General features: G+C 42.5%; 1 long non-coding RNA gene across 1 annotated transcript; it reads left to right on the top strand.

The window, feature by feature from the left end:
- The first annotated feature begins 11,894 nt into the window (after positions 1 to 11,894).
- LOC138680516 (uncharacterized) lies at positions 11,895 to 40,884 on the top strand. Its single transcript, XR_011321629.1, has 3 exons — positions 11,895 to 11,996; positions 15,279 to 15,413; positions 39,182 to 40,884. It is a non-coding gene; the product is annotated as an uncharacterized lncRNA (long non-coding RNA).
- The last annotated feature ends 31,205 nt before the right edge of the window (positions 40,885 to 72,089 follow it).

Below are 72,089 nucleotides of genomic sequence, written 5' to 3' on the forward strand. Positions count from 1 at the left end.
AGGACTTGAATGAGTCCTGGACTCTGACTAGACTGTGCCTGACTCCCTATAACCAAGCAAAAGATTTTCTTATTAAACCTGATCTAACCCCTCCCAAACTGTGGGCTACTCCCAACTCTATTATGTATCCAATCCCTATTGTAGGGCAAACTGTATCCCTATTTACTGTATGGTTCCCCTAGTGGACAGACCTTCGGCATTCCAAGGGATAGCCTTAGTCATAGCCTGTAGGAGAACCTAACATACAACACCGGCCATAGGGATAAAATATAACATTACTATTTATCACACACATAAATTCATAAAACATCCCAACAACCTCTTTGTTGCCACAACGTATCATTCATCCCATCCTCACGCCTACAGTACTATGTGGGATCTGTGGGGAAAATCATACTACATGGGGGCTGTGAGAGAACATCATACAACATGGGGGCTGTGAGGGAACATCATACTACATGGGGGCTGTGAGGGACATCATACTACATGGGGGCTGTGAGGGAACATCATACTACATGGGGGCTGTGAGGGAACATCATCATACTACATGGAGGCTGTGAGGGAACATCATACTACACGGGGGCTGTGAGGGAACATCATTCTACATGGGGGCTGTGAAGGAACATCATACTACATGGGGGCTGTGAGGGAACATCATACTACATGGGGCTGTGAGGGAACATTATACTACATGGTGGGCTATGAGGGAACATCATACTACATGGGGGCTGTGAGGGAACATCATACTACATGGGGGCTGTGAGGGAACATTATACTACATGGTGGGCCATGAGGGAACATCATACTACTTGGGGGCTGTGAGGGAACATCATACTACATGGGGGCTGTGAGGGAACATTATACTATATTGGTGAATACCTCAACTTCAAGTACTGACTGATCATTTGCTGCCAAATATAACTGACTCCCGGAAGATGCTCTTGGGCCCATATGATCCAGGTATAATGTTATGGCTTATAGATAAACAAATAGATGTATAATCTACAGCAGAGCACCCGGTGTAACGTAAAGCTGCAGAAACTGTAAGATGAAGAAACTAATTCCAAATGTAGTTACCATCAGTTATAGATTATTGTAGCGCCATCCCCATTTTCTTCATGTTGTCAGTGAGATATAATATATACTGTATATAACACAGCGGATAAACTACTAATACTATGTACCACCCTAATTTATTAAAATATTGATAATTGTACATAATAGTTGAATTTTTCCCCAACTATTTTTCTGAATTTGTTACAAATTTTAGTTTTTGAATCGCTAACTTGATTATAAACTTCATTAGATAAATAGATAGATAGATAGATAGATTGATAGGGTAGATAGATAGACAGACAGATAGATAGATAGATAATTTTGCTTGTCTGATATTCTATTATATATTTTTACATCTTTGTCCACCAAGGAATAATAAAACCATAGTCTTAAGTATTCTTTGCCGCATACCCAAGGTCACCAAGGTCACGTATATTACTTAGCACACTTACAATCTATATGTCAAGTCTGAATTATCTTTCAAAAATCCAGTAAGGACAAAAGTTGACATGGCAGCCACTTATTAGACCTGTTCTTTTAAAATGTAAATTAAGATGCATTACAATCTCTTGCATTGCTTTTATTATTAAAAATCAATTTTTTGTAAAGTCTGCACTTGACAAGGACAAAGCCTGAACACTGATGTTGCCCTAACGGATGGCGGAGATGGTGGCGGAGATGGAGAAATCTGAGCACTAAATGCGGTAAGACAATGTAGCGCTTACGGTGTTGCAGACAACAATATAAGATGCCGATCCGTAACCATATTTAAAAGAAAGAAGCATCGAGTCATTTAGAATTCAGATCTCCATTGTATAAAGCAATCATTCACATGCTGTCCATTAAGCACAAGACGCTTTGTCGAATTCTTCCCCAGATGCCGAAGGCTCCATCACACACAACAAAGAGACACCAATACAGTCACAAACCACTCAGCACGCGTGCCTACAATGGAGCACCAAGCACTCTGCGGAGGGAAGGACAGAAGGCCAATTAGATCAGACTTCTCTTCTCGGCGTAGAGGATTAAGGATGGTTTATTCACATTCAAGAACACTTCTGTCTGGTCTGCATACTGTACAATGAATATTTCCTGAGCGGCAGAAGTACCGACTGAACCTCTAAGATGTCACAAGAGAAAGAGAAGTAGTTGAGGCCGGAGAGACTGGACTTGTGGCAGCTTAACTTGGTCAAATATCAAGCCAATTGGCACAATTATGTGATGGCAAATTATAAAGTATATTGACATTATGGAAATTAAAAAAATGATGATTTTTTTAAAAATCTGGATTAATGCAAAGCATTTCAGGGAAAACACAAAAGAGCACAGTGAGGTCAAAAATACTCTGTTGTAAAAAAAAATCACAGTAATAAGCAAGTGCTAGTCAAAAGATGGAAAAAACAGGGTATTTAGTTGATATGTTTTTTTGCAAAAAAATGTATACTAAGCTGCTCCACCAATCTTCAAAGTATACCCATATAGAGCAGTCCTACCTAATGTATATAATCCCTATCTGATGTATTTAAAAACCTGATCATCTGTATATTACCTGTGTGAACAGGGTTCAGAGAGGGAATTTTCATGTGGACATGCTGGATGGAATCGCTTTGATGCAAATGACCCATAAGGAGTGGTGGACTCCCTAGTCTTGTAGAAACAAGAGAACAATTACAGAACCAGAAACACATGGGCTACTTGCACAATGAACAAGTCTGTAGGAACCTGTTCACACACCACCAAGAAACTTGAAGACACAAAAGAGCACAGTGAGGTCAAAAATACTCTGTTGTAAAAAAAAAATCACAGTAATAAGCAAGTGCTAGTCAAAAGATGGAAAAAAAAGGGTATTTAGTTGATACTTTTTTTGCAAAAAAAGTATACTAAGCTGCTCCACCAATCGTCAAGGTATACCCATATAGAGCAGTCCTACCTAATGTATATAATCCCTATCTGATGTTTTTTAAATACACACATGAAAGTCAGACATTGCTTGTCAACCATGCTTCCACAGAATTTAAAAAAATAAAAATCATGAAATAGGCCTGGACAAAAATGATGGTACCCCTGAAAATAATGTGACAAAAGTGACATGTTAAATCACGGTGTGTCCACTAAATAGCATCACAGGTATCTACAATCTTGGAATCAGTGAGTGGGCTTCAGAATGGGATGTTCTTCCCCATTTAGTTCTTGAGACAGCATGGCTCCCAAGCCGATTTCTGACGCATCTGTCTGGACCACAAATTCTTTGCTAAAGCCCAGAACTGAATGCTTACACTGTTAGGACTGGCGGAATGCACCAAGTTTAAGATAATATAGTATTAGGTGCGTTCGCAGTCCGAGGTCGACAGTGCAGGTGAAACCCTGCTGCTAGTAGTGACAGAGGATATGGCGGTACAATGTGAATACTCACACGGGTTAACTTCACCCTGTGTGAAGGAAGCGAACCCTGTTGCGTCACAGGGCCGCGGTACCGCACCAAGAGCGCAAGCAAGGAGTCTCAGAACTCAATCCCAAGACTCAGGATTTGAGTTCATAAAGACCTCATGCGCTCGACACCGCAACTGGGGTGTCAGAGTGACAGAAATAAAAGTATTTAAGATGCACGAGAGTGCGTGCGGTGCCGCACTGGCGGACGCCACTAACCACCCAGGCTTGGGTCAGGAAAGCGCAGAGAAAGCACACGGCGCCGCACTGGCAGTCACAGCAATTAGACGCTGTAATGTGCAGCGCCCCAGAGACCTGGTCGTTGCAGTATGGCCCCAAGGCGAGTAGCGGTATGTCCGATGGCACTAAGGAGTTATCCTGACCAGGTATCACCAGAACACATTACACTTCACACTCCGGACACTAGGGGGAGAAAAAGGCTTCATTTATTGGGCCACTCCTCACACTGGTAAAACTAGGGGCTGGGGAAGAAGTTAGTCAGAAGCTGACTGGGTTGGAACCAGCCAACATCCTGTGGCAGGGGGTGTTGCGGGGAGAAGACACAGGGGGGGTCCCTGTCAGGCGTGGGAACCTGGCAGGTGCCAAGCAACAGAACAGAACGTTATGGAACCGCGCCTGCACACCTTGCGGCGGTATCCTAAGGAAGAGACAAGAAGGGAAGAATATTGTGGAACAGTGTAAACGAGATCAGCACAAAGGAGAGCCAGTAAGAGTCGTGCCGAGAGAGGAAGGCAACATCTTACTGAGGCGCGTAGTCGGTGGCCGGATCACCGTAGGAGTAACTGACTTCACGCATTACTTCAAATTCCGCTGGACAGTCAATTATAGGTTGGCTGTCTACCTTCTACACCTACGAAGACATAGGGGGCAACATTGAAAGAGGGGCGTCTCTAGGGTCCCGGAAGACCTCCAAGCCTTCCCGTCAAACGGGTGGCGTCCTAGCCATAACATATCTGGGGGACGTTAGAAACTAGCAACATCTGAAACCAAAGAAAGAGAGAGAGAGAGAAAGCTGTAGAGAACGAACGAAAGAGAACAGCAGTTGTGAGGACTATTCCGAATGCTCAGCAGGGTAGGACTACAATACACAGGCGCTATTGGTAGGCAACGATTTCCATCTGCGAGGGAAACTCTGGATGTGCCCATCGGACCGGCCGGTCTCTGATAGCCCGGTTGAACGTGCTCTGGACTGAGTGTACTGAAGCCTTCAGTAAAAGGTAAAGAGACTGCAACCCTGTGTCCTCGTTATTGCCTGCACTTCACACCATCACCATCCACCCTACTGGGAAGCCCTGGGGACATCCTTCACCTGTGGGAAGGTATACCATCCAGCTGCCATTCCATCACCCCAGCGGACCCTACAGCAGCGTCGGTCACCCTGACCGGACACCACAGGTGGCGTCACGAACTCCTGACAGACTATACTACCACCTTCATTGGACGCCCCTTAGCAGGGTCGTGGACCAGGTCTAGCCACCGTGACAGCCTCAGAACTGAACTAGAGAGGCCCGGTACCGAAACATCGTGGCCATGTGTCTGGGGGCGCTCCAACTGTGTGTTACGTGCTGTTGGCTTGGTCGGGCGCTAAATAGCTTCCATCATTCGCGAACAGTCAACAACACTAGGAATGGGAATGATTTAGGAGCTTTCATCCATCTACACACATTATAAAGTCAATACTAGCGCATGGCCATGCGGCCATGCGAGCCTTAAATAGTTGCAGCACGTTTAGGACCTTCAAAGAAGGACCAATGGAGTTGCTGCAGTACCTGAGCATGTGACCCCAGATCTCCACTGAGAGATCTTGCCCTGGGCATGCTCAGAGTGCAAAGCAGGACTTAGTCCTAGCACCTGCAAGGACCTTCCAAGAAGGACCAATGACCTTAGCTGCAGTATCTGATCATGTGACCCTCGATCTCCACTGAGAGATCTTACTCTGGGCATGCTCAGAACGTGAAAAGCAGGACTTAGTCCCAGAAGCATCTTCTCGCCGCTGCCCAGCACTGACTTCAATGGCAGAAGCAGGAAATGCAGCAGTAACTCTTAGCACAGAGTCAGAATGAGCAAGACGCTGGGACTGATGTCTCTGCTGAGCAGGCTCCACTGCAGCAGGAGAAGAATGGGAGACCGCAGCGGAGATGGCCCGAGATTCCCCCTGTGCAGAGGCAGGAACTCGATCCCTAACATACACAGAGTCTGCTTCAGCTCCTGGAAAGCCATCTCAGTCTCAGCAGACCATTTAATCATCGTCAATTTTGTGCCTTTAAGAGATCCGTCAATGGTGCGGCAATTATGGCGAAACTTGGGATAAACTGCTGGTAATAACCCACATTTCCAAGAAACGCCCTCACTTGCTTCTTGGAAAGCAGTGGTGGACACTTCTGAATCACCTCAAACTTGTTTATTTGTAGCTTGATTTCTCCCCTCCCAATGACATAGCCTAAGTACTTGGCCTCTTCCTTCCCTATGGTACATTTTTGGGGGGTTACAGTGAACCAAGCATTTCTCTACATATCCAGGATTTCCTGTACCTTTGGTAGATGATTACTCCAGTCAGGGCTGAAGACCTCAATGTCATATAGGTAGGCCACTGCATACTTATGCGGAGCTAGGATCCATAGCCCTCTGGCAGGTTGATGGGCCCCCTGCAGTCCGAAGGGCATTCTGGTGTACTGGAAACACTCATGAGGATCTGCCAGTAGCCCTTTGTCAGGTTGAGGGTTGTAATGTGCCTCCTGGTTCCAAGCCTGTCAATGAGTTCATCCATGCAGGGCATCAGATGCACATCACCACTGGAGACCTCTTTCAGCCTGCGGTAGTCATTAAAAAACCGTCAATCACCATCAGGCTTCAGCACGAGGACGATGGGACTCGACCATCCACTTTTCAGATCCTCTATCACCCCGAAGTCTAACATTCTCTTCACCTTATTTGATATCATTTCCTGATGTGCTTCGGGAATTCTGTGGGGCTTGAGGTTCACCCTTAAATGCGGCTTCATCAATCCGTCCTGCTCCACTACCTGTGTATGCCCTGGCAACTCCGAGAACAGGTTCCGGTTCCACTGCAACAGGTCCCGACACTGATACCTCTAGGCCAGTGTTAGAGTTTCTGCAACTGTGACATTGTCTACTGTGGCAAGGGGTTTCCAGCGATTCTCAATCTCGCCATGGCTTGCGCAAATTCACATGATGTATTTGGTGCTGCTTCCTTCGACCTGGCTGGTGTATCTTGTAATTTACCTCATCCAGTTTTTCCACAACCTTGTGTGGGCCTTGCCACTTGGCTAGGAACTTGCTCTTTACCATGGGGATACGCACTAGCACACGGTTCCCTGGCTGGAACTGCCTCAGCCTCGCTGATCAGTTATACACTCTTGCCTGTGCCTCCTGTGCCTGGAGAAGATGCACCTTTATGATACGCATCACTTTTGCTATCATCTCCGGTAACTGTGAAGCAAGCTCTATAACGCTCTGGCGTGGAGTGACCTCAGCTTCCCAGGTTTCCTTAGCGATGCCCAGGAACCCTCCCGGAAGTTGACCGGCGAGAAGCCAGTGGAGGCTTGAGGAACTTCTCTGACTGAGAAGAGCAGAAATGGAAGCATTTAGTCTCAGTCTTGACCATCCTTCTCAGTGACCTTCTTGAGCATGGCCTTCAAGGTCTTAATGAAGCGCTCCACTAGGCCGTCTGTCTGCGGATAGTAAACTGAGGTTCGCAGCTGGGCAATCTGAAGGCCTTTACACAACTCCCTCATCACCTTGCTCATGAAAGTGTTTCCCTGGTCTGTCAAAATCTCCTTTGGCAGGACCGTCCCTGCAAAAATATGAACAAGTTCCCAGGCGATACTCTTGGCCAAAGAGTTCCTTAGTGGTACTGGTTTCTTCAGGGTACCGGGTCGCATAGTACATACCACTAAGATGTATTGATGCCCTAGTGCAGACTTAACTATGTCCATGGCAATACTCTCAAATGGGACTGCTATTACAGGTAATGGGACTAGGGGACTTCGCAAGTGAGTAGAGGGAGCGGTTATCTGGCAAGTAGGGCAGGAACTACAATAATTTAGGATCTCCCGGTAACATCCTGGCCAATAGAACCTCTGCATTATTCTCTCCTGCATTTTCTATACCCCCAAATATTCCCCCAAAACATGTTAATGGGCTATGTCTAAAACCCTCTGCTGGTAGGGTCCTGGGACCAAGAGCTGATCCACTAACTCCCCTCCGCTCAGTGTGGTCTCTCAATACAGTATCTCGCCATTGACTGCAAAGTGTGAGAACCTGGTGTCAGCCCCCGACTCTTGAGCAACTCATCTATCACAGACACATTTATGAATGTAGAAACAGAGGATTTTTTAAGAAAAGGACTCCTGTGCCGGAAAAATCCTCTGTTTCTACATGTGTTTATATGTGGTAGTCAGCCACTGAATTCCAGGCTCGGACAGTCTCTAGCTTATTCTGGTGAGCAACTATCCTCCTTCCCCTTCCTTCAATTTGACATTTTTGAATGACCCTTTTAGGGTAAGACCTCGCATTTGAGAAGTCCCAAAATTTTCCCCTAGAAACCCCCAGTTCAGGAGCCTCGGCCTCACTGGCCACCGTCTCGTCCTCGTCACCCACCAGGACACACAACGAGAACTCATCCACCTCTTCCATCCTATCCTCTGTCGACACCCATGCCTCTCATTGGATATGTAAAATCTGGTTACGTTGCGGTTTGACATGAGACATAGTTCAGTCATCCATTTTTTTCCTAACATACCATTTTCCGCAGATATAAACATTTAATTGATGAGGATTTTATCGGGTTTGAATATAAAAACTTGAAAATAAAAAGTGAAGGCTATTCAGGAGGCAATATTAGTGTTCATTAATATGAAAATGCAACAGAGACAAGAATCCATTATAGATACAATGGGTACCAAAATTTAGATCCAAAACCCTATTCATCCGTCCTGAGCACCGGTGAGCACAGAGAACACCCACCCAAAAAGGATCATTTAGGTTTTAATGAAAGCACAAAGTATGTGACATTCTGCACATCCCCGGAGCATGCGCCACCATCTTCAGCTGGGCTCTGCTAATGAAAATCAAATCTTCCCAGCGCCATTGTTCCATGCGTTATCTGTAAACACGACACATTGATAATTATATTTAGCCTGGAAGCATTCTTCTAGACGGACAATTTCCTGGACATTTACAAAGGAGCGATGGAAGAGAATGCCATTCTGTCATGTGTCAGTCGGGCTCAGCCAGTTCTACAGAGCACGACAAAGTCTTCCTGATGGAACCTTTCATAAATATATTAGAAATGTACCATGATTATGAAAGGGCTTTAAAAATGCGACTCATTATCTGAAAAGAGCTTCAATACAGGCGCAAAAAATGATTTTGCAAGATAGATTTTGTCCTACGCTATTAAAGGAGCTGTCCCATGATAGACATTTATTGCATATCTCTGTTATGTGCCATACATATGTCTGATAGGCTTCCTGGGGGATCTTGCTCCATTCCATTTGCAAATCTGCAAACAATTCTTCTTTATTGCTATGGGTACGAGCCCCAACTCATCGCCCTAACTCATCCCAAAGGTGCTCTATAGGGTGTAAATCAGGGGATTGGCTCGGCCATTGCAACAGGCGAATATTTTTCTTTGCAAACCAATTTTTGACTGAATTGGATGTGTGCTCAGGATCATTGTCTTGCTGGAATTTCCAGCCCCGGCCTACTTTGGTTTTATTATGTGGCAGCATTACCATCTCCAGTATATCCTTGTACATGGTAGTATTCATGGTTCCATCAATTCTATGCAGAAGGCCAATGGCAGATGCAGAAAAGCAGCCCCAAGCCATGACAATGCCACCACCATGTTTCACTGTAGGTGTTTGGTACCTTACATCATTACATTTTCCAATATAAAGTGCTTGCCATCACTACCAACAGATTGAACTTGGATTCATCCAACCACTACACCTTAGACCAATCTGTCTCTTTCCATTGGCTGTGATCTTTGGAAAACTCAAGTTGGACCTTCCAGTTCTTTGCAGAGATGAAAGGCTTCTTGACTGGAGCTCGCGTATTGAACCCCACTGCTCTTAGCCGTCGCGCCACACTTTGGCCTCATATTCTTCTTTCATTTCGTGCAAAATCTGTACAGCACTTTTATGGACATCAGATATTGACTTTTTGTTACAACTTTGGAAGAAGTTTTCCGTGGTCGTCCACTTCTAGGTTTGTCAGGTGTTCTATAACCTTCTTTTTCTTTCTTTATTCTACGTGACACTTGACTCTAAGAACAGTTGAATTCCATAGTTCCCTCTTTTTGGCCTGACTTCACTCACTCTCAGAATAATAAGCTTCCTAACATCCGGTGATAAATTTGGCTTTGTCTTTGCCATGTTTAAACCTAAAAACACAGAAACAAAAAATAAATAAATTTGACTACCAATGACAAAATATGCGAAACATTTGGCCCAGCAAATGTTGAAAACTAACACATAAAGGGATAAAACAATGTCAAACATAATTTTCATCCTTATAGCTGACAACCATTTGCTCCTGGTTTACTAAAATCACCAGGAAAACAGCATCACAACAAACAAAAGTGATCACGCTTTTTAAAAAAAATGCAAATCTTTTGGTCGCCACTGTGCCATAAATGTCTATTGTGAGTCAACCCATTTAAGATTGTCATTTTTTGAGCTGTTTTAAAAAGGTGAATTGGTGTGAATCACAGTAAAGTTACTCAAAATAAATTTGACATCGTTTGAATTGCCTGAAAGTCAAAAAAATGAAAAATACACGTGCAATAAAAAGTCATAGATTTCCATTGTCTTATTTCTACAAAATTCCCAGCCACTAGATGTCTTCTTTCTGTGTCTCACTGACTGTTGTCAAGCGTAATCCATCCCTCAGCAGTGATGATAAAGATGGAGTACAGGGCGTAAGGGGTGGAACTTTTTTTGTCTTATTCTGCTCTCCTGTCTATAAAACTGCATATAGACATAAAGAGAGGCAAGCTTCCAGTTGAGGCAAGCATGTTATTGGACCAATGCTGGGGCATGAACAAATGAAACTTCTAGCTCCTATAGTCCTGGCAAAATGGTGATGAAAAAATAGCTGCACACACAAAGGAGTGAGTGGCAAGTTACAGAATAGGGCAAACAGGGCTGTTCTTAGACATAATAGACTGGTATATGCACAAAAAAACAGTTTTAACTTGCTGAGGCTGATGAGGGCAGCAAGAGCGTGCTTTTCTACAAGCAATATGTGAAAGGACAGGTACACTTTAAAGCCACGTTCACACGCTCAGTGTTTGGTCAGTATTTAACATCAGTATTTGTAAGCCAAAACCAGGAGTGGAACAATCAGAGGAAAAGTATCCAATCCAAGCCCCAATCTAGGCATTGTAAAGGAATCCGGACCCCCAGTAAGTTATCCCCTTTTTCGAATATAGGGAGTAACATAACACTTTGGGAATAACGTTTGAAATTAAAAAAAAATATTTGGGTTGTCACAATGCAAAATAAAACCACAAATCTTGACTTTGAGCGATTTAAGGGTTTGTCCAAGGAGAACTTTCAGGTATGCAGAATCTTTTTACAGTATTTTCAGAGTCGAAACTGAGCAGAACTTCCACATTTTTGAGGAGTTTTGAGTTTTTGAGGAATATCTGGAGAATTTACGCTTAGCTTCCGTTCGGTTTCTGCTCCGAGACCCCCTCAAAGAAACTCTTTGTGCACAAACTGTACCTAAAAATTCTATTAATTGACAAACATGGTAAAATGGGCCCGATAGGGGTCAAGTGGCCAGGCAATGACTAAGGATCCTTGTAAAAAAAAATGTCCACAAAGGGGTAAATGTTCCTTTTTATTTACTCTTATTCTTGACTTTTGCTCTACAATGTTGAAAAGTAGCCATCCCCAGTTCATAAAAACCTGAATGATCTCAGTCTGGTAAAAATGTATTCATTTCCTATAAACTCGTCTGCATCGCCGGTGAATGCGCAATGTCTGTTATGCCTTCACGACACGGCATACGTGATATTTATACCAGTACAGGAGGTTGATTATTTTCCTCCTGAGAAAAAAAAACTTGTAGTCTAAAGTTCTCGGTAGTTAAAAGAAAAAGTTTGGAATCGTTTCGTTTGCCTGGAAAGGATTCGATTGTCCGTTCCAAGTATCATTATCTAAGCAATCCAAGTGCGATTTCGAACATCTCGAGGGTGCATCTGCTAGAATACAATGGGAATACATTTGCCGCTCTCCTTCTCCATTTTCCTTCTGCTTCGTATTCCTTCTCCACCAGAGGCGACATATGTTCCACCGAGACGTGTAAATCCAAAGGTCGATTGCGGGAGATAACGGAGGTAATCTACCTACAGAGACGTCACCGTCCTCAATAAACCTGTTCTAGAACGTGCAAAGTCAAGAGCAAGAATGAAGGTCTCGACGAAGCTTCGAGCCCCCTCCGAAGAACTCATCCTATCCAAAGGTACGGTATTTGCCGTTATCTCCGAACACCTTTGAACTTATGTCCAGATATGAGCCGTGAACGCGTGCGTATCATAAGCTCTTGTCAAACAATCCTCCATAATTCTTATTTGCTGGAGGTTTTAAGGGGCGCAGATGTGGGCTTGGCATGGGCCTCGTTCTGGCTATATTGTTTGAGATAGCTGGGAGCCAAGATTAACGAGAGAAAAAAAATAAAAAAATAAAGCAGCATTTTGTATGTGAGTATATGTGTGCGCGAGACCCCCCCCCCGCCCTATCTCCCTCTTCTATGGGGCTTCTTGGATTACATTGACCAATACAAGCCGCTTTTGGGCATTGTCCAAAAGAAATATTACTTGTATCAGCTGCTCAATGAAAGGCTCTCAATTGATACCGCTAAGCTGCCCTGCTTTGCCATAGCTAGTGGCAGTGTTCTGTGACTCGGTGATTGCTTGCTTCCGTCGAATCGGTCACTAGAAGAAGGGCACACAAAACAGAGAACGAAAAACAACAACAAAAAAAAAAAGGCAGCCAGTAGCACTGAAGCAGCGTTGCAGCTGGCAGGCAATAACTTAGATAGTTACAGCTGCCATCACCTAGTTCATGCAAGCTTTTTAATATCTTTTGGCAGCAGTCACCGTCGCAGCACAAAAGGAGAAGTTGGCACTTTTCAGCACACTTTGTTTGACATAACTGTAGCCAGTGCCCAGCTGATACCCTCATCAATGCCGTGCATGTTTTCCTAAGGTACATTTTTAATCGATCAAGCCTTTTTCTCGGCAAAAAAAAAATAAAAATAAAATAAAAATGCAAGATTAATGAGAGAGCTCGGAATCAGGAGCATATGGCCTTTGAGCTGGAGATAAGAAAAATAAAATATTCAAGTGAAAAAAAAAATAATTTTTCACCTATTTTGCCAAATCAATGTAGCCAGGGATGATTCAGTCTCAGACAGTGATACATAGTAATTGATTTATTGTCTGACTCTAGAATTTAGAAAGAAAAAAAAAACATAAAGCTTTGGAGGGTCTATGGAAGGGGGGGGAGTTGGACGCATGGGGTTTCTGTAAACCTGGGCCTCGGTCAGAAATAAGTCCTTGGCGTCACTTTGGCTTCATGACGCAGCTTCTCGTGTTGTGCTTCATGGACAGGGACTAAGAGGATGTCAGCGACTGCGCGCGACAAGTGACCGATTCAATCAACATGGCACTGCGAAAATGAGATTGTTGTTTTAAATGTAATTTTTATTCTGTTCTTTTTCATTTATTGTTTTCTATTCTTATTTTTTAAAATATCTCAGTCCTTCACAATGAATCTTCATCACTAAACCTGATATAAAGCCTAATTCTAGACTCATAATTCCTGTTTAATTTTTGTGGCAGAATCAACGTAGGCAGCAATAGACCAACTGTAAAGGGAGGGGGAGGAGGTGAGCTGTGACATCACCTATTGTTAATGGTGGAGATAGTATTATCTACTGTATATAGAGGTGTTATCAGTCATTGTACAGGAGGAGGAGGTGAGCTGTGATATCACCTATTGTGAATAGTGGAGATAGTGTTATCTACTGTATATAGAGGTGTTATCAGTCATTGTACAGGAGGAGGAGGTGAGCTGTGATATCACCTATTGTGAATGGTGGATCCTGTGTTATCTACTGTATATATAGGTGTTATCAGTCATTGTACAGGAGGAGGAGGTGAGCTGTGATATCACCTATTTTGAATGATGGATACTGTGTTATCTACTGTATATAGAGGTGTTATCAGTCATTGTACAGGAGGAGGAGGTGAGCTGTGACATCACCTATTGTGAATGGTGGATCCTGTGCTATCTACTGTATATAGAGGTGTTATCAGTCATTATACAAGAGGAGGAGGTGAGCTGTGACATCACCTATTGTGAATGGTGAATCCTGTGTTATCTACTGTATATACAGGTGTTATCAGTCATTGTACAGGAGGAGGAGGTGAGCTGTGACATCACCTATTGTGAATGGTGGATCCTGTGTTATCTACTGTATATAGAGGTGTTATCAGTCATTGTACAGGGGGAGGAGGTGAGCTGTGACCTCACCTATTGTGAATGGTGGATCCTGTGTTATCTACTGTATATAGAGGTGTTATCAGTCATTGTACAGGAGGAGGAGGTGAGCTGTGACATCACCTATTGTGAATGGTGGATCCTGTGTTATCTACTGTATATAGAGATGTTATCAGTCATTGTACAGGAGGAGGAGGTGAGCTGTGACATCACCTATTGTGAATGGTGGATCCTGTGTTATGTACTGTATATTGAGGTGTTATCAGTCATTGTACAGGAGGAGGAGGTGAGCTGTGACATCACCTATTGTGAATGGTGGATCCTGTGTTATCTACTGTATATAGAGGTGTTATCAGTCATTGTACAGGAGGAGGAGGTGAGCTGTGACACCACCTATTGTGAATGGTGGGTCCTGTGTTATCTACTGTATATAGAGGTGTTATCAGTCATTGTACAGGAGGAGGAGGTGAGCTGTGACATCACCTATTGTGTATGGTGGATCCTGTGTTATCTACTGTATATAGAGGTGTTATCAGTCATTCTACAGGAGGAGGAGGTGAGCTGTGACATCACCTATTGTGAATGGTGGATCCTGTGTTATCTACTGTATATAGAGGTGTTATCAGTCATTGTACAGGAGGAGGAGGTGAGCTGTGACATCACCTATTGTGAATGGTGGATCCTGTGTTATCTACTGTATTTAGAGGTGTTATCAGTCATTGTACAGGAGGAGGAGGTGAGCTGTGACATCACCTATATTGAATGGTGGATCCTGTGTTATCTACTGTATTTAGAGGTGTTATCAGTCATTGTACAGGAGGAGGAGGTGAGCTGTGATATCACCTATTGTGAATGGTGGATCCTGTGTTATCTACTGTATAGTGCTGTTACCTTTCTGAGGCAGCAGTGAATCGGTCTGCCTGGGTGGAAACTCAATAATACACTTGAATTTATGAGCTCTTTCAATCTTTAGCTATAATTTAAAAATTTCTCATTTTAATATCTGGATAACAGAGCCATTTTGACAGACATTTTACCACTAAATACACCAGACTAATCTGGTCTAAAACATTTATTTAATAATGTATGCAGTTTGTATTGTGTAATCTGGGGACAAATCTTCTTTAAGGGGTTAACATTCGCAAGTGTTTTTTTTTTTATTTCAAAACATGAACTTCTGTAAGTTTATTTCATTTTCATCACATATTTAAATCTGATCTACATAACTGTAAATACACAGGTGTAGAGAAAAGCCTAAGGCGAACCCAAGAACAGAGGACACGGAGATAAAATTCATCCCCCTCTGCCGGCTCGTTGTACGCTGACTGATGGCTTCTTCCTTTACAATTGCTGTGTGATCCTCCCGTCATTCCATGTGAGTAGTATATTTTTAGTACAGGGTTATACAATAGCGCAGGTGAGGTTGTAAGCGACGGTATCACATACTGTTAGTCAACTACATCCAACAGCTGTCATTGGAGGTGATTCTGATCAGGTAACTCGCTTACTGTTACGTTTTTTTCTAATTTTGCCAAAAATTTTCTTTCCGACATGCAACATAGACAAAAATTAAGCTGTGTAACTCCAGCTAGCAGTTACTGTTAAAACCTTATCTTTTAAAAGAGTTGGATAACTATTTTTGAAAAGGTTCAGGGTACTTTGAAAAAATAAAAAAAAATTGATACTCACCTTCACCGATCCCCTGCAGCTAACTGGGAGCTCTTGGTCCTTTCTGGACATACCTAAGAAAGTAACCAACCTTTTTTTATTTAATTAACATCCAGGCATGCTATCATTTTTATGGATTGCTTATTTCTCTCCTAAACACCACGTTGTAGTACTGTGGCCAGTTCATGGTTCTTTAGAAGCTGATTTTAACTGCTGCTCAGCAAATATCCATACACTATATTCAAACAATCAGTTTATGAAAAAAAAAATTCTGAGTACAGGATTGGGGAGAAGTGAGGTTCAGACAATTAAACTCCAGTACACCAACTATTTAAATATAGTGTACAAAACTTGATGAGCAGCAATTGAAAAGAGCTTCTAAAGGAGTCTAACCTGGACATTATAGCAGCACCAGGAAAAAAAGAAACAAAATAATGTAATGAAGCACAGTAATGTGCAAACATTTTGACCAAGATCCATATACTATTTTCTAACACTCAATGTATGGAAATGTCCATGTCTGAGTACTGGATTGGGAAGAAGTGAGGTTCAGGCAATTAAACACATGTACACCAACTGTTTGAATATATAGTGTACAAAACTTGATGAGCAGCAATTGAAAGGAGCTTGTAAAGGAGCATAACCTGGGAATTGAAGCAGCACTACGACAAAGGAAGGAAAATAAGGTAAGGAAGGACAGTACTATGCAAAGGTTTTGACCCTTAACATGCAGCCAATGTTATCACGAACTATCTTCGGCATGAAGAAGAAAAAGGAGCCCTGGAGATGTTGATACAGCCCCTGTTCTCAATACCATTGAGTCTGTCTGGGATTTGAAGAAACAGAAGGATTTGCACAAAAGATCTCTGATTAGTTCTCCAAGATGTTTGGAACAACCTCCCTGCCGAGTTCCTCCCAGAAATGGGTGCAAGTGACAAGTTCCTAGAAGAAATTATGAAGGCAAAGGGTCATCCTCATCACTAAATATTAATTTGATTAGATTTATACTTTGTTCATTCGCTTTGCATTTTGTTAATTTGTCAAAATAAAGTAATTTTTGAAAGATTTTTCTTACTTTGCAGTATTATTATTATATCCCAAAAATCAGGAAAGCATGGAGGATGATTAAAGAAAAAAATTGATTAGCTGGTCTTTAAGGGCTCATCTCCACTTGTGAGAAAAACGGACGAGTGCAATCCGATAAAAAATCGGATTGCACTCGGACCAATGTTAATCAATATGTGACACTCCATTAGCAATTTTTTTCCCAGCCGAAATCGGACTGAGAAAAATCTGTGTCGGCTGAGAAAAAAATTGCAGCATGCTGCGTATTGCTGAGATTCTCGGACGAGACTCGCCAATGCAAGTCAATGGGTGCGAGAGAAAAAACGCACAGCACTCGCACCATACGAGTGCTGTCTGATTTTTACGCACCCGTGTCCTTAGAAAAGCCGGCAATTCAGTGCAGAGTACAGTAAAATCACACTGACAGGTTAGATGAGAGTAGATATATACACATAGAATAGGTATATATACATATATATATGTCAGGGAGACACCTATATATATATATATTTATATTTAATGCAGGGCGAGACAGCTTAAAAGCTGGTAATTCAATTACCGGCTTTTGCTTTCTCCTTCCTAAACCCGACATGATATGAGACCTGGTTTACATACAGTGAACCATCTCATATCACCATTTTTTTTGCATATTCCACACTACTAATGTCAGTAGTGTGTCTATGCAAAATTTGGCCGTTCGAGCTAGTAAATTAAGGGGTTAAATGGCGGAAAAAATTGGCGTGGGCTCCCGCACAATTTTCTCCGCCAGAGTAGTAAAGCCAGTGACTGGGGGCAGATATTAATAGCCTGGAGAGGGTCCATGGTTATTGTTTCCCCCCCCCCTGGCTAAAAACACCTGCCCCCAGCCACCCCAGAAAAGGCACATCTGGAAGATGCGCCTATTCTGGCATTTGGCCACTCTCTTCCCATTCCCGTGTAGCGGTGGGATATGGGGTAATGAAGGGTTAATGCCACCTTGCTATTGTAAGGTGACATTAAGCCTAATTAATAATGGAGAGGCGTCAATTATGACACCTATCCATTATTAATCCAATTGAATGAAAGGGTTAAAAAAAACACACACACATTATTAAAAATTATTTTAATGAAATAAAATCAAAGGTTGTTGTAATATTTTATTTAATGCCCAATCCAATCACTGAAGACCCTCGTTCTGTAAAAGAAAAAACATAATAAACCAACAATATACTTACCTTCCGCAGATCTGTAAAGTCCAACGTTGTAAATCCTTATGAAGGGGTTAAAACATTTTGCAGCCAGGAGTTCTGCTAATGCAGCGCTACTCCTCGCTGCAAAACCCCAGGGAATGAAGGTAAAGTAGGTCAATGACCTATATTTACCTGCATTTGCGGTGAGGCGCCCTCTGCTGGCTGTTCATAGATCGTGTGAACTTTCCTAGAAAGCCTGGAAGCTTTCTAGGAAAGTTCCCACGATCTATGAACAGCCAGCAGAGGGCGCCTCACCGCAAATGAAGCTAAATATAGCTCATTGATCTATATTTAGCTTCATTCTCCGGGGTTTTGCAGCGAGGAGTAGCGTTGCATTAGCAAAGCTCCTGGCTGCAAAATGTTTTAACCCCTTCAGAAGGATTTACATCGTTGGACTTTACAGATCTGCGGAAGGTAAGTATATTGTTGGTTTATTATGTTTTTTCTTTTACAGAACGAGGGTCTTCAGTGATTGGATTGGGCGTTAAATAAAATATTACAACAACCTTTGATTTTATTTCATTAAAATAATTTTTAATAATGTGTGTGTTTTTTTTAACCCTTTCATTCAATTGGATTAATAATGGATAGGTGTCATAATTGACGCCTCTCCATTATTAATTAGGCTTAATGTCACCTTACAATAGCAAGGTGGCATTAACCCTTCATTACCCCATATCCCACCGCTACACGGGAATGGGAAGAGAGTGGTGGCTAAGTGCCAGAATAGGCGCATCTTCCAGATGTGCCTTTTCTGGGGTGGCTGGGGGCAGGAGTTTTTAGCCAGGGGGGGGCCAATAACCATGGACCCTCTCCAGGCTATTAATATCTGCCCCCAGTCACTGGCTTTACTACTCTGGCGGAGAAAATTGCGCGGGAGCCCACGCCAATTTTTTCCGCCATTTAACCCTTAAATATAATAGCTAGAACGCCCAAATTTTGCATATACACACTACTGACATTAGTAGTGTGGAATATGCAAAAAAAATGGTGATATGAGATGGTTTACTGTATGTAAACCAGGTCTCATATCATGTCGGGTTTAGGAAGGAGAAAGCAAAAGCCGGTAATTGAATTACCAGCTTTTAAGCTGTCTCGCGCTGCATTAAATATAAATATATATATATAGGTGTCTCCCTGACATATATATATATATGTATATATACCTATTCTATGTGTATATATCTACTCTCATCTAACCTGTCACTGTGATTTTACTGTACTCTGCGCTGAATTACCGGCTTTTCAAAGGACACGGGTGCGTAAAAATCGGACAGCAATACGGATGTCATACGGATGTTGCGATAAAAAAAATCGCATGACACTCGTATGACACTCGCATGGCACTCGCAGACGTTACATCAGTTTTTTCGGTCCGTAAATCGGACCATTTTTTTCTCACACAAGTGGAGATGAGCCCTAAGAGTAATTAAAAAAGGAGGTCTTCGCCCTCAGCAATCTCCCGCATGGCCCATTCTGCTCCCTCTGGTCTCTTTTGGTTTATGCATCCTGGTCTTGTTCTTGACATCAGAAAGGGCTTAAAATGCCCTCTCCGCCAATAACTGGGTCACAACTACTGCTAGATTGGTTGAGTGGGCATTTGCTGCCATTTTTGCTGTTCTTGGGGCATGAGCTATGGCAAATGAGTGGAATTATAATTTCTTTTATTAATTTAAACCAGCCTGAGACCTTTAAAAAATATGTTTCAACCAATCTCATTCCCTTTCAATCTATGTATTGTATTATATGTATCACAGACAAATATCCGTCTGTATTAAATGTATACTAACTTCTCTGCTCCACATTGCCCTTACTTTAGATCATTTAAAATGAATGAAAAAGGAGCAGATTGTCACAATGTCCCTCATCACCAAATAGAACACTTAAACGGAATTTGTCACCAGTTTTTTGCCACCTAATCTGAGAGCGACATGATGTAGGGACAGAGACCCTGATTCCAGTGATGTATCACTTACTGGGCTGCTTGGTGTAGTTTTGATAAAATCACTGTTTTATCAATAGGAGATTAACCTGCTGTCAGGTAGTCTAACCATGCCCTCATCACTGATTAGTTGATGTGCATAGGCAGAAAACTGCCAATCAGTGGTGTGGGTGGGGTTATACACCACTCAGCATTTAGAGGACTGGTGGATCTACAGCAGGTAAAACTGTGATTTTTTATCAAAACTGCAAGAGATATATCACTGGAATCAGGGTATCTGCCCCTACATTATGTTGCTCTCAGATGGAGAAGAAAATACTTTCTGGCAGATTCCCTTTAAATGAGGAGTGATTTCAGTCTAGGGTTCATCTCTGGGGTCTTGTAACAGTGGTGTTCTCCCTGTCTACGTTTGGGCTCTTTCATATCTCCTGATATTTCTGGTACTGGATAAACTAGCACCGGAGATATCCGTGTCTGTGTGTACATGAGTATGTGTGTTTCATACATGTAGCAACAGTGTGCCTGAAAAAGCTGAAGACAGCTCACATCATTGTCACCTGCTCTGCCTGCGATCAGTGCGAGCAGGGGACAATGGTGAGAGTTGTATTCAAGTGTAAAATGAAGAAAAAAATTGAAAATCACACTATACTCACCTTAACACCTAATCCCCTGAAGCCATTGTCCCCTGTAAACAAATAAAAATAAAAAAAACAACAATATTCCTCACATTTCCAAAGTTGAAAGAATCCATTGTGTCCCACGCCGTAATCCTTCTGTGCAACATTTGCTCATCAGCATGAGCAGTGGCCAGAGGCAGCCATTCATGCTGAAGAGCAGGGGAGAATGACTCATGGTGAACTGCGAAGATCTCAATGAGCTCAGTGCTGCACCGTGTGACTTTTCTCACTGTGCTAGCGGTAATCTCGCTGAGGTCACCGCAGTTTATCGACCCAGCTGGGAAGGCAGCCTCAGTGATCTGCGGTAACCTCGATGAGGTCACAGGGGTCACTGACGCTGCGCTCACATCATCTCATTCTTCAGTGGTTTTAAGCCTGAACGGTCGCATCTTGGCACCATCCAGGTTGAAAACTATTTATCACAGACATGGATTATGGCATGGGATAGAACGGTGGACAAGTGAGGGATATGGTTGTTTTTTATTTTTATTTTATTAGAGGAGTCAATTGTTTCAATGGAACGGGCGTTAGATGAGTATTTTCTGTTTTTTTTTACAGGAGACAATGGCTTCAATGGAATGGGTGTAAGGTGAGCATAACTGTGTTCGTTATTTAAAAAAAAAAAGTTAAAGTCTGTTTTGTTTTTATGTCCAACAAATGACTTTATTCTGGCTGTGTGTTTATTTGCAGTATAACTATAGGATTATTAATTAATAGGCATCTGACAGATGCCTCTCCATTACTAACCTATGGGTTTTATGTCACTAGACAAAACAAAGGTGACATCAAATTCACAAATATGAACCCCACTTGCCACCACCACAGGGCAAGTAGAAAGAGCCAGACAAATCGCCAATATCCATGGCCCCTTACAAACCTGAGAATACCAGCCCCCAGCTGTTTGCTTTAGCTTGGCTGGTTATCAAAAATGTGGGGGACCCCACACCATGTTTTAAAATTATTGATTTAAATAATTTTAAAAACCGGCATGGGGACCACACTATTCTTGATAACCAGCCTTGCTAAAGCTGACAGCTGAGGGTTGCAGCCCACAGCTGTCAGTTTTGCCATGCTGGTTATCAAAAATACATACAATCCATGCAATTTTTTTAAATTTGTTTGTTTATAGCGCAGCCGCCCATCAGGCACCTCCTGCTCTCACAGCAAATGTCGCAGAGAAGGATTACGGCATGAGACACTATGGATTCTTTCAACTTCGGACATGTGAGGGATATTGTTGTTTTTTATTTTTGGTTCTTTATAGGGGACAATGCCTTCAAGCAATTAGGTGTTACGGTGAGTATAATGTGATTTTATATTTTATTCTTAATTTTACACTTGATTACAATTCTCAACATTGTCCCCTGCTCATGCTGATCGCAGCGCGAGCATGGGAGAACGATGAAAGCTGTCTTCAGTATCTGGTGCAGGTAACAGCGCAAACAGTACCGCTGATTCCCAGGCACCGGTACGTGTCATCTGTGTCATCAGTGTGCACCTGTTTGTGACGTTTTGCGGCCCGTGCTTCTGCTAAAAAATGATCATGTCAGCGTGTTTTGTCCACGGACACACGGTCTGTGTAAACACACTAATATGTGCACAGAACCATTCACTTGAATGGGTCTACAAGTCCAAGTGTCTCCGGTACGTGTGAAAACAGTCATCACACTTATCGGAGACATGGACGTGTGAAAGAGCCCTTAAGTATTGTATTGAGAATTAATACTTATTATTATTTTATGATATCATGTGACTATTACATCCATCCAAAAAGTAAGCAATTGTAGAATTTTACTGACTGCACATGCTTTTATTTTTCCTTTTATGTCCTGTAGTTATTATTTCTGTGGACCATGGGGTAGCAGAAAGCGCATACTGCAAGATAATATGACAATTGTACCTAATTAGATAGTTATTAGAGCACAAGCTCTGCCAGGCCATGTGCGCACCACTCGCACATGGTATATCGCTCATAAGGTGCCAAGTGATGTCTGAATCCAAAACTGGCCAGTGCTTGGAGCCCACAAGACCCTTGGAAGTCATCACCTCCTTTATGAGTAAGTGGAATAAACTAAAGATAACACACAGATTCCTCAAGTAGGAGATGAAGTGGAAGAAATGTATTGGCATTTGGCCTTGTGCTGGTCTTGTTCAAGCCCAAACGACTAATAACAATGTCATCAGCTCAGAAGGACAACCTAAATATATACCTCCAGCTAAAAATGTAGAAAGAAGAAGGAGCTTTCTAACTTATCCCTCAGTCTAAACCATGTGCAATAGGAACAAAAAAAAATTAAAAAACTAAATCAGAGAGCCACAAGTGCACTGGAAGCAAAGAGCTTCCTACACTATGCCGGTGTATTCTCTCAGACCAATGTTATGCTATGGGGCCAAGCACATGGCAAAAAAGATCGCAGCATGCCCAAGTTGCATCTGATTATCGGATCACATCGACCATGCAAGTCAATGAGTTTGTGGAAAATATCGGACTGCACTTGGATGACATTAAAAAGGGCTGACACAATGAAGAAGATGGAGAATTTTTTTTTCCATCTTCTCCTGGTCCAAGAGAATCAGAGCACGCTATGCTGACACTCTGATCATACTCTGATTACCATAATTGGCCTGATCCTCTCAGATGACTGTGACCCCTTTTAGTGGTTTTGCATCCAGGTGATTAAAATACAAAACTATTGCAATATAATGACCAGCTCCATCTTGTATCAACCGGAAGGATCATATCCATGAAGTGCATATTTGCCACCTTCGAGGAAGTGACAACCGACAGCCTCCTGTCTTACACAGTGATCTTCTACAAGTCTTAAAGGGACATAACCTTGAGTTATTTATAAGCGCCAAATGTTTATTGAAAGGAGTGTTGATAATTGGAGATAATTGATAAGAGTTCAAAGGTGTGAGCGGAGAAGTGCCAGATGCTCTACAGACAGACCATTCTTTGTCAGGCCCCATGTAACAGCCGTGACCTCATTGTTTCTGGTTATATTGATTTGTGAGCGGAGTACAAATGTCTCATTATTATTAGGTCCTTGTTCACAATTAATTACTCCAGTTAAGCTTAGGTACAAAGCATTAGACCAAATCAGCATGGAATCTTCCGTTAATCGTAGCATCAATGATAATCTATGAATTATTTGCATCTCGATTTCTTAATTTCATAGTCAGAGGTTAGATTTTCATATACATGACTTCGAGTCTTTACCACTGACGTGTTATTACTGAAGCTTGTAATGAGAGTTTGAATCAAGATTTGTGACATAAACAATAGACAACATAGAAGCAATTTTACTGACGAGGCAACAAGCTTGATGGTTACAGAGTATCTTAGGAGGCAGCATGCTTGATGGTTACACAGTCTCCTAGGAGGCAGCGTGCTTGATGGTTACCCAGTCTCCTAGGAGGCAGCGTGCTTGATGGTTACACAGTCTCCTAGGAGGCAGCGTGCTTGATGGTTACACAGTCTCCTAGGAGGCAGCGTGCTTGATGGTTACACAGTCTCCTAGGAGGCAGCGTGCTTGATGGTTACACAGTCTCCTAGGAGGCAGCGTGCTTGATGGTTAGAAAAGGAAAGGGAAAATCCAGCTTCCAAAAATTCCAAATTTATTGAGAATAAAATGCAAAGTCCAGTCAAATAATTCACGTAATAATGAGTAGCAGGCAACGCGTATCGAACAATGTCATGTTCTTTCTCAAACCTTTGATGGTTACACAGTCTCCTAGGAGGCAGCATGCTTGATGGTTACACAGTCTCCTAGGAGGCAGCGTGCTTCATGGTTACACAGTCTCCTAGGAGGCAGCTTGCTTGATGGTTACAGTGTCTTAGGAGGCAGTGTGCTTGATGGTTACAGTCTCTTTGGGTGCAGTGTGCTTGATGGTTACACAGTATCCTAGGAGGCAGCATGCTTCATGGTTACACAGTCTCCTAGGAGGCTGCGTGATTGATGGTTGCATAGTCTCTTAGGAGGCAGCGTGCTTGATGGCTACACAGTCTCTTAGGAGGTAGCATGCTTGATAGTTGCATAGCCTCCTAGGTGGCAGAATGCTTCATGGTTACACAGTATCTTAGGAGGCAGTGTGCTTGATGGTTCCACAGTCTTTTAGGAGGCAGCATGCTTGATGGTTGCACAGTCTCTTAGGAGGCAGGGTGCTTGATGGTTACACAATCTCTTATTAGGCAGACTACTTGATGGTTATACAGTCTCCTAGGAGGCACCTTACTTGATGGTTACACAGTCTCTTAGGAGGCAGTGTGCTTGATGGTTACCCAGTCTCCTAGGAGGCATTGTGCTTGATGGTTACACAGTCTCCTAGGAGGCAGCGTGCTTGATGGTTACACAGTCTCCTAGGAGGCAGCGTGCTTGATGGTTACACAGTCTCCTAGGAGGCAGCGTGCTTGATGGTTACACAGTCTCCTAGGAGGCAGCGTGCTTGATGGTTACACAGTCTCCTAGGAGGCAGCGTGCTTCATGGTTACACAGTATCCTAGGAGGCAGCATGCTTCATGGTTACACAGTCTCCTAGGAGGCTGCGTGATTGATGGTTGCATAGTCTCTTAGGAGGCAGCGTGCTTGATGGCTACACAGTCTCTTAGGAGGTAGCATGCTTGATAGTTGCATAGCCTCCTAGGTGGCAGAATGCTTCATGGTTACACAGTATCTTAGGAGGCAGTGTGCTTGATGGTTCCACAGTCTTTTAGGAGGCAGCATGCTTGATGGTTGCACAGTCTCTTAGGAGGCAGGGTGCTTGATGGTTACACAATCTCTTATTAGGCAGACTACTTGATGGTTATACAGTCTCCTAGGAGGCACCTTACTTGATGGTTACACAGTCTCTTAGGAGGCAGTGTGCTTGATGGTTACCCAGTCTCCTAGGAGGCATTGTGCTTGATGGTTACACAGTCTCCTAGGAGGCAGCGTGCTTGATGGTTACACAGTCTCCTAGGAGGCAGCGTGCTTGATGGTTACACAGTCTCCTAGGAGGCAGCGTGCTTGATGGTTACACAGTCTCCTAGGAGGCAGCGTGCTTGATGGTTACACAGTCTCCTAGGAGGCAGCGTGCTTGATGGTTACACAGTATCCTAGGAGGCAGCATGCTTCATGGTTACACAGTCTCCTAGGAGGCTGCGTGATTGATGGTTGCATAGTCTCTTAGGAGGCAGCGTGCTTGATGGCTACACAGTCTCTTAGGAGGTAGCATGCTTGATAGTTGCATAGCCTCCTAGGTGGCAGAATGCTTCATGGTTACACAGTATCTTAGGAGGCAGTGTGCTTGATGGTTCCACAGTCTTTTAGGAGGCAGCATGCTTGATGGTTGCACAGTCTCTTAGGAGGCAGGGTGCTTGATGGTTACACAATCTCTTATTAGGCAGACTACTTGATGGTTATACAGTCTCCTAGGAGGCACCTTACTTGATGGTTACACAGTCTCTTAGGAGGCAGTGTGCTTGATGGCTACACAGTCTCTTAGGAGGCAGCATTGCTTGATGGTTACAATGGTCACTTAGGAGGCAGCATGCTTGATGGTTACACGATCTCTTAGGAGGCAGCCTGCTTGATGGTTACACAGTCTCCTAGGAGGCAGCATGCTGATGGTTACACAGTCTCTTAGGAGGCAGCGTGCTTGACTACACAGTATCTTAGAAGACAGCGAATTTGATGGTTACACAGTATCTTAGGAGGGAGGGTACGTGATGGTTACACAGTGTTTTAGGAGGCAGCATGCTTTATGGTCACACAGTCTCTTAGGAGGCAGTGTGCTTGATGGTTACACAGTCTCTTAGGAGGCAGCATGCTTTATGGTCACAGAGCATCTTAGGAGGCAGTATGCTTGATGGTTACACCATCTCTTAGGAAGCATGGTGCTTCATGGTTACACAGTCTCTTATGAGGCAGCATGCTTTATGGTCACACAGTCTCTTAGAAGGCAGTGTGCTTGATGGTTACACAGTCTCTTAGGAGGCAGCATGCTTGAAGGTTATACAGTCTCTTAGGAGGCAGCGTGCTTGATGGTTACAATGATAACTTAGGAGGCAGCGTGCTTGAAGGTTACCCAATCTCTTAGGAGGCAGTGTGGAATTTTTAGAAGCTGGATATTTCCCTTTCCTGTTCCATTGCTTCATGTGATAACTACACGATATCCGTGCATCCCCACAAGACATGCCTAACTGGTGAGCTGGTTTCCTTTTTTTTCTGCTCTGCTTGATGGTTACACAGTCTCCTAGGAGGCAGCATGCTTGATTGTTACAGTCTCTTAGGAGGTAGTGTGCTTGATGGTTACACAGTCTCCTAGGAGGCACGTTACTTGATGTTTACACAGTCTCTTAGGAGGCAGGGTGCTTGATGGTTACACAGTCTCTTAGAAGGCAGGGTGCTTGATGGTTACACAGTCTCTTAGAAGGCAGCATACTTTATGGTCACACATTCTCTTAGGAGGCAGCGTGCTTGATTGTTACAAACATTCTAACAACAAGCAACCAGTTGTAGATAATTGTCATACATAACACTTGGTTTGCACTCATGACACTTTATGTAGCCAGATGCAATATCTTCAGCAGCTTCCCTTTTACTTGGGCACAGTCTCTCTGTCACTCTCAAAATGTCACTGCACACTTTCTAAATGCTTGATAAAGCCCTTTTCTCTGCACCATTTTCCAGTAATGCATTGCTGCAACTTTTCTGCCAATCTTGTCAACTCCTGTGGCATACTCACATTCTTCCTTCACACACTAGTATCTTTGCCATCTCTGCAATGTCACACTTCCCTACTACCAGGCACCAGAATACAGATTCACTCTGATATGGCAATCTCTATCGTCGCTCTTTAAGGGTAGTACTCTTATGCCAATGGGTTGGTCTATGACTGGGACAATGTACAGTAACAGAAGTGCTATGAGTGCTACTCACCCCCCCCTTTCAGCTGGCTATTAAGTAGAGTAGACACTTTCTTTTGGGTTCCACAGTTCTCTTCATTAAGCCAGGCTATCTGTCTGTATGTGCCTGAGCTCTACTCATGGTAAACAGGAATCTTTTATGAGAAAGAAAGAAAGAAAGAAAGAAAGAAAGAAAGAAAGAGAGAAGGAAAGAAAGAAAGAAAGAAAGAAAGAGAGAAAGAAAGAAAGAAAGAATAGAATGAAATGAGAAAGAAAGAAACTATAGAAAGAAATGAGAAAGAAAGAAAGACAAAAGAGAGAAAGGAAGAATAGAAAGAGAGGAAGGAAGAATAGAAAGAAACAAAGAGAGTAAGGAACAATAGAAAACTGAGAAAGAAATAACAAAGGAATGAAGAGAGGAAGGAAGAATAGAAAGAAGTGAGAAAGGAAGGAATGAGGAAAGGAAGGAAGAATAGATAGAAAGAAAGAGATAACGGAAGGAAGGAGGAGAGGAAGAAAGAATAGATAGATAGAAAGAAAGAGAGAAAAGAAGAAGGAGAGGAAGGAAGAATAGAAAGAAAAGAAATATAATGAGAAAGAAAGAAAAAAGGAAAGAAGGAAGAAAGAGAGGAAGGAAGAATAGAATGAAAGAAACTATAGAAAGAAATGAGAAAGAAAGAAACTATAGAAAGAAGTGAGAAAGAAAGAAAGAAAGAAAGGAAGAAAGAAAGAAAGAAAGAAAAAAAGAAAGAAAGAAAGAAAGAAAGAAAGAGAGAAAGAAAAAAAGAAAGAAAGGAAAAATATAAAGAAATGAGAAAAAGAAATAAAGAGAGGAAGGAAGAATAGAAATAAAGAGAGGAAGGAAGAATAGAAAAATGAGAAAGAAAGAACAAGGGAATGAAGAGAGGAAGGAAGAATAGAAAGAAGTGAGGAAGAAAGGAAGGAAGGAGGAGAGGAAGAAAGAATAGATAGAAAGAAAGAGAGAAAGGAAGAAGGAGAGGAAGGAAGAATAGAAAGAAAAGAAATATAGAAAGAAATGAGAAAGAAAGAAACTATAGAAAGAAGTAATAAAGAAAGAAAGAAAGAATAGAAAGAAATGAGAAAAAGAAATACAGAGAGGAAGGAAGAATAGAAATAAAGAGAGGAAGGAAGAATAGAAATAAACAAAGAGAGGAAGGAAGAATAGAAAAATGAGAAAGAAAGAACAAAGGAATGAAGAGAGGAAGGAAGAATAGAAAGAAGTGAGGAAGGAAGGAAGGCGGAGAGGAAGAAAGAATAGATAGAAACAAAGAGAGAAAGGAAGGAGGAGAGGAAGAAATAATAGATAGAAAGAAAGAGAGAAAGGAAGAAGGAGAGGAAGGAAGAATAGAAAGAAAAGAAAAATAAAGAGAAAGAAAGAAAAAAGGAAAGAAGGAAGGAGGAGAGGAAGAAAAAAAAAGAAAGAATCCAGGAAGGAAGAAAGCATTATAGGAGGAAGTGATGGCTGGATGGATGAAAAGAGTGGAAGTAAAAGGACTGTTGGAAAGAAGCAATGGATGGCAGTGATGAAAAAGAGTGACTTGCCTAGGAAGATAGGAACAAAGGTTGGAAGAAAAGGAGGAAGGAAGGAAATAAATAAAAAGGAAAGAAACAAGAAAGAAAGAGAGAAAGAACAGATAGATTGGCAGAGCGAAAGGATATAAGAAGGGAAGGATGATGGACAGAGATGTGACTGGAAAGAAAAGAAAAAGGGGTGATAGATTTGGCTCCTCATAACCAACAGTACATGAGTACATTGTATTATCCTATTACACGCAGATCCAGACTGTTTTTCAGACTTATTGACGACTCCTTAGAAATCTATAACCTTCCCCTCTATTATATCCTCAATCCCCGCTCTATTCCATACATACATATTATTTGCTAATTTTGCTTTTCTTTGCAAAAACAGAGCAAAAGTGTGCGATTATTAGCCGCTCGCCTTGCCACTATGTTCCCACACAAGGTGGATCCATTGACTCAGCCTCTTCAGTCACATACAAGAGTATAATGGAAAAAGATCGCAAAGTTCATCAATTCTTTAACTGCGGTGTCTGAAATTAATGTTTAAACTGATAGAAGATGCCATTTACATCTGTAAAGTGAAGGAGGAAAGTATTGTTAGGTGTCGGGAATATTAAAAAAAAACAAGTATTCTATTATTTACATAATTACTTATTACTTTCATTATGCATGCTCTCTTAATGGTTATAGTATTTATGTATAATTACTTTAATACTGTATTCACTGAAATTTCCAAGTAGCTCCCTAATTAACTGTCTCCAATATATAATTACATTGCATCTTTACGCAAGACTTGCCTAATTAATTTAGTTACACCACTTCCTTTGTGAATACGCATTATAAAGTGTTCTTTGCTTTATTCTTCTGCTTTCTTATAATCCAGGCTTAACGAAAATTGAGACCCGGCTATAGAAGATTTCATGACCCACCACTAATTCACTTGGGAAGCTGCAAAAATGTGTTTCTTTAAAAAAAAAATATGCTGTAACTCATTATAAGATTGCTTTTAAAAGCCTCTATTGTGTCGGTCCGCGGAATCAGCAGTTCATACTAAACCTACATTTAATGGAGACTTAAATAAACTTTATGATCAGATGTTTTTTTTCAGCCACTGTGTAAAAAAAAATGGTCACCAGCTAAATAAATAAAGGGGTTCTATATGATTAGGATTTTTTTTTTTTGCCAGAAATAGCGCCACTCTTGATAACAGGCTGTGGTTGGTATTGCAGCTTGCACTTGATTATGGCTGAGCTGCAATACCAGGCCCAGCCTATGGACAAGGGTGGTGCTGTTTTTTAAAGATGACAGCGCAGGCATATTGAGGGAAGTTGTCACCTGCTGGACACCTCATTCTTAATAGCACCAGTCTGCAAAACAACACAAAAATAGCATACCTGGCTCCCAGATGAGTGCATTCCCTGTTATGACCCCAATGGCGAGGGTCTCAGAGGAACGTGGAAGTCTGCAAGATACAAAAATCCAGCTCATAGGGCAGTGGTAACTGGGTTGACCATATATCTACTCCTAACGCCAACACTAGAAGTAGCCGGGGGTCATACCTACGTTGATCCTAGATGACTCGCGCCAGCCGAGAATCTAAATACCCCTAGTAGAGGAAAACAAAGACCTCTCTTGCCTCCAGAGAAAGGGACCCCAAAGCAGGATAGAAGCCCCCCACAAATAATAACGGTGAGGTAAGAGGAAATGACAAACACAGAAATGAACCAGGTTTAGCACAGAGAGGCCCGCTAACTAATAGCAGAATATAGAAAGGTAACTTATATGGTCAACAAAAAACCCTATCAAAAATCCACACTGGAAATTCAAGAACCCCCGAACCGTCTAACGGTCCGGGGGGAGAACACCAGCGCCCTAGAGCTTCCAGCAAAAGTCAGGATACAGAATAGGAACAAGCTGGACAAAAATACAAAACCAAAAACAAATAGCAAAAAGCAAAGTAAATGACTTAGCTGAATAACCGGACCAGGATCAGTAGACAAGAGCACAGCAGATTAGCTCTGATAACTACGTTGCCAGGCATAGAACTGAGTGTCCAGGGAGCTTATAAAGCAACGCCCCTAACTAACGACCCAGGTGCGGATAAAAGGAAAGACAGAAAAACCAGAGTCAAAAAACTAGTAACCACTAGAGGGAGCCAAAAAGCAAATTCACAACAGTACCCCCCCCTTAGTGAGGGGTCACCGAACCCTCACCACGACCACCAGGGCGATCAGGATGAGCGGCATGAAAGGCACGAACTAAATCGGCCGCATGAACATCAGAGGCGACCACCCAGGAATTATCCTCCTGACCATAGCCCTTCCACTTGACCAGGTACTGAAGTCTTCGCCTGGAGAGGCGAGAATCCAAGATCTTCTCCACCACGTACTCCAACTCGCCCTCAACCAACACCGGAGCAGGAGGCTCAGCAGAAGGAACTACAGGCACAACGTACCGCCGCAACAAGGACCTATGAAATACATTGTGAATAGCAAACGACACAGGAAGATCCAGACGAAAAGATACAGGATTAAGGATTTCCAATATCTTGTAAGGACCAATAAAACGAGGTTTAAATTTGGGAGAGGAGACCTTCATAGGAACAAAGCGGGAAGAAAGCCATACCAAATCCCCAACGCGTAGTCGGGGACCCACACCGCGGCGGCGGTTGGCAAAGCGCTGAGCCCTCTCCTGTGACAACTTCAAGTTGTCCACCACATGATTCCAGATCCGCTGCAACCTATCCACCACAGAATCCACCCCAGGACAGTCAGAAGACTCCACATGACCTGAAGAAAAGCGAGGATGGAAACCAGTGTTGCAGAAAAAAGGCGAAACCAAGGTGGCGGAACTAGCCCGATTATTAAGGGCAAACTCAGCCAACGGCAAGAATGTCACCCAATCGTCCTGATCAGCAGAGACAAAACACCTCAAATAAGCCTCCAAAGTCTGATTGGTTCGCTCCGTCTGTCCATTAGTCTGAGGATGGAAAGCAGAGGAAAACGACAAATCAATGCCCATCCTACTACAAAAGGATCGCCAGAACCTGGAAACGAACTGGGATCCTCTATCTGACACAATATTCTCAGGGATGCCGTGCAAACGAACCACGTTCTGGAAAAACACAGGAACCAGATCGGAAGAGGAAGGCAGCTTAGGCAAAGGAACCAAATGGACCATCTTGGAGAAGCGATCACATATCACCCAGATAACAGACATGCCCTGAGATAGCGGAAGATCAGAAATGAAATCCATGGAGATATGTGTCCAAGGTCTCTTCGGGACAGGCAAGGGCAAGAGCAACCCGCTGGCACGAGAACAGCAAGGCTTAGCTCTAGCACAAGTCCCACAGGACTGCACAAATGACCGCACATCCCTTGACAAAGAAGGCCACCAAAAGGACCTGGCCACCAGATCTCTGGTGCCAAAAATTCCCGGGTGACCTGCCAACACCGAGGAATGAACCTCGGAAATGACTCTGCTGGTCCACTTATCCGGAACAAACAGTCTGTCAGGTGGACAAGACTCAGGCCTATCAGCTTGAAATCTCTGCAACACACGTCGCAGATCCGGAGAAATAGCTGATAAGATAACTCCATCCTTAAGAATACCAACAGGATCAGCGACTCCAGGAGCATCAGGCACAAAGCTCCTAGAAAGAGCATCGGCCTTCACATTCTTTGAACCTGGTAAATACGAGACAACAAAATCAAAGCGGGAGAAAAACAATGACCAGCGGGCCTGTCTCGGATTAAGGCGTTTAGCAGACTCGAGATACATCAGATTTTTGTGATCAGTCAAGACCACCACACGATGCTTAGCACCCTCGAGCCAATGACGCCACTCCTCAAATGCCCACTTCATGGCCAACAACTCCCGATTGCCCACATCATAATTTCGCTCGGCAGGCGAAAACTTCCTAGAGAAAAAGGCACAAGGTTTCATAACAGAGCAACCAGGGCCTCTCTGCGACAAAACGGCCCCTGCTCCAATCTCCGAAGCATCCACCTCAACCTGAAAGGGAAGTGAGACATCGGGCTGGCACAAAACAGGCGCCGAAGTAAACCGGCGTTTCAACTCCTGGAAAGCCTCCACGGCAGCAGGAGCCCAGTTAGCTACATCGGAGCCCTTCTTGGTCATATCCGTCAAAGGTTTCACAACGCTAGAAAAATTAGCGATAAAACGACGGTAGAAGTTAGCGAAACCCAAGAACTTCTGAAGACTCTTAACTGACGAGGGCTGAGTCCAATCAAGAATAGCTCGGACCTTGACCGGGTCCATCTCCACAGCAGAAGGGGAAAAAATAAACCCCAAAAAGGGAACCTTCTGTACACCAAAGAGACACTTTGAGCCTTTGACAAACAAAGAATTTTCACGCAAAATTTTAAAGACCAACCTGACCTGCTCCACATGCGAGTCCCAATCATCAGAAAAAACCAAAATATCATCCAGATAAACGATCAAAAATTTATCCAGATACTTCCGGAAAATGTCATGCATAAAGGACTGAAAAACTGAAGGCGCATTGGAGAGCCCAAAAGGCATCACCAAGTACTCAAAATGACCTTCGGGCGTATTGAATGCGGTTTTCCATTCATCACCTTGCTTAATGCGCACAAGGTTGTACGCACCACGAAGGTCTATCTTGGTGAACCACTTGGCACCTTTAATTCGGGCAAACAAGTCAGACAACAGCGGCAGAGGATACTGAAATTTGACAGTGATCTTATTTAAAAGCCGATAATCAATACAAGGCCTCAAAGATCCGTCCTTTTTAGCCACAAAAAAGAATCCTGCACCAAGAGGGGAAGAAGACGGACGAATATGTCCTTTCTCCAAAGACTCCTTGATATACGAACGCATAGCGGTATGTTCAGGTACCGACAGATTAAAGAGTCTTCCCTTAGGAAATTTACTGCCTGGAATCAAATCTATAGCACAGTCACAGTCCCTATGAGGAGGCAATGCACTGGACCTGGACTCGCTAAAGACATCCTGATAATCAGACAAATACTCCGGAACTTCCGAAGGCGTAGAAGAAGCAATAGACACAGGCAGGATATCCCCATGAATACCACGACAGCCCCAACTAGAAACTGACATAGCCTTCCAGTCCAGGACGGGATTATGGGTCTGTAACCATGGCAGCCCTAAAACAACCAAATCATGCATTTTATGTAAAACAAGAAAACGTATCACCTCGCGGTGTTCAGGAGTCATGCACATGGTAACCTGTGTCCAATACTGCGGTTTATTTGCTGCCAATGGCGTAGCATCAATACCCCTAAGAGGAATAGGATTTTCTAATGGTTCAAGAGTAAAACCACAGCGCTTAGCAAATGACAGATCCATAAGACTCAGGGCAGCACCTGAATCTACAAACGCCATGACAGGATAAGACGACAGTGAGCAAATCAAAGTTACAGACAGAATAAATTTAGGTTGCAAATTTCCAGCGGTGACCGGACCAACAACCTTAGCTATACGTTTAGAGCATGCTGAGATAACATGTGTAGAATCACCACAGTAGTAGCACAAGCCATTCCGGCGTCTATGAATTTTCCGCTCATTTCTGGTCAGGATTCTATCACATTGCATTAAATCAGGTGTCTGTTCAGACAACACCATGAGGGAATTTGCGGTCTTGCGCTCCCGCAATCGCCGGTCAATTTGAATAGCCAGTGCCATAGCATCATTCAGACCTGTGGGAATGGGAAAACCCACCATAACATCTTTAATGGCATCAGAAAGACCATTTCTAAAATTAGCGGCCAGTGCACAGTCGTTCCAATGTGTCAGCACGGACCATTTCCGAAATTTTTGGCAATACACTTCAGCCTCGTCCTGCCCCTCAGACATAGCCAGCAGGGCCTTTTCTGCCTGAATCTCAAGATTGGGTTCCTCATAAAGTAAACCGAGCGCCAGAAAAAACGCATCAATATCAGCCAATGCCGGATCTCCTGGCGCCAGCGAAAAAGCCCAATCTTGAGGGTCACCCCGTAAGAACGAAATAACAATTTTTACTTGCTGAGCGGAGTCTCCAGATGAACAGGGTCTCAGGGACAAAAACAATTTACAATTATTCTTGAAATTCCTAAACTTAAACCTGTCTCCGGAAAACAGTTCAGGAATCGGTATCTTAGGTTCTGACCCAGGACTTCTGATAACATAATCTTGTAAGCCCTGCACACGAGTAGCCAGCTGGTCCACACTTGTAATCAAGGTCTGGACATTCATGTCTGCAGCAAGCATAAGCCACTCTGAGGTAAAGGGGATGAAGAAAAAAAAAAAAAAAAAAAAATGAGAGAGGAGAAAAAAAAAAACTCAGAATCTTCTTTCTTATAATCCCTCTTTTGCAATGCATTAAACATTTAATATAGGCCTGCTAACTAAATCACACTTGCAGCCAGTTGACATGGATTAAAGTTGACTTGACCTCTGTCCTGTGTCCTTGTGTACCACATTGAGCATGGAGAAAAAAAAAAAGACCAAAGAACTGTCTGAGGACTTGAGAAACCAAATTGTGAGGAAGCATGAGCAATCTCAAGGCTACAAGTCCATCTCCAAAGACCTGAATGTTCCTGTGTCTACCGTGCGCAGTGTCATCAAGAAGTTTAAAGCCCATGGCACTGTGGCTAACTGTTATGACCCCAATGGCGAGGGTCTCAGAGGAACGTGGAAGTCTGCAAGATACAAAAATCCAGCTCATAGGGCAGTGGTAACTGGGTTGACCATATATCTACTCCTAACGCCAACACTAGAAGTAGCCGGGGGTCATACCTACGTTGATCCTAGATGACTCGCGCCAGCCGAGAATCTAAATACCCCTAGTAGAGGAAAACAAAGACCTCTCTTGCCTCCAGAGAAAGGGACCCCAAAGCAGGATAGAAGCCCCCCACAAATAATAACGGTGAGGTAAGAGGAAATGACAAACACAGAAATGAACCAGGTTTAGCACAGAGAGGCCCGCTAACTAATAGCAGAATATAGAAAGGTAACTTATATGGTCAACAAAAAACCCTATCAAAAATCCACACTGGAAATTCAAGAACCCCCGAACCGTCTAACGGTCCGGGGGGAGAACACCAGCGCCCTAGAGCTTCCAGCAAAAGTCAGGATACAGAATAGGAACAAGCTGGACAAAAATACAAAACCAAAAACAAATAGCAAAAAGCAAAGTAAATGACTTAGCTGAATAACCGGACCAGGATCAGTAGACAAGAGCACAGCAGATTAGCTCTGATAACTACGTTGCCAGGCATAGAACTGAGTGTCCAGGGAGCTTATAAAGCAACGCCCCTAACTAACGACCCAGGTGCGGATAAAAGGAAAGACAGAAAAACCAGAGTCAAAAAACTAGTAACCACTAGAGGGAGCCAAAAAGCAAATTCACAACAATTCCCTGTGTTACTGGAACTGTGTCTCTAGACGGTCATGTCAAAGGACCGCTGCAGCAAATCAATGGCCTCTGATTGGCTGCAGCCTTTTATTATTCATTAGCGCAAATGCGATTAGTAGCAATGGTCACATAACTTAAGAATGTCAGTTGATCTACAAAAGGCAAAGTGCCAGCATAATAGGAGCGGTGCCGGTCTGATAGGTCGGTGTTGTGAATTCAGCTTTTGTGCTCCCTCCGGTGGTTGTAGAGGGTAATGCAGTTGTGACTGGACTGCAGGAGTGGACAGGTGTATCTACTAATTGCAAAACTGACTGGGGTATATAGCCTTGCTGGACTCTTTAGTCCCTGCCAGTTCTCCATTGTTTTTGAAGGATTCACTTCCCTGCTGGTCTCTCCAGTTTGCTGTGCTTTTCTACAAAGATAAGTCCTGGCTTTGTTTTTGCTGTCCACCTGCTGTGGACCTTAAAGTTTTGCGCATATTCATGTTTTTGTCTTGTTCAGCTTTGTCTGTGAAGGATTTTTTGCAGCTAAGCTGTGTCTCTGGAGATGCAGATATACCCCCCCATGTCTTTAGTCAGATGTGGTGATTCGTATTTTCTGTGGTGGATATTTTCTAGTGTTTTTATACTGACCGCATAGTACTCTGTTCTATCCTTTCTTTTTAGCTAGTATGGCCTCCTATGCTCATATCTGATTTCATTTCTGCGTATGTTATTTCCCTCTCCTCTCACAGTCAATATTTGTGGGGGGCTATCTATCCTTTGGGGATTTTCTCTGAGGCAAGATAGGTTTCCTGTTTCTGTCTTTAGGGGTAGTTAGATCTTAGGCTGTGCCGAGAGGTCTAGGGAGTGTCAGGTACCCCCCCACGGCTACTTTTAGTTGCGCTGCTAGGTTCAGGGTTTGCGGTCAGTACAGGGACCACCTTCTCCAGAGTCCGTCTCATGCTGCTCCAAGGCCACCAGATCATAACAGGTCGGTAAGTATGCATCTTTTTTTAATTTTTTTTCTGGAGACTTCTGCTATTAAAAAGGGGCTGTCCAGTAGTGAACAACCCCTTTAATTAAAAAAAACATGCTGCTTGATAAATGGTGTGCATCTGTCTATACATATTGGACATTTTCGCTTATGCCCTCTGTCGATTGACTTGTCTTAGACCAATATTTGGAACACAAAAAAGTGACGTAATATTGGAACATTTTAAACCATTCTCTTTCATAGACATTGTCTATAAAAAGAGTACAAAAGCAATAAAACAGATAATAAATATGGCACAGTGTATACAGTGGATTTGCAAAGTCTACACACCCCTGTTAAAATGCCGGATTTTTTGTCATCTAAAAAAAAATCATATCAAGAAGAATCATTTCAGAACTTTTTCACTTAAAGTCTCCCATAATCTGTACCATTGAAAAACAACCTGATATTTTGAGGGTATAACGAAAATAGCAAAACTAAAAGAATGTGATTGCATAAGTGTGATATATACATATATATATAATTATATACATATACATAATTGAAGATGTAGTTGTGTTCAGAATTAGCCAATTACATGTAAGCTTGTGTTACATAGTAGTCAACGTACGGCTGACGTCATTTACAGGGATTCTGATTAACCTTGTATAAAGTTCAGTTGTTCTAGGAGGATTCTCCTGAAATTTTCTTAGTAACATTTTATATCCAAAGCCATGGTTTGGAAACAGCTGACAACACAGCAAAGGGATCTCATAATTTGCAAAGCGCTGCGGAATACACTGCGTACAGAGTTATTAGGCAGGTTGTATTTTAGAGGATTATTTTTATTATTGATCAACAACTATGTTCTCAATCAACCCAAAAGAATTGTAAATATCAAAGCTTAATATTTTTGGAAGTTGGAGTGGGTTTTTTTTAGGTTTGGCTATCTTAGGAGGATATCTGTTTGTGCAGGTAACTATTACTGTGCAGAATTATTAGGCAACTTAATAAAAACCAAATATATTCCCATCTCACTTGTTTATTTTCACCAGGTAAACCAATATAACTGCACAAAATTTAGAAATAAACATTTCTAACATGCAAAAACAAAACCCCCAAAAAATAGTGACCAATATAGCCACCTTTCTTTATGATGACACTCAACAGCCTCCATCCATAGATTCTGTCAGTTGCTTGATCTGTTTACGATGAACATTACGTACACCAGCCACCACAGCCTCCAGACACTGCTTCGAGAGGTGTCCTGTTTTCCCTCCCTGTAGATCTCACATTTTATGAGGGACCACAGGTTCTCTATGGGGTTCAGGTCAGGTGAACAAGGGGGCCATGTCATTATTTTTTCTTCTTTGAGACCTTTACTGGCCAGCCACGCTGTGGAGTAGTTGGAGGCATGTGATGGAGCATTGTCCTGCATGAAAATCATGTTTTTCTTGAACGATACCGACTTCTTCCTGTACCACTGCTTGAAGAAGTTGTCTTCCAGAAACTGGCAGTAGGTCTGGGAGTTGAGCTTCACTCCATCCTCAACCTGAAAAGGTCCCACAAGTTCATCTATGATGATACCAGCCCAAACCAGTACCCCACCTCCACCTTGCTGGTGTCTGAGTCGGAGTGGAGCTCTCTGCCCTTTACTGATCCAGCCTCTGGCCCATCAAGAGTCACTCTCATTTCATCAGTCCATAAAACCTTTGAAAAGTCAGTCTTAAGATATTGCTTGGCCCATTCTTGACGTTTTATCTTATGTTTCTTGTTCACAGGTGGTCGTTTTTCAGCCTTCCTCGCCTTGGCCATGTCCCTGAGTATCGCACACCTTGTGCTTTTTGTTACTCCAGTAACTTTCCAGCTCTGAAATATGGCAAAACTGGTGGCAAATGGCATCTTGGCAGCTTCACGCTTAATTTTCCTCAATTCAGTTATTTTGCGCCTTTTTGGCCCAACACGCATCTTGCAACCCTGTTGGCTATTTGCCATGAAACGCTTAATTGTTCGGTGATCACGCTTCAAAAGTTTGACAATTTCAAGACTGCTGCATCCCTCTGCAAGACATCTCACAATTTTGGACTTTTCAGAGCCCGTCAAATCTCTCTTCTGACCCATATTGCCAAAGGAAAGGAAGTTGCCTAATAATTAAGCAGACCTTAGATAGGGTTCTGATGTCATTAGACAACACCCCTCATTACAGAGATGCACATCACCTGATTTACTTAATTTGTAGTTGGCTCTCAAGCCTGAACAGCTTGGAGTAGGACAACATGTAGAAAAAGTATCATGTGATCAAAATACAACTTGCCTAATAATTCTGCACGCAGTGTATGTTGGCGCTATATAAATAAAATTATTATTATTATCTCATTGTTGAACGTTATCAGTCAGTAAAAGTTACCCCAAAAAATGCTTACATATAGCATGGAACCCTGTGAAGACATCATCAAGAAATGGCTTAATATTATAACACCAGTGACATCACTAAAATTGGACGTCGTTCAAAAAATGATGAAAAGACAAGAAAATTGGTTTGGGGGCCACCAAGAGGCCTAAAGCAACATTAAAGGAGCTGCATGAATTTCTGACAAGTACTGGTTGTGTACTGCATGTGACAACACTCTCTTGTATTCTTCATATGTCTGGCCTGTGGGATGGGGTGGCAAGAAGTAAGCTTTTTCTTACAAGAAAAACATCCAAGCTTGGCTATGTTTTCTAAAACCTACATCGGGCTTCCAAAATCATGTGGAAGAATGTATTGAGGCCAAATTTGAACTTTTCGGGCTTAAATCCAACAGTTATGTTTGGCGCAAGCCAACACTGCACATCACTAAAATAACACTATACCTACAGTGAAGCATGGTGGAGGCAGCATTATGAGGTTCTTTTCCAGCAGCTTAAACTGGGGCTTTAGTCAAGGTGGGGGAAATGATTAACAGTTTCAAATATCAGTCAATTTTGTAACAAAACCTTAAGGTTTCTGCTAAAAAGCTGAAGATGAAGAAGCATTTCACCTTTCATCATGGCTTCACCAGAAGAAGGCAAAAGTTTTGGAATGGCCCAGACTGAATACAATTGAAAATCTGCGGGTCACCTGAAGAGGGTGCTGTAAACAAGAGACAACCTCATAATCTGACACATATGTGTACACTTTTTATTTCCACTATACACAATAGCTTTTTGTGTATTTAGCTTAGTAAGTCTCAGACAGAAACTTTCGCCAAATTTAGTTATGTTTTTAGAAGTATGAGTTCACATAAATGTGGGTCTGAAATATAAGACTCCATAAATGTGCAGAGATGGTCAAGAGAGTGTTGCAAAAAATACAAATGCACCCATCAGGACTGTACAGAGAGATCAATGGGCCCCATACTGAAAGTCCAAATTGGGGTCCCCCTCGTGCCCCTCGGCTGCCATTAAACAACTCATTTGAGTTTTTGTGATTGTGTTAAGGGGACCTAATGGGAGTGACTGTGTAACCGCCTGGATCCCATGGCTGCTGTTCACCATGGCATCTAAGGGCCTAGAATTGCTTTGATCAGAGTTTTTTATTTTTTTATTTTTTTTTTAATGGGGTTAAAAATAATTTTTCAATTGTGTTTCATTAAAAAAAATTGCACCATTTGCCTTTTGTAGTCATAGTTTCACTGCACAATCAACTTTGATGAGATCTGCGGTCATAAAACAGCTGAGATGCGCTCAGAAAAAGACAGATAAAAGAGTCCTACATTTCTCCTGTAGTGACTGCTGCAGGGAAAATAAACTGCTGGCAACTTTGCCATTAAAATCAGCTCTTTCTATGGGTAAAACAACATTTTTATGGGTTTTGTCTGTGAAATGGCCACAGTGTATATACACATTGCATATATACCAATTTATGCTCCGGCTCCTTTTTTTGGTTTTGCTACTTTTTTTTTTTTGTGCAATATCTGCAAACCATTTATGCTGTGTACAAAAAAAAAATGACCACAGATTTTGCAAAATTCACCAGGGTTTTTAATCAATGCATTACACTATAGCGTTCCTGGATTTGCCAGTCGTATTGTAACATTCATTCAGTATTAATGTGTTGATTCCAGCTCTGATATTAAACTTTTTTTTTTTTTTTGGCTCAAAATGAAAACATTTGTAAATTTGCCATAATCGACGGCGTGAAAGGTCGTGCCCAATAAATGCTGAAAAACAGCTTGGGGAAGATCCCAGCTGATCAAGGTGTAATCTCTTAATTTCTAAAGACAACCCATCCAACTGCCCATAAAGGCTGGCGTCCATCTAGGAAAAAAAAAAAAAAAGACGTAGTCAATTCATCTAGATGGGGGTCGATTAGAGCGGCAGGAAGCGGAGATATTGATGAACTTGTTTGGAGGACAATGGCCCTAATGTGACAAGAATAAAGAATAAAAAATGGACGGCATGTCAGAACTGCAAAGGGCCGAGATAGATAGCAGAAAAACAAAAAATGAAAAATTGGGCTTAGAAGTTGAAATTGCAACTTGATGTTCAGTTATGGAGACGGCACTAATTAACAATTGTCTGATTCGCCCTTCTGCGCCCAGAAGAAAGAGGACATAACACCCTTTATTTGCCTTATTTCAAAAAAATCACAAAAATTTGAATAATTATCCGGAATTGTACGGCGATTTTTCGTGAAGGGGGGTCATCATAATGAATTGATATCTCTATTTATTCCTTCTGGTAAATGGTTAAATTCTAATAACAATGTGGCAGCCAAGGAAGAATTCAGCGACATTTGTGCAACAATCACACGGTTAACTTTTGATATGTTGCCCAAACAAAGAGACCAGCATCTTTGCATGGCAGATGAAGAATTAACGGCCAGACAAACTCATTAAAGAGCTATCACATTTGCCAGAATGTTCCCTGGGACAGGTTGATATATGACCCCACTTCTATCCAGCCAAAAACTGATGAGATGCTGAGTTCATGATCTGCTATGGGACAAAGGAGAGCAAATAACAAAAAAATAAAAAAACCAAAAAAAAATAAAAACGCTATGAAATAGAAGATCGTAAAGAAAGCAGGTAAGTAGAGGCAATGAAATTGACATTCTGTGTTTGTACAGTACCGGGAGCGGATCGGCCAGCCAACGTCTCCCTCTGCCAAGTGTACAGTTTACTGCGAACTATATGATTCACAACTTTAGTTTGGGAGTGAAAACTTTATTTCTAAGCGGTCTTTTATTCTTTGGCTAATTTTATTTCTTTGGCTAAAGTTTACTAATGTGCTACGTGATCGCTTATTGTCATGTGATGATGAATTAGCTGTATAGATTATTTACAAGTCTCAAGTAGAGTAATAGAAATGTGATCAATACGGTATTTGCAGCCCCTTCATTTCCATTCTACTTTGTCATATGCGACCTGATATAATTCAGTGGACAGGTCACTGTCTCCCACAAGATCAACATACTCCTCTCCTGCTGCTGTTATTACAACGTGATTGATTATAAGGCCATGTGCACACGTACAGTATTTTTCGTGTTTTTTCGCATTTTTTCGCTATAAAAACGTGATAAAAACGCGAAAAAAACACTTACATATGCCTCCTATTATTTACAATGTATTCCGCATTTCTTGTGCAAATGTTGCCTTTTTTTCTGCGAAAAAAATCACATCGCGGAAAAAAAAGCAACATGTTCATTAAGGGTATGTGCACACGTCCGGATATTTTCTGCAAGAAATCCGCATTTTTTTTTTTGCGTTTTTTTTCCCGGTTTTCTTAGCATTTTGCAAGCGTAATTAGCTTGCAGAATGCTAAAGTTTTCCAAGCGATCTGTAGCATCGCTTGGAAAACTGACTGACAGGTTGGTCACACTTGTCAAACATAGTGTTTGACAAGTGTGACCAACTTTTTACTATAGATGCTGCCTATGCAGCATCAATAGTAAAGGATAGAATGTTTAAAAAAAATTAAAAAAAAAATGGTTATACTTACCTGCAGACAGCCGATCTCCTCAGCACCGTCCGTTCCTATAGATGGTGTGTGTGTGCAGGACCTTCCATGACGTCGCGGTCACGTGAGCGGTCACATGAGCGGTCGCGCGACCAATCACAAGACGGCAACGTCATCGCAGGTCCTTCACACAGAGCATCTATAGGAATGGAAGCGGCAGCGTGCACCGCTGAGAGGCAGGAAGACATCGAAGGTGAGTATATCACTGTTTTTTATTTTAATTCTTTTTTTTAACCAATTATATGGTGCCCAGTCCGTGGAGGAGAGTCTCCTCTCCTCCACTCTGGGTACCAACCGCATATAATTTGCTTACTTCCCGCATGGTGTGCACAGCCCCATGCGGAAAGTAAGCAGATCAATGCACTCCTAGGTGTGCGGAATTTTTTTTTCGCGATGCGATTTTTTCGCGGAAAAAAAGGCAACATTTGCACAAGAAATGCGGAATACATTGTAAATAATAGGAGGCATATGTAAGCGTTTTTTGCGTTTTTTTGTGTTTTTATCACGTTTTTATAGCGAAAAAAACGCAAAAAAAGCGCGAAAAATACTGTACATGTGCACATGGCCTAAATTTGAGGAATTGCTGTGACTCCGCACACCTAGGAGTGCATTGATCTGCTTACTTTCCGCATGGGGCTGTGTACACCATGCGGGAAGTAAGCAGATTATGTGCGGTTGGTACCCAGGGTGGAGGAGAGGAGACTCTCCTCCACGGACTGGGCACCATATAATTGGTTAAAAAAAAGAATTAAAATAAAAAACAGTGATATGCTCACCTTCAATGTCTTCCTGCCTCTCAGCGGTGCACGCTGCCGCTTCCATTCCTATAGATGCTCTGTGCGAAGGACCTGCGATGACGTCGCCGTCTTGTGATTGGTCGCGCGACCGCTCACGTGACCGCGACGTCATGGAAGGTCCTGCACACACACACCATCTATAGGAACGGACGCCGCTGAGGAGATCGGCTGTCTGCCGGTGAGTATAACCATTTTTTTTATTTTTTTATTATTTTTAAACATTCTATCTTTTACTATTGATGCTGCATAGGCAGCATCTTTAGTAAAAAGTTGGTCACACTTGTCAAACACTATGTTTGACAAGTGTGACCAACCTGTCAGTCAGTTTTCCAAGCGATGCTACAGATCGCTTGGAAAACTTTAGCATTCTGCAAGCTAATTACGCTTGCAAAATGCTAATAAAACCGGGGAAAAAACGCAAAAAAAAAAATGCGGATTTCTTGCAGAAAATTTCCGGTGTTCTTCAGGAAATTTCTGCAAGAAATCCTGACGTGTGCACATACCCTAAGGTATTCTGATCCCATTCAGGAAATTAAAGGTTTTTTTTTTTTATGAATGGATAAAACTGCAAAAAAAAACAAAAAAAAAACAAGCAACTTTACAATTTATCTGTTGTTAAGAAACCTTTCTGTTCTCAAGAACAGAAGGATTTCTCATTCTATAGGTTTTCGCTCAATGCAGTCTATGACAGGTGACTACCACTCAAGGAGCATGCAAGCTCTAAAGCTGGCCAGCTGATTCATCCAGCCTCCATGCTCCTGAACTTTTCTAAAGCTGTAGAGGTAAAGCTGCTGATACGATTCCACCTATAGATGTGTTTGGAAGTAGTGAGTGACAGTTCAGTCATCCAATCTAGGACTGGGGTGTGCTGAGCTGTCAGTATGGTGATGGACAGCTCAGCCATCCAATCGGAGACTGGGGAGTGCTGAGCTGTCAGTTTGTCGAGTGACAGTTCTACCATCCAATCAGGGCAAGGGTGTGCCATGGCCTCCTGCATGTATCTGCTATTAGACTGATTACCAGGCTATTTAGCTGGCTCTCTGTCTACATTTAGTGTCAGTTGTAGCTTTGCTTAAATGGTATGCACTTGCTCTGTTTTCTGTGTTCCTGTATTTGATCTTTGTTGCCTGACCTTGGACCTTGTCTTTGACCATCTGTTTGTCTTGCCCTTTTGTCTTGATCCGCTACCTTGCCAGAATTCCGACCTCAGACTGTGACCTGCCAAAGCCATTGTCTTATCCCTTTGTTTATGAGGAGCCCTCTTGGCATCTGACCGAGGGCCTCTTGACTACCCAGCTTCACAACTTGTCTGCAAATAGTGACTAGCCTCACAGCTGCCTTAGCCTGCAGTATCGGCACACAGTACGGGTCGGAGGCAGAACTATGCCAGTAGCCCTAAATAACTAAGGAACTCACCGTGCCCTAGCAAGCAAGCAGATAGAAAGGCAGGTCATTGGTGCGTGCCTAAATCACTGTTATAAAAATATCCCTTTAAGTTCTTACTGACAGAGCCAATTTTGACCTTAATGACAAACCAATTTTTACAATTCTGACCACTGTCACTTTATGAGGTTATAGCTGTGGAACGCTTAAACGGATTCCACTGATTCTGAGATTGTTTTTTCGTGACATATTGTCATGACATGACATGACTTCATGTTACTGGTAACATTTCTTCGATATGACTTGCGTTTATGTATGAAAAAAATGGACATTTGGCAAAAATGTTCAAAATTTTGCAATTTTCAAAATTTTTGTCCCCTTAAATCAGAGAGCCATGTCACACATAATTGTTAATAAATAAAATTTCCCACATGTCTATGTTACATCAGAACAATTTCAGAAACATAATTTTTTTGTTAGGGAGTTATAAAGGTTAAAAATTGACCATCGATTTCTAATTTTTCCAACAACATTTACAAAACCAACAAAAAATGTACTTCAGAGCCAAGATTTTTTATTTTCACAAGGGTATCAGGAGAAAATAGACCACAAAATTTGTTGTGCAATTTCTCCTGAGTACGCTGATACCCCGTATGTGGGAGAAATCCACTGTTTGGGCACATGGCAGTGCGAGGGAGCATCGTTTGAATTTTTGAACGCAAAATTGGCTGGACTCAATGGCGCGCACCATGTTGCGTTTGGAGACCCCCTGATGTACCTAAACATTAAGAAACCCCTTAATTCTAACTCCAACCCTAACACAGCCCTAACCCCAACCCTAACCACAACACACCCCTAACCATAATCTCAACCCTAACCCTAAATCCAACCCTAACCATAACCCTAACCACCACACCACCCTAACTCCAACACCACCGTAACCCAAACACAACCTTAACCCTAACACAACCCTGACCCCAGCACAATCCTAACCCTAGCCTCAAACCCTAACCCTAGCCCAAACCTAACCCTATCTCTAACCCCATCCCTAACTCTTGCCCAAACCCTAACCCTAACCAAACCCTAACCCTAACCCTAACTGCAAAGAATGGAAAACAATATTTTATCTTATTTTATTTTATTATTTTTACCTAGCTAAGGGGGTGACAAAGGGGGGGTTTGATTTACTTTTTTTTTATTTTGATCACTGTGATAGGGTCTATCACAGTGATCAAAATGAACCAATAGGAAAAATTATATTATTTATATTGTTGCCGGGTACCAGCTGGCAGATCTCGGTGGGCGCACTGCGCATGCGCCCGCCATTTTTTTCCAGGAAAAAGATGTGGAGGGCTGGGGGACGGAGCAGGAGGATACCGGGGGGCCTCAGGAGTTCCCATTTCTCTCTCCCCTGGTATGCTAGATCATATCAGAGGAGAGAGAAATGAATGGGAAATCTGACTTCTTTTCTTTTTGCCATTGCCGTGGAGACGGTAAAAACCGACCCGAATCATGTTCTCCTTGGCAGTCGTTAAGGGATTAAAGGGAATCTATCAGTAGAAAATGATGTTTTTTGTGTTTCATGTATTTTTTTAAGAAATGTTGGCATTTTTCTTTTCATGGATTTTGTCAAACAAATAATAATAAATTAGCATTCTTACAATTTTCACATTGGCCACTAGGTCTATTTTAAGATTTTCTGTACTTTCAAGAAGAGTTTGTACCCTGTTTCCCTGAAAATAGGGCGCCCCCCAAAAGTAAGGCATGCTAGGGGGAGCACTGTGCCTGCTATTATAAGGCACCCCCCGAAAATAAGGCACACCTTGCTCTGTGCATGGGGCATGTAGTTGTGTCTCGCTCCCGCTGTCCGGTGCCCGCCACTGCAGCCGCACTGTTCGCAGGAGTTAATCACAGCCTCGGAGCTGTGCGCCGATCTCTGCCCATGAGCCCTGCACCAGTCACAGCGCAGGAAACATGTGCCAGCTGACGTCATCCATAGCCTCTGATTGTTCCTGGGCCGTGATTGGCCCAGGGCTCCTGCGCTCTGATTGGCCCAGGGCTCATTTAAGGACAGTGCAAGATTTCAATATTTTATTTTTAATATTTTGATATGTAAAAAAAAAAACAATAGATGATTTTCTGACGATGAGCCTGTCAAATAAAACCCTGTTCTCACACACATTATCCCATGAGAGAACAGGTCACTGCCTGCCAGAAGGTCAACATATTGCTCTTCTCCTTCTGTAAGAATTTCCATAATCGGATTGGCTAAAGTATATTGTGGCACTGCTTATTACTTGACATTATCTCTTACCAAATGAAGCCTTGTCCTCTCTGACATAAGCGCTTCAGCTAATAGGTCACTGTCCCTTACAAGTTCAGGACACTCTTCTATTTTTGCTTTTATAATTCCCATAACCATAGGCTGCAGAATATTCTGTTCAACTCACTTTTTGACATTGATCCTGTTACATAAAGTCAAGTACTTACCAACATGAACACATAAGCTGTCAGGTCACTTCCTCCCAAAAAATCAACACACTCCAATCCAGCTGCTGTATAATTTGTTAGTCTATTCTGTCCTTCCTCATTTCTTGATATTGATTCTGCGACATAAAGCGCTGTCCTCATTAACATGATCCCAAGATTGGACAGGTGACTGCCTCCCACAAGTTAAGCACAACATTCTCCTATTCTGTCATAAATCCATTGATAACTTCAGAGTATTCTGTCACTGCCCACTTCATTACTCTATCCCAAATATAGCGGTTTCCCACTACTATGACATTGATAGGGGCTGATATGTAATGGAGAGGTACACTGTTTATATCCAGCAGGTAATAGCTCAAGTCTCCGACCTTACTATGCTCCTGTTAAACCTTGATCTGTCCCTTCCCCCACTCCATGAGGCATGAGACAGAAAACAGGGATAGCTGAAAACCTCTATCATACAAAAGCACTGACCAACAATAGGGAGGAGGATAGGGACAGGGAGGAATAAACTAAATGGGAACAGGGACCAAGAGATAAACACATATACTACAGCAACCCAGAGATCACTATTACAACAACTCCACGCCAACCACTTAGCTTAAGCACACAGCACAGGAAGACAAATCTTTCACCGGCAGGGACAAGAAGGTCGTGCCAGTTTTTATAGGAAGAGGTAATGACCAGATCAGGAGCAGAAATGGAGCTGCATGTTTCCAACCAGCATAAAAAGGGCCATTAACCACTTCAGCCCCAGAGGAAACTAAATCCATTTGATATGGGACACAAATCACACACACCATCTCTAAAGAAGACCTGAGATCCATTACCCAAGGTGACTGTCTAACTCCAAGTCTTTCAGGGGAGGTGACACCCTTGTGACAAATAAGTATAAATCACTACATCCCAGAATATAAACATACTCCTCTTTTGCTGTTGTATTCAATCCATCCACTTGTGGTGCTATCATCCTAATGTCTAAATATTTACTCACTGTAAATTACTATCTTACAAAGTAATACCATCTCTAGCATCATCACATTATTGTATAGGTGACTTTATCCAACAAGATCAACACACTCTTCTCCCGCTGCTGTCAAATTTCAATCTTCTTCCCTATAATGGTAAACTGCTAAGCCATTTGACTTAAGATATATAAAACAGACATGGAAAAGGACTAATAATGAAAACGTATAGTGACATCATCTGCACTTTGGAGGATGAGGATGTCACAATATACACAAATGTCCCGTCCTAGTAATAAACAAAAACCTCAGCTATCAAGGTCTTCTTAGAAGTGGTCAGGATATCCGATACTTTCAAAATACAGATATTGAAAAACTGATACTTCCTTTTTAAAAGACCCCTATCAGGTACCTTTCTCCAAGTACGGTATCCTGTCATTAGCGGGCAGCAAATAGTGACAACATGTTATCTTTTACAAGGCGTTCCGTAATGGCAGCTAATGGCGGTAAAACGCTTAGAGGACATTCTGACGATATGCAATAAACCTTGAAGATGACACATACAGATCATGTTTCCTACATTATGATTACACACAATATATGGCCTTCAGATTGCAGCAATGCTCTTATACAAGAGGAAGTGGAGTCTCCTCCGAGGACAAGAGAGGGCTTCAGTGGCACCAGGGGACACTCCACGTGGTGCGGTATACATGGTGGAGGCTGAGATAAGGAATTTATGACATTTACAAGTGGAGTCCTTAGTTTCATGTTACCCCCCATTATCGTGATGGTGTGAAGGGTCGATCAGCTTCGTCAATAACTCTCTAAACAATGTGAGAATATTCAAAGAAGGTCCATTCTTCCCGTTTTCACCAGAATTATGTAAGAGTAATTATTATCAGTTCATGCCATTTTCTCCTATAGTTGGACAGGACTGTAAACCATATGCTATTTTTTGGGATACTACACAAGTGATGTCAGACTGGTGTTCATTGGACCGAGTGTATAAAATGACTCTCAGGGCCAATCAACCATCTGTACAAAATGCAAGAAAGTACCTCTTCTCTGACACGTTAATCTAGACCAACTGGGATGGTGCCATTTACCTTTTCATTAACATAGACCACCAGGGATGGTGTTATTAACTTCTTCACTACCCTAAACCACCTGGGATGGTGTCCTTAACTTCTTCACTACCCTAAACAATAAGAAATTGTACTATTAACTTCTTCACTACCCTAAACCACCTGGGATGGTGTCCTTAACTTCTTCACTGCCCTAAACAATAAAAAATGGTACTATTAACTTCTTCACTACCCTAAACCACCTGGGATGGTGTCCTTAACTTCTTCACTACCCTAAACAATAAGAAATGGTACTATTAACTTCTTCACTACCCTAAACCACCTGGGATGGTGTCATTAACGTCTTCACTACCCTAGTCCACCAGCGCTATGGTGAAGTTTAATACCAAGGAATCCTGGTGGAAAATGTAGTTTATGTTCAGACAATGCCAATATCTAGATGATACACAAAAACAGTGAATTATTACTATCCCTCCTCAAATTCATGAAGGAAAGCAGTAAAATAGACTAAACTATATGGCCCTGATTTATCAAAGCAACTTCGCTAGAATTCTGGGATAAATTGCTTTGAAAAGCAGCAAACGAGTCGAGCTACAATTTTGTGACTGTGGGCATTTTCAGTCCAATTTCTCCCATCTCCTCCAAAATGGGCAGAGCTGGGATGGGACAGGTGTGTGGCAGGGGCTAATTCAGGATGAGCTGTGGAGTTCCTTACTCCAGAAATTCTACTCCAGACCCTGAAAATTTCTGCTGTGGTACACGGAGGTGCGCAAAACTCATCAAACGCTCTTGATTCATTTAGAGATGTGCACTTCCTAATAAATCAATGGAGTCTGAATCAAACACAGAAACCCCCCCCCCCCCCAAACCCCCCCCCCCCTCCCGGCATCAAAGCCAATGAGAAAATCACTGGTCTTGATGAATTGGAACCTATGTATATAAAGATACTGGCCCCTTCTCTGCTCAGGGGAGGGAGTAGTCCTTGCCCTGAGCGGTTCCAAAGAAGTTCATGTAATGGACTGGGTGGTAGAAATACTTTGCCGAGGTCTGACGAGAGCTTGGTGGGGCGTGACTAGGTGGCTCACCTTGGGTGCACGGAGGCTGATGGTACCACGATACCACAATCCAAAGAGGGACAAGGAAAGCGGAACCACGTGATACTCCAGGACTTACCTCGGGTGCATGGCAGTTGATCTCCATGGGACAGGAGGCATGAACATCCAGAAATGGTAGACTTGGTAAGTATGGGCTGACACGGCTGGTATACTGGGATACGACAGCAACATTCCACAGGCACCTTTCATTAGGTGGAGGAGACTTAAATAATAAGTGTCCCCAGCAATTGGCTGTACACTTTGGCACTGCACTTGCTGTCCCTTTAAGAGGGAAGGACTGTGCATGCCCTAAGCACAGTGCCCAGGGACCTGTGAGAACCCAGGCAGCAGCAGGAGGAGGAAGGAGTGCGGGGCTGTGGCAGTGAGTGAGTCGACGTCACTGCCAGAGGAGAGGAGTAGCGTGCAGGGACGCCGGTACTGCAGTACCCCCCCTTTACACCTCCTTTTTTTCAAACCTACAAGAAATCTCTCCAGGAGGAGGGAGACATGGATGTTTTCCCTGGGTTCCCAGGACCTCTCCTCAGGACTGAACTACTTCCGATCCACAGGAAAAAAGGTTTTCCCGCCAAACTTCTTGGTGACCAGAATGGTCTCTACCTCGAAAACGTCTTCAATGCAGACTGGGACTGGAGCAAGAGTGTTATCAGGATCATTTAAAAAGGAAGGAGTATGACAGGCTTACAGAAAGACACATGAAATGAATTGGAGATTCGTAATGAGACAGGGAGTTTGAGCTTGCCGTCCACTGGGTTAATCTGTTTGAAAACCTTGAAGTGAGGGTCCAGTTTATATGAGGGTACCTTAAGAGGGACATACTTGGGTGACAGCCAGACCTTGTCCCTAGACGAACCAGTGGCTGAAACAGACGTCTTTTCTCTGCATGTCTTTTCATCCGTTCAGAAGACTTCAAAAAGGTGGACTTTGGTGTCCTCTCAGATTTCAGAAAAGCCTTGAAGAGGGACTTCGCAGCAGGAATATTGGAGGTGGTAGAAACAGGAAACAAAATATTGGGATGTTGACCGCAGATGACAAAGAACTGAAATTTGGCAGAGGACTTGCTCACATTGTTGTTGTATGAGAAATCAGCCCAAGGCAGGAGTTTGGCCCAGTAACTGTGGAGGCATTGACGAAGAGCAGGCGGAAGTTAGTCAGAATCTGATTGATTCACTCTACCTGGCCATTGTATTGAGAATGGTGGAAGCAAGAAGTAAACTGGACGCCTCTATCAGAGACAATATGGAGCGGTAGGCCATGGAGGCGAAAATATGTAGAATAAACGTCTCTGGAAGCACTGGAGCACATGGGAGACCAGTCAGTGGAGTGATGTGTGCCATCTTGGAGAAGAGATCCACAACCACCTAGATGATGGTACAACCTGCCAATACTAGAAGGTCAGTGATGAAATCCATTGCAATATGCTGCCAGGGAGCAGATGGTACGGACAAAGAAAGTAACCGACCAATCAGAAGCTGTTTCGAGTCTTGTTCTAGGCACAAGAGGGACAAGCAGAGACGAAATCTACAATATCTGCAATATCCTTGCTCAGGGAGTAAGGGACACCAGTAGTGTCGAGAAATGAGAAGGGCTGTCATCTTCTGTCCAACATAGCCAGCCAACTTAGAAGAGTGACCCCAGAGAAGGAGGACCTGCTTCATATCAGGTAGCAACGTAATTCTTATCAGAGGGGAGATGAGACATATTCAACGGAGCGACTATAATTATTTTGGAGGGCTCAATGATGTGTTGTGGTTCATCCTCCTGGTCGGAAGACAGAAATGATCTGGAGAGTGCATTTGCCTTGACTGATATCAGCTGGCCGGAAATGTAGAGTAAAGCTGAAGCGGATGAAGAAAAGAGACCACCTGGCTTGTAGTGGATTAAGGATAGGCTAAATTCTTGTGGTCAGTGTAGATAACCACAGGATGCCCAGCCCCTTTCAGCAAGAATCGCCACGCCTCCAGCAACAGTCTTATTGCTAGCATTTCTTGATCGCCTATCGAGTAATTGCATTCTGCAGCAAAGAAGATTTTGGAAATGAAGCCACTGGTCACCATGCGGCCGGACAAAAACTTCTGGGTGAGCACGGTTCTGGTCCCTGAAGAAGAAACATCCACTTCCAGAAAGAACTGATTATTATTATCCGGGCGATGCAGAACAGTAGCTGAGGAGCAGGCCTGTTTTAAAGATGTGAAGGTCCTTTCAGCCTCTGGAGTCCATATCTTAGGATTAGCCCCCTTGAAGGTCATCGCAGAAATAGAAGCAGCCCAGGAGGAGAAACGAGGAATGAACTGGCAGTAGTAATTTGTTAATCCGAGAAACCACTGGATAGCTTTCAGGCTGTCAAGATGGGCCACTTCAGGACGGCGGACACCTTTTCGTGATCCATTTTCAGGCCGGTCTCAGAGATAATATATCCAAGAAATGGAAGAGAAGTCTGCTCAAAGACGCACTTTTCATATTTGGCTTGTAGGCAGTTCACCCTTAACCTCTGCGAGCCTGGCGAACATCTCTGCCATGTGAAGACAGAGCGAAAATACCAAGATATCGTCCAAGTACACTACTACACACGTGTATAGAAGATCCCGAAAGATGTCGTTGACCAGTTTTTGAAAGACTGGAGGGACATTACAGAGTCGAAACGGCATAACACAATACTCGTAGTTGCCATCACAGGTATTAAAGGCTGTCTTCAAATTTATCTCCCTGGTGTATTCGTATCAGGTTGTACGTCCCTTGAAGGTCAAGTTTCGTGAAGACTCTGAAACCTTTAAGACAATCAAACAACTCAGAGATGAGAGGCAATGGATATTTATTTTTGATCGCTATTTGATTGAGGCCCCTATAGTCGATATAGGGTTGAAGTGAACTGTCGTTCCTCTTTACAAAGAGGAATGCTGTTCCAGCCGAGGATGAAGATTTCCGAATAAATCCCCTTTCAAGATTTGCTTTAATACATTCAGTCGTAGCTCAGGTTTCAGCCTGCGACGGAGGGGTAGATTTGACCTCGTGGACGTGATGCACCTGGAAGAAGGTTGATAGGGCAGTCACACGGTTTATGAGGTGGTAGTGTGTCAGCCTCCTTCTTATCAAAGATGTCGGCATACATCCAAGGTAAGCAAGCCAGGTAAATTAGATGGAGAGGCTAGGGGTCAAGCAGGACAAATGGGAATAAGTCATTTTTGTGGCATTCCTGTATCCAACGGAGTACTTCTCTGGATCTCCAGACTAAGGCAGGCTCATGTTTCCGCAGCCATGGCAGACCTAGAAGCAGAGGGTAAGATAGACTTGACAGCATATAGAGAGGAATCTTCTCCGAGTGTAGCATTCCAACTCAAAGTTCCACGTGCTCGGTAACTAAAAAGATGGTCTCAGAAAAAGGCTTTCCATCTACTAATGAGACCACCAATGGATCCTGCAGACATTGTATTGGGATTTTATATCGGTGCACATTGGCCAGTTGGATGAGATTGCCTGCGGATCCGAATTCCAGGTAGGCTAACTTGACAAAACGGATGTTGCCGCGGGAGGAGGCATTGGCCGGACTCACCAAAGACCTTTTGGAAGACCTCTAGAAAGGACTGCAGGTTTTACACAAAAGGGTCTGCTCTCTCCCATAGGAGATTGAGCCATGCTAGAGCTTCGCCACTGAGATGGGATAGGATGAAAGTCACTTGTGTCCAGTCGGAGACAAACTGGTGAGCCAAAAGTTAGAAATGCAGTGTGCACTGGTTAATAGACAGAGCAGGGTCACAGCCATAATATGGAGAGGCTGACGGATGGGGTCCAAAGCCGGGCACATAGCTGGCAGACTGTTAGGTCACGGCCAAGGTGGTATCCACTTAAGTAGGCACGGACACAACCGGATTTGCCAGCATAGCAAGTCGAGTGTTTACTGTCCACAGGTAGGAAAGGATTTTATCCTGCTAGTCTTTCTGGCAGGAGACCTCCTGGTAGAGGTCAAAGATGGAGGAAGCTTGGGAGCCAGCAGATTCCATGGCCTGTGGAAACTGTAATGGACTGAGTGGTGGAACCATGGTGCCATAATCAAAGGAGAGCCTGGAGGGGCGTGTCTAGGTGGCTCACCAAGTCCGACCTCAGGTACACAGAAGCTGACGATACTGTGATCCGAGGAGGGACGAGGAAGACAGAACCAGGTGCTATTCCATGACTGACCTTGGGTGGATGGCAGGTGACCCTCAGGGGACAGAAGGCAGGAACAGCCAGGAATGGTAGACTTGGCAAGTACGGGCTGGAACAACTGGTATAGTGACTGGCATGGCAGGCAGGCATGTAGGTACTGGTGGGCAAGACTGATATTTTGGCAGACAGATGCAGGTGGGCACAGCTAGTAGACAGGCAGGTATACTAGGATACGAGCCCTGGGACCTGAGAACTAGCAAGCATGCTATAGAGACTAACAGTGTTACACAGGCACCTCCCATCAGGTGGAGGTGCCTTCAATAATAAGTGTCTCCCAGCCATTGGCTGAGGACAATTTAGGACAGTGCATGCTGTCCTTTTAAGAGGGTGGGACAGCACACACCCTAAGCACAGTGCCTGGGGATCTGCCAGCCAAGCTCAGACCCCGGGCAGTAGCAGCAGGAGAAGGACGAGAGAGTGAGGGGCCGAAATTGTGAGTGAGTTGGCATCCCTTCCGGTTGACAGGGGCATTGTGCAGGGACGCCTGTGCTAGAGCTCACATCTTCTTGCCCATTTGTCCAGGAAAAGTCATGGAGTAGAGGAAGCATGGCACATACAATTCCAAGCTTCCTACTCCCAAAAGACCAGAAACATATATGTGATATTTAAGGGTTGTTCTCTACTTTCATATTGATGACCTACTATTCAGACAGGTCATCAATATAAAATTGGTGGGGTTCAACACCCATAACCCTGACTGATTAGCTGTTATCACCTCTAAACAGTGTACAAATCAGAACAGCTACATACTCTTCTTACTTCCAGCTGCCACCAGATGTGTTAACAGCTGTCCTTGGGGGTGCTAGGTGTTGGACCCCCACATATCTTATATTGATGTCCTGTCCTATGGATTGGTAATTATTGGACAACTTCTTTAACATATTTAGCATGTAGTAGATAATATTTAGGGTGCAATTAGTGCCCATTCAAAAGTGCTCATGCAAAAACTCATTAATTTACAGGGGTCCTCTTTCCTATTGAGAGATCCTTATCTACATGTATATATATACAGTACAGACCAAAAGTTTGGACACACCTTCTCATTTGAAGATTTTTCTGTATTTTCATGACTATGTAAATTGTACACTCACACTGAAGGCATCAAAACTATACTTAACAAAAAAGTGTGAAACAACTGAAATTATGCCTTATATTCTAGGTTCTTCAAAGTAGCCACCTTTTGCTTTGATGACTGCTTTGCACACTCTTGGCATTCTCTTGGTGAGCTTCAAGAGGTAGTCACTGGGAATGGTTTTCAATCACAGGTGTGCCCTGTCAGGTTTAATAAGTGGAATTTCTTGCCTTATAAATGGGATTGGGACCATCAGTTGTGTTGTGCAGAAGTCTGGTGGATACACAGCTGATAGTCCTACTGAATAGACTGTTAGAATTTGTACTATGGCAAAAAAAGCAGCTAAGTAAAGAAAAACGAGTGGCCATCATTACTTTAAGAAATGAAGGCATAATTTCAGTTGTTTCACACTTTTTTGTTAAGTATATAATTCCACATGTGTTAATTCATAGTTTCGATGCCTTCGGTGTAAATGTACAATTTTCATAGTCATGAAAATACAGAAAAATCTTTAAATGAGAAGGTGTGTCCAAACTTTTGGTCAATACTGTATATAGAAAAAAAATGGCACTATGTAAGTCTTATGGACACAGGACAATAAAGTATCTCTAGTGATTTTTGGATCCTTATGTCATGCTCCGCTCCGCAAGGCTCCATAATCGTCGCAAAACATTGTTTCATTTTTGCTGAATTGTTTATTAGTATGAGATTTTTAATACTACGTAGTTTTACGTTTCATTGATATTTTTGGTCCCAACCATGCTTATATTACACAACCCAGTTCTCTTGCCAATCTATAAAAATCAAATTAGCCGTGCCAAAGAATAAAATCATAGAATAAGTATATGAGCAATATGGTACATGTCCTTTGAATCGGCTCCTTGTGAATATTTTATAATAAATACTCTTTTTCATCTTTCAGGAAGATGTATAATAGAGAAGCAGAAGGAGATGGTAACAGAACGGCTAATTACAAAACACAACAACTTAACACCAGATTATCTCTGACAAGTGACAGATGTATGAAAATGAGGATTCCAAAACACAAATAGCAGGAATCAGAAGCCATCTCTTCCACCAGTGATAAATAACTGACACATACCGAGAGCCAAGAAGAAAGTTTATACGAATATTAATATTACGTTTTGATTTTTTTTTACTACCCATGCTGCCCTTAAATGTTGACCTTCATTGCCCGTTACACTTGGACCTCCTAAGAATCCAAAAACTCACTTAAAGATGACCTTTCATCTCCTGAAAACTTCATTAAATAAAACAAGACCAAAATATAAAACTTTTCTTAAATATATATATTTCGGAAACTAAACAAAAAATCCTTTCTAATTTAATGATTGAGCGAGGGAGAGAGTCTGAAATCCGTCTCTACTCTGTCTCACTATTTTAACAACTGTGTGAGACTTCCTGTCTCTGAGCTGGAAGATACCCAGTGAGATTCAGCTAATTTAGATTGGTAGCATATAAGGATCTCTTCAAGTCGCTGTGGATCACAGGGGGATGTCACGGTGGCTGACCCAGCCCGTGGCCCTGGGACGTCTGTTTAAAAGGGAAAGGTCTTTAAGGGGAATGTTCGTGACACCACCTATGGTATACGGTCAGGGTGACCGACGCTGCTTTAAGGGGTCCGCTCGGGTGATGTTATGCAGCTAGATGGCATACCTTCCCACAGGTGAAATACAGTATGTCCCCAGGGCTTCCCAATGTGTAGATGGTGGATGATGAATGGCGCAGCTAAGAACGAGGACACAAGGTTGCAGTCTCTTTATCTTTACTGAAGACTTCAGCATCCACAGTCCAGAGCACCAGATCACAGGGCAGGCAGAGTCTGGCCGGTTTGGAGGCAAGTCCAGAGTTCCCTTGTCCAGGTGGAAATCAGTAACCTTCCTTTGCGCTGCAGTGGTGTAGTCCCTTACTGCCTATGGCTTCACATAAGGGTCTCACAGATGTGATGTTTCGCTCTCTCTGTCCCCCATATAGGTTAGGACAAAACCCGTATGACTGGTGACTTGAGTCTGTTTACAGGGTCTCTTAGATAACCCGGCTCTGTAGGTGTCACGGTGCCTCCTGGGTGTAGGTGCGGACAGGTAACCTGCAATTAGCTGTCCAGATGGTCTCTGAAATAAGGCGTAGAGGTCCTTACTCCCTCGTTATTCCGGCTACTGGGATTTTGCGCCTCAGAAGGAGGCAGCCTGAGCGGGGCTGGTCCCCTTCTGGTATCCTCTCCTTTGCTTCAACTTCCTTCACGCTCGCTGCAATACAATTCTGCCTTTCAATGTCTCTTTCTGGGAGCTGCAGCTCTGAGGGCATGCACAGCTCCTTTGACCCTCTGTCCTCCTCAGACTCTAGTCTGGAACTGACTGAGCTGAGCCCAGCCAGCAACTCACTGAATTTCCCTACAGACTACCAGATATATATATATATATATATATATATATATATATATATATATATATATATGGAGTGACCTAATAAATAGGAGTGGTGGCCTGGAGTGTGAACTGTGTTTCATGTTTGTGATACCTGGATGCAGTTATCCTTCTTTGCCTCCGAACGTAGCATCATTTTCCCCGAGAGGAGAGCAATACCGCTGTGATGACCAGGACCCTGGGGCGCCACAGTTGAACCATAGCTCCTCTGTGACTGCTGACATCGTAACCCTTCCGTTCTTCTGGCCTCCTCTTCCAACCGAGGGCATCAAGTGACCATTGCAACCAATCAATGGCCACTGCCGTCTGAGCCAGGAGAAAGTGGTAGGAGGCTGCTTCTTCTAGCTCAGACGGAACACTGGTTGACTGAGTTGGTCGCCTAATGAGATGGCCAAGAGGTGACACCAATAGAACTTTTCCCCCATGCAAAATTTGCAAAAACTGGGCCCATACCCATTATGTGCCATTTAGAACAAGGAATCACTCTTACATGGTAATATGGCCTTGCCCTTTAAGCCATCGACCACCAGAGTTGAGCTGTGGCTGCAAAATCTGCACTCTATTAGTATGTCTGGTGGAGCAGATGAGGAATGACTATGTTTTGTTCCTTCATTGACAGACTATTGCGGCGAATGCCCTGGTGAGCTGTAATGTGGCTGCTTAACTCTCCAGACGTAATATATCACAGTTTGTGAACAGTGAGGAAAATACTATGGCCCTAGGTTGGTATGCCGTTGGCAAAACGGGCAGATGTAGGAAATTTGTATGCACACTGTACCTTTTATCCTGTGTTCAGCATGAAAGCTGTTAAGTAGCGTTGTGTAACAAATGTTCCTCTGACATTTAACCTCTTCCATTATACCATAGCCTCTGACACTCTGGAGAATACTTGGTCTCCAATGATGCGAAAGGCAGAATTCAGGAGTTCTCTTCTGCTATGATTTTGTTAAGATATCTGTTCATCGAATTACTTACACACTTACACACAATAGATGCACATGTCACATGCTCTCACTATATAATGACAAATGTATACAGAGATAAAAAATTATGCTGCCATACTGTACACATAAATAATGCCATCGTACAGTGCACATAAATAATGAGCTCATCCCGTACAAATAAATAATGCAATAATGTCATTATATTATAATAAATATGCAAAAATTTCTACATTTCTGGGGGGTTTTCAGTCAAGATGGGATGCAGCGTGTACATTAATGAGAAAAAAAAAAGAACTTTTTGGAATTTACCAAATGGCTGCAATGAAACAAAGAGTGAAAAATTTAAAGGGGTCTGAATACTTTCTGCACCCACTGTATATACAGAAATAATGCTACCATACTGTACTAACAAATAACGCCACTAAGCACACAAAAATAATGCCACTATACAGTACAAATAAGTATCGCCACTATATGTGCATAAATAATGCTACCATGTTGTACAAATAAATAACACCACTATATACACTTAAATTATGCTACCATTTGTACAAATAAATAACGCCACTTTGTACACATAAATAATGCTACATACTGTACAAATAAGTAGAACCACTATATGAACATATGAACGTAAAAAAGGCTCTACTTACTGTACAAATAAGTAAAGCCACAATATAAACATAAATAAAACTACCATACTGTACAAATAATTAACTCCACTATATACACATAAATAATGCTACCATACTGTACAAATAAGTAACGCCACTATATACACATAAATAATGCCACCACACTGTACAAATATTTAACACCACTATATACACATAACTAATGCTACCATATTGTACAAATATGTAACACCACTATATACACATAATTAATGCTACCATACTGTACAAAAAAGCAGCGCCACTATATACACATAAATAATGCCACCACACTGTACAAATATGTAGCCACTATATACACATAAATAATGCTACCACACTGTACAAAAATGTAACATCACTATATACACATAAATAATGCTACCACACTGTACAAATAAGTAACGCCACAATATACATAAATAATGCCACCACACTGTACAAATATGTAACACCACTATATACACATAAATAATGCTATCATACTATACAAATAAGTAACGTCACTATATACACATAAATAATGCTACCACACTGTACAAATATGTAACAACACTATATACACATAAATAATGCTACCATACTGTACAAATAAGTAATGCCACAATATACATAAATAATGCCACCACACTGTACAAATAAGTAATGTCACTATATGCTCATAAATAATGCTACCACACTGTACAAGTAACGCCACTATATACACATAAATAATGCTACCACACTGTACAAATATGTAACAACACTATATACACATAAATAATGCTACCATACTGTACAAATAAGTAACGCCGCTATATAAACATAAATAATGCTATCATACTGTACAAATAAGTAATGTCACTGTATGCTCGTAAATAATGCTACCATACTGTACAAGTAACGCCACTATATACACATAAATAATGCCACCACACTGTACAAATATGTAACAACACTATATACACATAAATAATGCCACCACACTGTACAAATATGTAACAACACTATATACACATAAATAATGCTACCACACTGTACAAATATGTAACAACACTATATACACATAAATAATGCTACCATACTGTACAAATAAGTAATGCCACTTTATAAACATAAATAATGCTACCATACTGTACAAATAAGTAATGTCACTATATGCTCATAAATAATGCTAAAATACTGTACAAATAAGTAACGCCACAATAAACATAAATAATGCCACCACACTGTACAAATATGTAACAACACTATATACACATAAATAATGCTACCACACTGTACAAATAAGCAACTCCACTATATATTCTGAAAATAATTTGATAACAAGAGTAGGAACCCTTCATGGCATTAGTGTGCATTATGAAAACTAAGTATACAAAGTAGCACCCCCTAGAAATAATGCAACTCTGAGAACCAATATGCACAATAGTGCCAGCAGATTGTATTGACGGTGTATTACATGGAGGTCTTAGGTAGTAAAGTTATTAAAAGGGAATTACCAGCATGTTAAAGGGGTTGCTCCCTTTCAATTAAGTTTCTACCCCAGCTGCAACGATACCCCTTAGACCCCAGTCCAGAGCCTCTCACCTAGCCAAATTAGTTCTCATGCTTCGCACTGACGAGGACCAACAGCCCGAAACACCGTGTCTGCGAATTGAGATACTGATTTGGCTTTTATCCTAAGTCATATTCCACGACTCGTTAAAGGGTTGATTGTGACTTGTAGGATCGCTACTTCCAACAGGTGGCGCTATAGAGTTAAGTCCTTTTTTTCTCAGAAAAGGCAATTTGCATATTATACTTCCCAGAGGAGCATTGCACGGCGAATAAGCCTCCTTACCTTGACAAGCCAGAGACGGTATGTCACTCTCCATAAGGAGAAACGATACCCCTTAGACCCCAGCTGCAGTTTGTTATAAAACAACAACCAGCGCTGTCCTCCCCTTTTCAGGATCCACTGGCGGCTCTCTGCTGCTCCCGGTGTCTGGCATTGGTAAGATCATGTTGACAGTGCAGCAACCAATCAGTGAGCTCAGCGGCTCCATGCAGTGCTTTCCATCCCCATTGGCTGACCTTATTGATTGGCTGCAGCATTGTCCAGATGAAATCAGCAGCGCAGCACGTGCCAAACACTGAAAGAAGAGTCAGAGACCTGCTAGTGGACTCGCGGTATGTCAGTACAACGTATGTTGTTATATAACAATCTGCAGCCAGGGTAGAACCTTTATTGAAAGGGAACAACCCCTTTAAGTTATCCTCCAGCCAGAACTATAGGGAATAACTCCCGGGGGGTCTGACCACAAGGGCAACCCACAGTCCCGTCATGTCTGGCCATCATCAGAGGTTGAACATGCGCGCTGCCGCTCCATTCAGACGCGGTTCTTCAGGGTCTGTGATTCCGGTTTCGGGAGCCCTGATCTCAGGATCGCAGATCATTACAGTGATCAGACTCCAGGGATCAGTAGATTATGTTTTATCCATTGGGAATAACCATTTAATTGGTAAATCACTTGCGGTCTAGGGTCATTTTAGGGGTGTCCAGATCTGTCAGCTTATTGCCTGTGTAAGTCACAGATCTTTACGCCTGGTGGTCAAAATGGCACAAAAACGTTTTATGGTGTTTGGCCAATGCCGGCACTGAACGAATCTGCTTGATACAGAGTTTGAGTCCAGTGCTGTTCATGGGCCGGGCACTGCCCCCGAGGGTCCCTTCCTCTCCCAGCCCCTGAGGGACTTGAAAGCAGCCAGTTAGCCAGCCCCCTTTACACATGACCGTTCTAGTCTTGAGCATACGCCGGAAAAGGAACTGCAAGGATCTGGGATCTTCAGATTATAACACCTTTGATAATTAAAGTATATTAGTAAACTGTATAATTTGCCATCTAAAGCATTTAAGGATTTTTTTTTTTTTTACATTGGACATCACCTTCTCAATTTTTTTTGCATTATCCATTTCAGTCCCTCTTGTACCAGAAGTGCCAAGTTCCAGTTCCTGCTAGTCTCTGTTTCTTTCCAGGAAGGTGATGGCATCACAGCTGATTGTCCACAGTGGTCGCAGCTTAAAGGGGTGAGTACTGGTTATCTTATTTTTCTTTAATCCAACTTTTTTTTGTAGGTTATTTTATTGCTTTTTTATCACATTCCCCGCCTTATGAATAAAATACCGGACAACCTATATACCGTAACTGATGCCACTATACAGCACAAATAAGTATCGCCATTATATGTGCATAAATAATGCTACAATACTGTACAAATAAGTATCGCCACTATATGTGCATAAATAATGCTACAATACTGTACAAGTAAGTATCGCCACTATATGTGCATAAATAATGCTACCATGTTGTACAAATAAATAACACCACTATATACACTTAAATTATGCTACCATTTGTACAAATAAATAACACCACTATATACACTTAAATTATACTACCATTTGTACAAATAAATAACGCCACTATGTACACTTAAATTATACTACCATTTGTACAAATAAATAACGCCAGTTTGTACACATAAATAATGCTACAATACTGTACAAATAAGTAGCACCACTATAATGACATTTAGATTTATACCGCCCTTATTGAGGTCAATAGGAGCTATATAAACACATAGCGAATTTAGATCAGGAGATATTCTTTCTATCATTTTTGGAATTGCAGCAAAACAACAGTGTTTTCCTAAGAAAAAAAAATCCTTGTTTTCTGCCATTTCAGCAGTTGTAATAAAACAAACTGAAAAAAAGGTTATGCAAATTGCCTCTTCTGAGAAAAAGAGGACCTAAACTCTATAGCGCCACCTGTTGGAAGTAGCGATCCTACAAAAAAGGTTAACAGAGGAATAAAATATTCACGGATACAATAAAGTTTGTCGATGAAGTTGAAACAGGATCCCCCTAGTGGTGAAATATTTACTGCAAGTACAAGCGTTGACTCTGAATTTTTGGAAGTTCTCAGCTTATATACCCTCCATAAAAAGTAGATCCGGCCAGTCCAAAAATGATCGATTGTTTATTTACCACCAGATTGTCCCCTTCTGTTGTATCCAGTCGTTTTCTGATCTAAGTGAAATTTGAATACACAAGGGTGAACGTAAAGAAAGCCAAAAGGAATGATCAGAAAGGTAAAGAAAGCCAAAGAGACATCAGGAAAATGAAGATAAAATGCAATGGTCAGCCTCAACCCGGTGACCCCAGGGCAGAAAGGTGACCGTCATCCCAAAGCTTCTGCTGCTTCCTGCATCGGTACCGCAGTGTTCAGGGATCGGTAAAGTGAGAATTACTCAATTTGTTAGTTTATACTATTTGAAGCTTTTGGTAAAAAATGTCAAACTGGACAACAACTCCCATCAAAGTAGAAATATCCCCCAAACTACCCAAAGACTCCTTTTTATGCAAATATAATCCCCCTTTTTGTGATCCAATTTACGAATAAGTAAAATTATTTGGATAGAAAATAGGCATTGTACGTACGAAGTTCAGAATACATGATTAGGTGGTGGTCCACTAGAAATGTTAAGGCTATGTGCACACGTTCAGGATTTCTTGCAGAAATTTCCTGAGAAAAACCTGAAATTTTCTGCAAGAAATCTGCAAGCGTTTTTTGCGTGTTTTTTGGGGCATTTTTTGCGCATTTTTGGTGCGTTTTTTTTCTGCGAATTTTTCCGGACATTTCCCAATGCATTATATAGTGGGATATCCACTAAAAATCTGAAAAATTAATGAACATGCTGTGTTTTTTACCGCGATCATGTGCGCAAAAATTGTGGAATTCTTTCTAAATGATGGGATGCATAATGTATGCTTTTTTTGTGTGGTTTTATAGCGAAAAATCAGCAACGTGTGCACACAGCCTTAAGGCAACGTTGGCATTCTCCTGGTAGAAAACGCAGGTGCAGATTTTATGCGGATTTTGTGCGTTTTTTTACCACTGCGGATTTCTATAATGGAAGGGGTCAGAAACGCTGCAGTTCCGCACAAAAGAAGTTTCATGCTACTTCTTTTGATCCGCAGCGGCTTTCATGCGGATTTTTCCGCACCATTAGCACAGCATTTTTTTTTCTATTGATTTACATTGTACTGTAAATCACTGTGCGGAACTGCAGCGTTTCTGCGCGGAAAAATCCGCTGTGGCTCCGCACTAATTCCGCATCGTGTGCACACAGCCTCATAATTAAGATCCTTACCTACAGCCTTTCTTCTGGTTCTGATGGAAGGTCAATGCTGCAGCTAATCACCAATCAGTAAACGCTGATTGGTTGCAGAGGTCGTGGGTCGTCCCCTGCGGGAAGATGAAGCAAGGAGAACGGTGGTAGTCACAGGCTGGCTGCAGTGTGCAGGAGCAGCGGGGGTCGTTTTAACCCCTTAACGACCAGAGGTATTTTTGGTTTTGCATTTTCATTTTTTGCTCCCCTTCTTCCCAGAGCCATAACTTTTTTTTTTTGTGAAAATGGCCATGTGAGGGCTTGTTTTTTGCGGGACGAGTTTTACCTTTGAACGACATCATTGGTTTTAACATATCGTGTACAGGAAAATGGGAGAAAAAAATTCAAAATGCGGTCAAATTGCAAAAAAATTGCAGTCCCACACTTGTTTTATGTTTGGCTTTTTTACTAGGTTCGCGAAATGCTAAAACTGACCTGCCATTATGATTCTCCAGGTCATTATGAGTTCATAGACACCAAACATGTCTATGTTCTTTTTTTATGTATCTGGCGTTTTGACTTTTTTCTCCCTACGCCATTTAGCAATCAGGTTAATCGTTTTTTTTATTCATAGATCGGGCGATTCTGAATGCAGCAATACCAAATATTTGTATGTTTGATTTTTTTATTGTTTTATTTTAATTGGGCGAAAGGGGGGTGATTTGAATTTTTATTTTATTATATATATTTTTAAAAACATTTTTTTTAACTTTTGGCATGCTTCACTAGTCTTTATGGGAAACTTGAAGCTGCCATAACCCGATTGGCTCTGCTACATGCAGGTGATGATCAGGTTGCCTGTATGTAGCAGAATTACAGAAATTTGGCAGTGACAACCATAGAGGACTACAGGAGACCTCTGGTTGTCATGCCAACTCATTGGTGACCCGCGATCATGTGACGGGGGTCACCGATGGGCTGATTTCTAGTGGGCATTTAACAGGTTAATAGCTGCAGGTGGATCGCAATTCCTCCCGCTGCTGTTATCATCACATGCCAGCTGTTCAAAACAGCTTGACATGTGCCGGAAAAGATGTGGGCTCACCGCCGGTGCCCACATCAAAAGGAGGGTGTCCGACATCAGCGTACTATTACGCCTGATGTTGGAAAGGGGTTAATATCGTCTTGTGCCATTGAGAATAGTAATAGGACCGAATTTTATTACTGATCACATTAACATTTTTTGATTTTGTGTCTTAAATTTAGAATTAACCAATTACTATGAAAAAGACAATGAAAATTGTAAACCTCCAACTCATGAAGAATTATCCTTCTGCACTCAGGAAAGGAAAACAACCTGTGATGGAAACTTCTAGGAGCAAGCAAGCCTGGAGGACTGCCCTGCCATTGGGTTTAGAAGATTGGTTCCAAAATGTAACAGCATATTGTATCATAATTAGTGATGAGCGAGTGTGCTCATTACTTGAGTTTTCCGAGCATGCTTGGGTATTCTCCAAGTATTTTGGGCGGGCTCGTAGATTATGTTTGTGTCCCAGCAGCAGGGCCGGCATTTGGCACAGGCAGACCAGGCAGTCGCCTGGGGCCCCCACCTAGAAAGGGGGCCCCCTGCCTCTGCAGCCCCTGTATGAAGTGCCCAGAGGGTGTATAGCAGTGAAGCAGCAGTCCCAGAACGTGTCTCCCAAACCCCCCTTGTGACCCCCTCAGTGCTGTGATTTACTCATTTGGTCCAAGAGCTCTCTGCTGATTGCTGTAGGATCAGGTTTCACAGTCACATACAGCAGGGATCAGCATGGGCTCTGACCAGTCACTAAATCATTGCTTGTAATCTGATAGGGCGATGTCCTGTCACTACTGTCTGGATGACACAAGGCAGGAATATTGTCTGCTGAATCAGGGCATTTATTATATAGAAATAAATGAATTCCCACGTGAAATAATAAGGATAAACCACACACATATATAGTACAGGTGTGCATAGGAATCGGCGTTTTTGGTGCATTTTTTTTTTTTTTGCAGCCAAAGCCTGCTCTCTTGGCAGTAAAAACACTGCTTTCAAAACACCCATTTTTTAGGGTATGTGCAGAGGATCCAGAAATGGCAGCCCTTTGGATGCAGCAGACGTGCTGCATCCAAAGTGCTGCCATCTTTTGAACACAGGTGATTCCGCGTGTGTTCATTGAACCGTGTGGAATCCCTGCGTCCTATACATTGCAGGGGTGAGATTTCTCTTGCGGAGACTCACGTCTGCGCAAGATAAATTGACATGCTGGGGTCTGGAGAGACGCAGTTGTGAAATTCAGTCAACGGAAAATAAAAGGGTGTGCAGGAGATTTCTGAAAATCTCAGTTTTTGCTTGTGTTGTAAACTGCTGTAAACTAATTATTTGCAGAAGAAAAAGCTGCAAAAATTCTGCCTATGAACATGGCCAAAAGCTGCTTTTCAAAGTGCCAGCAGTGACCCTGCATACAGCTAATAGTGGCAGACCCATTGGCAGATATAAGGCCCCTAAATATGGGGGCCACAGTGCAATGTTATCATTTGGGGCCCCCACTTTAAATTTTTGCCTAGGCCCCCAATTTGTCTAAAACCGGCCCTGCCCAGCAGCTGCATGATTTGCGGCTGTTAGACAACCTGAAGACGTGCAGGGATTGCCCGTTTGTTAGGGAATCCCCACATGTATTCAGGCTGTCTAGCAGCTGCACAGTATGCAGCTGTGGGGACACAAACATAATCTATGAGAACGCCCAAGATACTCGGAGAACACCCAAGTATGTTCGGAAAACTCGAGTTACGAGCACACTTGCTCATCACTAATCATAATCTGTTCATTGTATCACATTTACAGTGGGACATTATATACATCCACTATAGATATGATAGTGACATCAAATAGTCACAAAGGTTAAACAGTTACAGCTACAGAAAAACAGACAGAAATGAAGGTCAAAGCAGGTCCTCACGGTCATTTAGTGAATCTACCCAGCAGAAGAGCTATTCAAGGGGCTATAAATGAATGGGCTGGAGCTATAGAGATAAAGAAGTGTACACAAGTGGGTTATGGGGTTAGGATGTGAGGACCACTACAAAACTGATATGTACAAATAGAGCTATAAACATGGAAAGGTATGCACCACTGATTTTGTAGAGATGAGGAGTAGGGTTGAGCGAAACGGGTCGAACATTTTCAAAAGTCGCCGACTTTTGGCGAAGTCGAGTTTCATGAAACCCGATCCGACCCCTGTGCGTGGTCGGCCATGCGGTACGCGACTTTCGCGCCAAAGTCGCGTTTCAATGACGCGAAAAGCGCCATTTCTCAGCCAATGAAGGTAAACGCAGAGTGTGGGCAGCGTGATGACATAGGTCCTGGTCCCCACCATCTTAGAGAAGGGCATTGCAGTGATTGGCTTGCTGTCTGCGACGTCACAGGGGCTATAAAGGGGAGTTCCCGCCGACCGCCATGTTACTGCTGCTGATCTGAGCTTAGGGAGAGGTTGCTGCCGCTTCGTCAGAAGCAGGGATAGCGTTAGGCAGGGTCCATTAACCACAAAACCGCTTGTGCTGTAGCGATTTCCACTGCCCAACACCACCTTCGGTGTGCAGGGACAGTGGAAGCTACATTTTTTTTTTTTTTCCTCAGCGCTGTAGCTCATTGGGCTGCCCTAGAAGGCTCCCTGATAGCTGCATTGCTGTGTGTACGCCGCTGTGCAAACCAACTGCTTTTTTCAAAGCACAAATCCTCTTGTTCCTTCCTTTCTGCACAGCTATCTTGTTTGTTTGTCCACACTTTTTATTTAATTTGTGCATCAGTCCACTCCTTATTGCTGCCTGCCATACCTGGCTGAGATTACTGCAGGGAGATAGTAATTGAAGGACAGTTCCTTTTTTTTTTTTTTTTTTTTTTTTTGTGGGAGATTAAGATTGACATTTCTGCTAGAGTGCCATCTCTGTCTGTGTCATCTCTCACTCAGTGGGCCATAGAAAGCCTATTTATTTTTTTTGCTTGATTTGGGTTCCAAAATCTACCAGAAAAAATCACAACATCAATCAGTGGGAGAAAAATATTGGCCTCAGGGCTTGTGTGCCACTCCTTACTCCTGTGTGTGCCATCTCTCACTCAGTGGGCCATAGAAAGCCTATTAATTTTTTTGCTTGATTTGGGTTCTAAATTCTACCTGAAAAAATCAATAAATCAATCAGTGGGAGATTAATATTGGCCTTTGGGCTTGTGTGCCAGTCCTAAGCGTGCCATCTCTCTCTCTCAGATAGTGGGCCATAGAAAGCCTATTTTTTTATTATTTTATTGGGTTTATAAATTTTCCCTGGAAAAAAAAAAAAAGTGGGAGATTAATATTGGCCTCTGGGCTTGTGTGCCAGTCCTGAGCGTGCCATCTCTCCCACAAATAGTGGGCCATAGAAAGCCTATTTATTTTTTTGGTTGATTTGGGTTCATAATTCTACCTGAAAAAAATCACTAAATCAATCAGTGGGAGATTAATATTGGCCTCTGGGCTTGTGTGCCACTCCTGACTCCTGTGTGCGTCATCTGTCACTCAGTGGGCCATAGAAAGCCTATTTTTTGTTTTATTTGTTTTCTAAATTCTCCCTGAAACAATCATTTTATTTTCTTTGGTTTCTAAATTATTCCTGAAAAAAATCATTTTTTTGGTATTTTTTTTTCTCTCAAGTCTCCCTGAAAAAAAAAAAAAAAAAAAATCTGTGGGAGATTCATATTGCCCCTTCTGCTTGTGTGCCAGTCTTGACTCCTGGGTGTGCCATCTCTCTCTCTCTCCCCAATTGTGGGCCATAGAAAGCCTATTAATTTTTTTGCTTGATTTGGGTTCCAAAATCTACCAAAAAAAATCACTAAATCAATCAGTGGGAGATTAATATTGGCCTCTGGGCTTGTGTGCCACTCCTGACTCCTGTGTGCGTCATCTGTCACTCAGTGGGCCCTAGAAAGCCTATTTTTTGTTTTATTTGTTTTCTAAATTCTCCCTGAAACAATCATTTTATTTTCTTTGGTTTCTAAATTATTCCTGAAAAAAATCATTTTTTTGGTATTTTTTTTTCTCTCAAGTCTCCCTGAAAAAAAAATAAAAAATCTGTGGGAGATTCATATTGCCCCTTCTGCTTGTGTGCCAGTCTTGACTCCTGGGTGTGCCATCTCTCTCTCTCTCCCCAATTGTTGGCCATAGAAAGCCTATTAATTTTTTTGCTTGATTTGGGTTCCAAAATCTACCAAAAAAAATCACTAAATCAATCAGTGGGAGATTAATATTGGCCTCTGGGCTTGTGTGCCACTCCTGACTCCTGTGTGCATCATCTGTCACTCAGTGGGCCCTAGAAAGCCTATTTTTTGTTTTATTTGTTTTCTAAATTCTCCCTGAAACAATCATTTTATTTTCTTTGGTTTCTAAATTATTCCTGAAAAAAATCATTTTTTTGGTATTTTTTTTCTCTCAAGTCTCCCTGAAAAAAAAAAAAAAAAATCTGTGGGAGATTCATATTGCCCCTTCTGCTTGTGTGCCAGTCTTGACTCCTGGGTGTGCCATCTCTCTCTCTCTCCCCAATTGTGGGCCATAGAAAGCCTATTAATTTTTTTGCTTGATTTGGGTTCCAAATCAGAAATCAGAAGTGGCGTTGGCCAGAGGGGTTTTCTGACCAGGTTGTGGAGTGATTTTGCTATGACCGCAGACAGGACAGGTACTGCAGCATCAATTCAAAGTGACAGGAGTCAACATTTGTCCAGTATGGTTACAAACTATTTTTCATCCCTTATCGATGTTCTCCCTCAACCGTCATTCCCATTTGATTACTGGGCATCAAAATTAGACACCTGGCCAGAATTGGCAGAATATGCATTGCAGGAGCTTGCTTGCCCGGCAGCTAGTGTCCTATCAGAAAGAGTATTCAGTGCTGCAGGTTCAATACTAACAGAAAAAAGGACTCGTCTGGCTACCCAAAATGTAGATGATCTAACCTTCATTAAAATGAACCACAACTGGATTTCGAAATCTTTTGCCCCACCTTGCCCGGCTGACACCTAGCTTTCCTATGAAAAGGTCTTGCCTGTGGACTATTCTGAATGCCTTTTCCAATCTCGTAATTTTCAGCACCTGATTGTCCAGCATACGACATGTTTACACCTCACTAAATGGCCAAACTCCCCACACGGGGCCGTGGTATCGACACTTGGCGACAGCACCCGTGAGAGTGCAGTTTGTCTGAAGAGGTGGGTGAGCCCGCTTTTGGTCGACGGCACTGCCACTGGGTCCCTCCTAGTACAATAAAGTGTCTCTGGCGGTGGTGGTGCGCACCCAACGTCAGACACACCGTTGTAATATGAGGGGCCCTGGGCCTGTACCGCCGGCCACAAGACAGTTTCCCCCCACCCCAGCTCAAACAGTG

The sequence above is a fragment of the Ranitomeya imitator genome, chromosome 5, assembly GCF_032444005.1.
Source record: "Ranitomeya imitator isolate aRanImi1 chromosome 5, aRanImi1.pri, whole genome shotgun sequence".
Classification (NCBI taxonomy): domain Eukaryota; kingdom Metazoa; phylum Chordata; class Amphibia; order Anura; family Dendrobatidae; genus Ranitomeya; species Ranitomeya imitator.